Genomic DNA, 72,089 nt, shown 5'->3' with positions numbered 1-72,089 from the left:
AAAGAAAAATATATATTTTCTAGAGAATAAAGTTTGAAATAGAATTATAGACATTTTAGATAGAGAAAAAAGAGGGCAAGAATGGTAAGGGAAAAAAAAAAGAACTTTTTAGATCATTTTGGAAGACAAAATAAAGTGAAATGATACATGCTTGACAACACCAAAAATATGTTATCTTTCTCTTCTTAATTCGGGACCGTTGGTCTTTTTCATGAGCTTAATTGATGATTTTATAGATTTTAGGTGTCCAAGAGGAAGAACGAGGCGTTTGGTGGAAAAAGGTGCGAAAATGGTTGAAATTGGAACTCAAATGCATCAAGTGAGAAAGAATGTTGGAGAATTACAAATATGCCCCTGGAGGGAGCGTAGCACTATGCTCCAGAGCATAGCGTGCTCCGCTTAATGGTAGCAAATTTGTGATAGTTGGGTACCGTCGTAACACTGTCCTGTGGCGTCGCAACACTACAAATTTGTCCATGCGCATAGTGCAGAGCATTTTGACGCCTGTGATGACCCACCCCTTTGTGCTGTGCGGCAAGAGCGTAGCATTTCGCGCCTACTATATATGAAAATTTTGTCCAATTTGATGGGGGATCATGCCATTTTTCCTCTTCCATACCTATTTTCTTCTCCTCTCCACTATAAACGTTGGGTTTTAGCCATTTTAGTCATCTTGGAGCTTGATTCTTATATTTTAAAGATGATTAGAGGCTAGGGTAACTTTTCTAGTTTGAGAATGATGCTAGGTCCCTTTTCCCAATAACAAATGATAGTTTTTCCCTTTCTTAAGTTATTTGTGAGACTTGTTCCTCATTTCCATTGTTCAAACTCTCTTATTTAAGGACTTCTACTCTGAATCTTCTGATTATGAATGATATTTTCATGTATTGATTGACAACCAATGTTTGTTGATGTTATTACATGTTTAGATTTATCCTTGATCAAGGTAACAAATCATAGGAAGCAAAAGATTAGATTAACTTGCTTAATTGTGAAGTCGACCACTCTAAGGATTGGTTTAATCGATCTTAAGGTAGAATTCATATTGAATTGGTTAATTAGATGATGGAAATTAATTTGTTCATCCTAGCAATTTTCTTAAAGCTTAATGCGATTGGTCAATTTGTTTAGAGCGGATTCTTTTCTTTACATTTTGATTAATTAGGTAATTAGGACGGTTAATTAGGGATCGAAGAACCCTCCTTCGGTTACTATACTATAAGATTTCAAATTAAGAGATCTTCATGGCCCTCTGTGGTTTGACTCCGTACTTTCACTTTACTACTTTCTTTTAGAGTAAGGCACGAAAAATTATTTATTTCGGGTTGGAAAGATTTACGACACCCTTTTGGCAATGGTCAAAGTGACATCGTTGTTGGGAAACCAATTGATTTCTTTATTAAAAGGCTTATATTTTTCTTGCTTGCTAATCTTTTTTCCTCTTTTGGTGCATGAACGACTCTACTGAGGGATCAAGATTGCTACATTTTGCAAAGATATATCGAGGTGAGAGGAGAATTAGAAGAAAAATAAGACAACAAGTCATGCAAGGTAATCATATTTGTATAGATGACACACCAGAAGAAGAGTTTGAAGAAAAAAAGTCTGAAGAAGAAGAAACACCAATGGTTGAACGGGAGAAGATGCTTAAAGAGCATGTTGCTCCCCAAACTACGCAGTGACCATTATGCATCACGTACCCCAAAGCGACAGGTAAGTTTGAAGTAAAATCTGGGTTGGTTCACTTACTTTCTTCTTTCTCTGACCTTGCAAGTGAGGACACACATAAAAATCTTAAGGAGTTCCAACTTGTGTGTGACAAGATGAGGCCAAATTGAGTGACCTAAGAGCAATTGAACATGAGGACATTGCCCTTTTCATTGAAGGGAGATGCCAAGGATTGGCTGTACATTCTGCCGCTTGGGAGTATCTTATCTTGGAAAAAGATGTAGCAGCTATTTCTGATGAAGTTGTTTCTAGCCTTTTTTGCTACGAACATTCAAAAAGAGATCTATAGAATCCTGCAATTCGATGGGGAGACACTACACGAGTATTGGGAGCACTTCAAGAGAATATGTGCTAAATTCCCCCATCAACATATCCCAGACCAGTTGTTGGTACAATACATCTACGAGGGATTATTGCATAATGACAAGAGCAACGTAGATGCCCCAACAGGAGGAGCCTTGGTTAACAAAACTCCTGCTAAAGCAATGAAGCTCACAGCACTATGGCAGCTAACTCACAAAAATTTGGAACACACAGGTCTATGAATGTGAAGTATGCATCTGAGGTAAGCAAACTTAAGAGTCAAATATTTGATCTGGTTGATATTGTGAAACAGATAGTCAGGGATAATAACAAACACACTCCGATATGCCAAGGGTGCTCCATGACTGACCATAAATTAGACGTGCCCACATGTCCAGCAAGAGACAGTCCATGAAGTGAATGTTATTGGAGGATTCTAAAATAGGAAGAGAGAGCCCTACAGTCAAACATACAATCTAGGGTGGCGTGATGACCCAAACATGAAGTGGGGCGGACAAAACGAGCAAGTTCAATTGAACAAAGTGGCTTCATCGAGTTCAAGTATGTCGACAGAAGATATTGAAAAGTGTTTAGCTGGTAACTCTTTAAAATTTCAATGGGAAACCAAAAACGGTTTTGACATCGTGGGGACTTGGGTCTCTCATCTTGCCACATCTGTGAGCAAGTTGGATGGGTAGTTTGGAAAGATTCCTTCCTGACCCAAACTCAATGTGTGCAATGTCAGCATAATTAGGTCGATGAGCTTCAACGAAGTCTTTTATACTCGTATCTCTGAACCAGTGAATGGGTTAGAAGAGCTTGAGAAAGAGGAAGAAAATGAAGAAATAGTTTCCAGACTGACCACTGAACGAGGGGTACATGTTGATCCTTCATTGAATCTTAATGCTTAAATTCCTATTGCCACATTCCCTAGCAGGCTAGCTAAGGAAGTTTCATCGAAGAATGAGGGGCAAGTGGTCGAGTCTTCGAAGAGCAATGAAAGTCCTATAGGTAAGGACGAGAGGTCATGGATTAAGATTAAAGACAAGCCTTAGAATGAAGAAAGCCCAATCGTTTGCTCAGGTAACTTGCCAGCTAAATGTGACAATCTAGGTACATTTTTCTTACCTTGTCTGATAGGTAAGATGAAATTTGAGAATGTGATGCTAGATTTAGGATTAGCTATTAATATCATGCGTGCATTTTTGTACTCTAAGCTTCAGTCACATGTCCTGCATCCTGCTGGTATTTCAGTTTAATTACTAGATTGCTCTTTAGTTAAACCTCTTAGAATGATTAAAGATGTCTTGGTCTTCCTTTCAAACTTTTACATTATTGATATGCATGGAAAAAACTCCCCCAATAATTTTTCCATCTTGGTAGGTCGACCCTTTTTAAAGACCGCTAAAACTTCAATTGATGTAGATGATGCTTGATTTTTATGAAGTTAATTATGGATGATATGCGATGGTGAAATTACGTTGTGCACTCAAGTTTCCTCAGTAGAATCCAAGTGTAAATTTCACTGAGTTTCCTGGTAAGTCCAGGGTCGAACTCAGAGACTTGTAAAAGCAGGTTGCGTTGGTAATTTTTATGAAAACTTTGCGGTAACCGGATAAATAAATAAATTGTTTGGATTTTTGTTTGCGTTAATGAAAAATAAACAAATGCGTCGGAGTTTGGAAATAGTTGATAAATGGGAAATGCGATGTGTATGCGGTGAACGGGTTGAGAAAAGTTTCCGCAACACTTCCTAGGATGTGTTCATGCTATGCGATCATGCAACATGCATACAACAGTAAACCACCCCTCGGTGCGAATGCCACGGCTTCTAAGGCTAGAATGCATGCGATATATGCGCTAAGTCTATAGAACCTACACATAAGCCTCTATTCTTATTTATGCGATGACAGAATGACACACACACAAATAAGGTGACCACATAATATCATTCCAATCTCTAGGATGCATGCGATGCAGGTTGACAAACAGAGCTTATCCCTAAGTTCTTATCTCTTGTTTATGCAGTTCTAATCTTATTCTCTTGAGTCCAGATTCTAACCTAGCTCTCTCGAGACATTAGGTTCTTTCTTTAGACTCTCTCTCGAGTAACTCTAAAGGGTATTTTGCACAGCATAAAACAAGACAACCGCAAGCAATGAACTTCCTAGGTCATGTTAACTTAGTTCTTCTCAACCCATTCGACTAGTTTAGCTACTCATGCATGCTAAGAGAGTGAACAGATGTAGAAATAGAACTTCCATTGTATAAATATAAAGATGAAGTACAAAATAACAATGCAAGTATAGAATAAAGGGCCTGGTAGCAATCTCTTGCTACCCAAGCGTTTACACTATTTTTCTACTCGTGTTCAAAAGATAATCTCGTTCTCGCGAGAGTCGGCCCGCTCTCTGCTTCTACGCCTCAAGGTTCTCTCTTGAGTTGCCCTGAGCGATCTCCAGCATCACCACTCTTCTCTTGCTCCACCTTAAAACGAAAAGAAAACTATCCACAAAGACGAACTGAGCTCTTAATTCGTAAACTCGTGAACTAATTAATTGATCAACCTCTTTTATGAAGGTTGCCCTTGGTATTTATAGAACATCCAGGGTGAGAGGCGACTTCTCTCTCATGATTGTACAGATGGGATGACTTTAATTCCTGACTGATGCACTGAATATTTGTCATCGAAAAGCTGAATGCACTTGTGATCATTATCGGCTGTCAACTTAATTCGGATTCGACTATCATCAGCTTTTTGTCCCATCGCGATTAATTAGTCTTTTACCCAGATGCACCCACCATGTTGCGCTGACCAAGTTGTGGTAATCCTTCTCGAGCAAATGTTTGCGAGCGCAATCATCGCAAAGCCTTGTGGTGAAGTTGCGCTCGACCGATGATTTCCTAAGATCGCAATTTTCGCCTTGCATTCACGCATACTCTGCATAAAAACACAAAAATCAATTGTTCCTATGCGTTGAACGCATGCGATCGCAATATTATGAAATTGATGCTTGATGGACGCAATTTGACATGTTTTATCAACGCATTCTAACATTGTTTAAGAACTTAGCACTATGATAACATGCATTTCTGTCCGTTATCACACCCCCAAATTTAAACAATGCTTGTCCTCAAGCTTAAGCTAATGATTTCTTTTAGCAAATCGACCGCAATGTTCTTTTCCTAGATTTCTCAAGGATACTTCATTCAATTCCTATATACCAAAGTTTCCTTAAGTCTCGTTCAAGCCTCCTCTCAAAATATTTCTAAGACCTAAGAAACGCAAGCTTAACCTTCAAAAAGACTTTACTAGCTTCCGGAACATCGCATGATTTATTTAAAAGCAAAAAAATATTTTCACTGGGGTGTTTTATCCTTGCATATTTCTTGTCATTGTTATTTTTTTCTGACCTTGCGCTGATCCGAGTGCTTTGCCTTTGTTTTGGCTTGCCCCCACGTGTGTCATGCGGACATCCAACTACGAGCAATGCACTCTTTCTCAGATTAACTCATACCTACTTGGCGGTGGAGTTGCAGTCATTTATTTATGCGTTGATCCTTGTGACTTACTTTCGTTTTGACTTGCCTCCATGTGTATCATGCAGACATCCAACTATGGGTAAGTGCCTTTCACAACTTAACTCTTATCATATATCATGGGTTTCCCATTGTTCGTGACAGTGGAGTTGTTATTCTCAAAAATTTTCTCTTTTTTTTTTTTTTTTTTTTTGTAGAAATAGAAAGGTCAAAAATAGCAAGGTCGCAAATAAATACCTCACCCCAAATTTAAAATGCAGCAATGTTCCTCATTGCCAAAAGATTGAAATGAGTCATGCGATGTTCGTAGAAAGCTTCGTAAAGAGAGTTTGAAAGAAAGCCTAGCAAACCTCTTAAGTTTCTAGAAATATTTCATGAGGTGACTATCTTAAAGTTAAGTTGACTTTAGTATATATGAAAGAAATAGAAGCATATTTTTCATCATTGAAATCATACTTAACAAAGAAATGGCATGCAGCGATTTACTAAATTTATCTATGTCAAATGATTGCGATAATCAAAGAGAATACGGTGATAAACTTTTAAAACAAAACATGCGATGCGATAGCGCAAAATTTGAAATAGAGATAACGAAGAATACACCCCCAAATTTGCGCTATCGCCCGCAATGTGTATTGACGCATCCATCTTTGCGGCAATCTATCTTCTTTGGATTATGGTGATGGTGTAAGATAAGTGGCTTCTTCACGTAACATCTCCAAAATCCAACGCCTCGATCGTTGCAAGAAAAACAGAGAGAGGGTCAAAGTATTTTAAACAAAACGAAATTTGTTATCGCAATCTCCATTTTTTCTTTTTTGAAATAGAATAAGGACAGTTAAGGACTGCAAAGATATAGTGAGAATTCTGAATAGTAGAGAATAATTGAAGAATTGATGCTTCCCAAAACTTGCGTCCCTGATGGATTGCGATCGTTTGATAACGCAGGGACCACCTACTTTCTTCTTTATTCAAAGTTCTTTAGTTCCACAGAGTCGACTTGGCAATGCCAGCCTTCTCCATGATATGCCTTTACTTGCTGCCCATTAACTTTGAATATGTTGGTTCTATCATCATTTGATAATTCAATCGTGCCATGCGGAAATATTTGTCTAACTATGAATGGTCCAGACCAACGTGACTTTAGTTCTCCCGGGAAGATCCGTAGACGTGAGTTGAAGAGTAAGACCCTCTGCCCGACTTGGAGGATTTTGCCGCATATGTGTTTGTCATGCCAGCGCTTGATGCGCTCTTTATAAATCTTTACGTTTTCATATGCATTAATCCTTCATTCTTCTAGTTCGACTAGTTGCATTTTTTCGCGCTTCTCCTGCCTTCCTCAAATCAAAGTTCAGCTTCTTTACCGCCCACAGTGCCTTATATTCCAGCTCCATATGTAATGACACACCTTACCAAATACCAACGCATACGGGACATACCTATTGGTGTTTTAAATGCAGTTCAGTATGCCCACAACACATCATCAAGCTTTGTTGCCCAATCTTTTCACGAAGGCCTTACTACCTTCTCAAGTATCAGCTTAATTTCCCGATTGGACACCTCGGCCTGACCATTCGTTTGTGGGTGGTATGCGGTGGCCACTTTGTGGAGGATGGTGTATTTGCGCAGCAGCTCCTTGATATTATGGTTGACAAAGTGGGACCCTTCATCACTTATGATGGCACGGGGAGTGCCAAAACGAGTGAAAATATGTCTTCTTCAAGAATTGGAAGACGATCGCCGTATCGCTTGCATCGCATACTATTGCCTCTCCACCATTAGATACATAATCGTACGGCCAATAAAATATAATGTTTACCATTCGAGGGAGGAATGGGCCATGAAATCAATCCCCCATACGTCGAACAATTCAAGCTCCAACGATTGGTGTTTCATTACGGCATCTGCATATTTCCATCGAAAATGTTAACACTATGCGTTGCACCGACCACACTTCATTGCGTAGTCAGCTAGCTCCCTTGAATAATGTTAGGCCTAACAGAAAGAGCCACTCTGTAAGACTTTTAGCTGTGTAGCACTGCCTTCCAAAGTGCACCACCATATGGTGAGTCGTGACCATTGCGCGATAATGTGTTGTTTGAGCAACATTTTGGTACGCATAATCAAAAAATCTGGTATGCCCTCTTTTATACAGATTTGGCTCATCCCAATAATAATGTCTGCATTCATGTTTGAGCTTCTTCTGTTGGTGGTAGGTGTAATCTTCAGGAAATTGCTCCGCAAACCAGATAATTGACTATGTCTGCATACCAGGGCAATTCTTCAATATGGAATAGCTGCTCATTTAGGAACACCGCACTCATCTTAGACTCATTGCGGTCAACCTCAAGATTTTCAGTCTAGACAAGTGATCTGCAACTTGATTCTCTGTCCCCTTCCGATCAATTATTTCTATGTCAAATTCTTGAAGGAGGAGAACCCATCTGATCAACCTCGGCTTTGCGTCCTTCTTTTTCATTAAGACTTTATTGTCGAGATGGTCAGTATGGATGAGTAGCTGCTCATTTAGGAACACCGCACTCATCTTAGACTCATTGCGGTCAACCTCAAGATTTTTCAGTCTAGACAAGTGATCTGCAACTTGATTCTCTGTCCCCTTCCATCCGATCAATTATTTCTATGTCAAATATCTGAAGGAGGAGAACCCATCTGATCAACCTCGGCTTTGCGTCCTTCTTTGTCATTAAGTACTTTATTGTCGAATGGTCAGTATGGATGAGTACCTTTGTCCCCAGTAGATATGCTCGAAATTTTTCCAATGCAAAAATTACCGCCAGAAGCTCTTTCTCTGTGGTGGTATAATTTGTCTGAGCAGGATTTAATGTTTTACTCGCATATATGATGGGGTGCAAGATTGTTTTTCTCTTTCATGCCAAAGCTGCTCTCATTGCATACCCGCTTGCATCACACATAATTTCAAAAGGAAGTGTCCAATCAGGTGCAATCAACACAGGTGCAGTAATCAGCGCATTCTTCAAAACTCGAAGTGCGTTGAGGTAGTTGTTATCAAAATCAAATTTTCTGTCAGCCTCTAATAACGCACTCAATGGTCGTGCTATTTTTTAAAAATCTTTGACAAAGCGTCTGTAGATTCCAGCGTGCCCCAAGAAGCTTCACACAACCTTTACGCTTGTTGGAGGTGGAAGTTTTTCAATTGCTTCGATTTTTGCTTTGTCCACCTCCAACCCATCCCGGGAAACCTTGTGCCCCAACACTATGCCCTCCTTCACCATGAAATGGCATTTTTTCCAGTTAAGCACCAGATTCGTCTCTTCGCATCTCTTCAGTATCTTCTCCAAGTTGGCTAGACAAACTTCATAGGTGTTCCCATAAACAGAGAAATCGTCCATAAAGATTTCAATAGAGTCCTCGAGATAGTCTGAAAAGATGGCCATCATGCACCTTTGGAACGTGCTTGGCACATTGCAGAGACCAAACGGCATGCGGCGAAAAGCAAATGTCCCATATGGGCAGGTGAATGTGGTCTTATCTTGGTCTTCTGGAGCTATCATAATGTGGTTGTACCCGACATAACCATCCAGAAAGCAATAAAAGTCATTTCCAGCTAGCATTTAGTCGATGAATGGTGGAGGGAAATGATCTTTCTTTGTGGCCTCGTTCAACTTGCAGTAATCTATGCAAATGCACCATCCAGTGACGGTTCTTTGCGGTATTAATTCATTGTTTTCATTCAGGACTACCATCATGCCGCCCTTTTTCGACACACACTGCACGGAGCTGACCCACGTGCTATCTACTATAGGATAGATAATGTTTGCATCTAAACATTTAATGATCTCCTTCTTGAAAACCTCTTTCATTGCAGGGTTGAGTCTGCATTGATGTTCAATCGTTGCTTTGTGGTCCTCTTCAAGACGAATGCAGTGCATACAATATGCAGGGCTAATTCCTCTAATGTCGGCGAGCGTCCAACCAATTGCTCACACATGTTTCCTTAAAATGCTCATCAATACATTCTTCTGATCTTTTTGAGCTCAGAGGAAATAATAATAGGCAACTTCTCATTCTTTCCCAAAAATGTGTACTTCAAATGGGTCGGTAGGGTCTTTAATTCCAGTATATGTGGTTCCACTAGGGAAGGTTGCGTTGTTTTTCATTCTTCTTTTTCTGTTGGCTCTTCTTCTAAGTTTACGATCATCTCCTCTTCCTTGCTTGTTTTTTGTCATGATCGCATTACAGGCAGCAACGGATGTGCTGGCATCCTCTACTTCATTCTCTTCATCCAATTTTTCTTCTTCAATCGAATTCTTGTCATCATCTGAGTCATGCAGGTCCTCTTCTTCCAAAAACTTCATGGCACGAATTATGTTAAACTTGAGCTTCTGCCCGTTGATGCTCAAAGTGATCTCTCCTTTATGCACATCAATCTGAGCACGACCTGTTGATAGAAAAGGTTGTCCCATAATGATGGGAACATCTTTGTCGGCCTCGTAGTCCAAAATGATGAAGTCAGCAGGTAGGATAAATTTTTCAATGGTTATCAGCATGTCCTACACCTTTCTCTCTGGATGAACCATAGATCTATCGGCCAGTTGGAGAGTCACCATTATGGGCACAAGTTGCCCAACATTCAGTTGCCTAAAAATTGACCTGGCTCCAAGGTCACACAGGGCTTGTCCGTGTACAGTCCTCCTATGGAGCAAGGAATAGTAAAGCTCCCAGGATCACTTATATTTGGTGAAATGATTGATTTTGAGTTAGGCCACCGTGGAAAACTTACCAGCTCCCCTTTTCTTAGTTACCATATCCTTCATAAACTTTGCATAGGCAGGAATCTCCTCAATCGCTTCACTGAAAGGAATATTAATATGTAATTGTTTTAACATAGACAGGAAACGTTGGTACTGTACCTCTTCGTTCTTTTTCTTCATTAGTCTCTGTGGGAAAGGGGGTAACTGCACTTTCACGGTTCCCGTCTCAGTTGACTTTGAGATCGACGCAACCTCTGGTTCTACTGCTTCTTTTTCTCTTTCTTCTTCTTACGTCATCGTAATCTCAGGTTCAACTGCAATGGAAGTTGTCTGACTAAGGTCCTTCTTTTCTCCCTCCACAGTCTTCCTACTTCGCAATGTCACAACCTGACATTGTTCTTTACCTGATCCCCCCGAGTTGCGTGGGAGTTCTGTTGAACTCAGCAGAGCCCCTTGCGATCTACTCTTCAACTCACTCGCAATCTGGCCCATCTGTAATTCTAGATTGTGGATCGATGTAGCCTGACTTTGAAGCACAGTTTCGTTTTTCTCTATGTATTGCTTCAATAGGCTATCCAAGGAAGAGAATTGCGGTGGTTGTGAGCTACTTGCTTGATTGCTCGTTTGACCGTTGTTACGTGGGAAGAATCCCGGTGGCCCTTCTTTTTATGCCACGGGTTGGAAATTCTGTTATTGATTCTTCCAAGCAAAATTGGGGTGGTTTCTCCACCCAGGGTTGTGGTATTCGAAAAGGGATTATTTTTTACAAAGTAAATAGATTGTGGATTTTGCGGGCAATCTTCCATCGCATGCCCATCATTGCAAGTCGCATACCTTGCAGTATTTTGACTGATTGTGTTGATTTGCCCGTTTTGCGGTGTTGGGCCGCTGATCACAATTCCCTGAATTAAGTTCATCATTGCGGTCATCTGGTTTTCTAGTGAAGCAATAGCACCATTATTTGCATCATTGTCTTTGAGTCTCAATCTCTGGTCACTCTCTCTCAATTCTTCATGATTCTTAGAGATGTGATCAAGATATTCTTCGCCTCGTCATACGTTTTATCAAGTAGACCACCAGCGGCTGCCGCATTGGCAGCGGTCTGCGAAGCGGGATTCAAACCATAATAAAAAACCTTCATTTGGTGGCAGTCTGGCAACCCATTGTGTGGACAATCCCAGACCAACCTCTTTAACCTCGCCTAGGCATCGCTGAGCGATATGTCCATGTCTTGTTCAAATTTTGTAATTAGTTTCCTTCGTCTGGTGTTCTCAGTAGGTGGAAAGTATTTCTTCATAAACTTCTCCATGACCTGTTCCCAAGAAATGATCTCTCCCAGTTCGAGAGAATATGCCCATTTCCTAGCCTGATCATAGAGAGAAAATGGAAACAAAGTTAGTCGAACTTCTTCGGAAGAGATGTTCGAGAACAAAAAAGTATTGCAGATTTCAAAAAGCTTCGGAGGTGGGAGTGCGAGTCCTCGCCACGTCTTCCTCCGAATTGTCCTGCAGTCTGGATCATCTGCAACATCACCGGCTTCATTTCGAATATGCTTCCATCGAGGGCAGGCCTTATGATTCCTGGAGAGAAATCATAGAGGTTTGGCGATGCATAGTCCCTGATGAGTCTATTGCAATCGTTTGCCAGCATGATTGGATTCGCCATGACATTGTTATCATTTGGTGCTCCGTTTCCAGGCTGCTCTGCCATTTCTTCTTTATTTGACTGTGGTTGCTGTTGGTGTTGGTGGTCTCTCAATCTTCGTTTAAACGTCCTCTAATCTCCGGGTCATAATTCGCCAGAGATTGAGAGTCTGCAAAGAAATCAAAAAATTACTGTTAGCACTCTATTTTGCCGAAGTCCCCGGCAACGGTGCCAAAAACTTGATGCTTGATTTTTATGAAGTGAATTATGGATGATATGCGATGGTGAAATTACGTTGTGCACTCAAGTTTCCTCAGCAGAATCCAAGTGTAAATTCCACTGAGTTTCCTGGTAAGTCCAAGGTCGAACGTAGGGACTTATGAAAACAGGTTGCGTTGGTAATTTTTATGAAAACTTTGCGGTAACCGGATACATAAATAAATTGTTTGGATTGCTGTTTCCGTTAATGAAAAATAAACAAATGCGATGGAGTTTGAAAAAAGTTGATAAACGAAAAATGTGATGAGTATGCGGTGATCAGGTTGAGAAAAGTTTCAGCTAACACTTCCTAGGATGCATTCATGCTATGCGATCATGCAACATGCATACAACAGTAAACCACCTCTCGGTGCGAATGCCACGGCTTCTAAGGCTAGAACGCATTCGATATATGCACTAAGTCTATAGGACCTACACATAAGCCTCTATTCTTATTTATGCGATGACAAAATGACACACACACAAATAAGGCAACCATATAATATCATTCCCATCTCTAGGATGCATGCGATGCAGTTTGACAAACAGAGATTATCCCTAAGACCCTATCTCTTGTTTATGCAGTTCTAATCTTGCACTCTCGAGTCTAGATTCTAACCTAGCTCTCTCGAGACATTAGGTTCTTTCTTTAGACTCTCTCTCGAGTAACTCTAAAGGGTATTTTGCACAGCATAAAACAAGACAATCGCAAGTAATGAACTTCCTATGTCCTGTTAACTTAGTTCTTCTCAATCCATTCGACTAGTTTAACTACTCATGCATGCTAAGAGAGTGAACAGATGTAGAAATAGAACTTCCATTGTATAAATATAAAGATGAAGTACAAAATAACAATGCAAGTATAGAATAAAGGGTCTGGTAGCAATCTCTTGCTGCCCAGGCGCTTACATTGTTTTTCTACTCGTGTCAAAAGATAATCTCGCTCTCATGAGAGTTGTTCCACTCTCTACTTCTACGCCTTAAGGTTCTCTCTCGAGTTTCCCTGAGCGATCTCCAGCATCACCACTCTTCTCTTGATTCTCCTTAAAACGAAAAGAAATCTATGCACAAAGACGAGCTGAGCTCTTAATTCGTAAAATCGTGAACTGATTAACCGATCAACCCCTTTTCTGAAGGTTGCCCTTGGTATTTATAGAACATCTAGGGTGAGAGGCAACTTCTCTCTCATGATTGTACAGATGAGACGGCTTTAATTCCTGACTGATGTGCCGAATATTTTCACCGAAATGCTGAATGTACATGTGATCGTTATCGGCTATCAACTTAATTCGGATTCGACTGTCATCAGCTTTTTGTCCCATCGCAATTAATTAGCCTTTCATCCAGATGTGCCCACCATGTTGTGCTGACCAAGTTGCGGCAATCCTTCTCAAGAAAATTTTTGGGAGCGCAATCATCGCAAAGTCTTGCGGTGAAGTTTCGCTCGACCGATGATTTCCTATGATCGCAATTTCTGCCTTGCGTTCACGCATAATCTGCATAAAAACACAAAAATCAACTGTTTCTATGCGTTGAACGCATGCGATCGCAATATTATAAAATTGATGCTCGATGGACGCAATTTGACATGTTTTATCAACGTATTCTAACATTGTTTAAGAACTTAGCACTATGATAACGTGCATTTCTGCCCGTTATCAGTAGACAAAGGGTCCCTTTCGATTATGCATCAGTGGTGGTTTGAAAAATTTGGAATATTTGAAACACCTATTATCACTTATCTTGCTTCTTCTAGTGCTTCCCTTTTTCAGAATATTGGGCAACCAAAAAATTAGGGGTGACAAATGGAGTGATAACGATCAAAACTGATCACGGATGATTAAGCCTAAAACGGTTGAGCAAGCGAGCTTAAAAATTTGTGTTTCTTGGAGGCAGCCTGGTGTCAAGAATTTATTCATTTTCCTAGATTATATTTCTTTTATAAAGTTTTTCCTTTATCTTTGAGCTAATTTTTCTAGTTGACCTTGTCTTGTTAAGTTTGTTGGTGGAGAAGAGCTTGAATCGAGGGAACCAAATCCTTCCTTCATCCTATGCTTCAGGGATGTTTTATGTTCCCTCTTGCTTTCACTTTTATCACATTGAGAACAAATGTGTGTTCTAAATGTTGATGGTGTGGTATTCATATTTGGCTTATCTTTTTCGTGATCATATAATTTAGGGTCCTAGAGCATTGTGCTTGGACAATGTTTATTGCGTGTGTTAGATGGACATCATCACGCAGCAGAAGAAATAAATCAGGATATATAAGCACTCTAATTCATTAATTTTGGTTGAAAAGAAATATGCTAAAAACAGAGTATAATGGGTTTCATGAACATTCCTTAGCCGATCCAACGAAATCTCCATTTCCAGCTGCAAAATCCTCTGAATCCTTGTGTAGACTACCACAAGATCTTCCATACTATCCTCTTGGTACTCTAGATTGAGTTGTGGGACTCAAAATAAGCTGGAATCAAAGGGAATATGGAGAAAACTCACTGGACAGAACCCATTGAAGAACACCTTCTTCATCCGAATTTTTTAGCAAAAATTCAATCGGTTCTCTTCTCCCTCTTCACTCCAATCTTCAATATATTGCAGATTATCATGCAAAGAGATGTGTTGCATGAGATGTAGCTCATGCTTTGAGTAAAGCAAAGGAGTAGGTGGTGGGTTCCAAGTAAGCTAGTTGAAGATGAAACGAAAAACCCATTTTTCAAGTTTTGTGTAATTTTTCCATTTTTCAAAAATCCAAAATTGATTTTAAAATAATATTTTATTTCTAAAATCAAAATTTATTAATTTTATAAATTAATTTCAAAATTTAATTTTCTAATAAAATTAATAAATAATTATTTAAACAATTTAAATAATTCTAATTAATTTAAAATCCAATATTAAATTAATTTTTACACAAATTTATCTTCATATATTTAAATATATTTTCTCCAATTCCGTTTGATTCTAATTTGAACATTTCAAATAAACTTATCATGCTACTTTAAAGCTATAAATTTCCGAGCTAGTAGGGAGATCTCATTGACCTATAGATCATGGGCTCCAATGATCTGAGATTAATCGACTAAACTCATTAGATCGATCTAACCCCTATTTGTTAACTAATGAGTCACTCCACTAAAGCCCATAGTTGAACTCCCCTCACTGTAGATATATTATGTCCACTCGATATAACCATGATTAGTAAGTTAACCCTTCACAGGTTGTTCGCAATAACGGCTGGGTCAAATCTCTATTTTACCCCCGAAATTACCTCTTGTTCCTTAAGTCCCCACTGATCCCCTAATGAACAATTTTTTTGTGATCCAATCACAAAACCATGTCCCTCTCATGCCAAATGAGAGGGCGGGATCCCTTGTTCAAGCCCCAGAATCAGCACTTAGGGGAACAACCTCTCTACTATCCCTAAAGCGGGTAGGAGTGAATTTCCTCTTGTACCCTATGTCTCTAGCTATCTATCCAATCTTACCCCTGAAATGATAGTCATATTGGGCCAGTGATGTTGAGCCAACCCTCACCTATGAAAATCTAAGGGCAATCCCAGATAAACAGGAGTTCATAGTTAGCTCAGGATTAAGGTCAAGTTACCTAGGTCATCGCTTTGAAATAGTTAGTCTTAAACAGTAAACAGCGTTATAAAGTAAGAGTGACTCATTTCGTGGTTCGATCTTGTACAAACTCTTTTGCACAAGGACGTCCCCACTTCTCATGTCCAACATGAACGAATTAGGATCACTTTGTTTGTAGCACTTTACAACTCCTTGTAACAACTACAGAGCAGGCCGTATCCAATAGTGTTACCAGAATAAGGTACCCAACCTTATCCATGTACTATAGATCATTTTGACTATTTACTCGAACCTGATCCACCTTTATATCTCCACATAAAGTTCAAGTACTCATCCAATAGCCAAGGGACTTTTAGGTTTATTGGATTTCTATTCAAGTAATAGATCTATTCAATAACACCTTTATTGAATATCGGAATAAGTTCCATTATTTATATACCACGAGTTTTAGGACATAAAACCCAACAGCGTGCATGTTACTTGCTTTGTTACTTTTCTCTTCACGAGGACTAGTCGATGATGCACTATTTTGAATCATGTTGGCATGGAATTAGGTAGGAATAAGGCATATATAATTTTTAGGCCATTTTTGAAAATTTTGGTTCATTTCTCTCATGCATCTTTGGGTTCTTTGTCTATCTATCTTAACTCTTGCTCGCTTAGAATTGCATTATGAGGTCATAGGTTTGTTGTAACTCCAAAAGACCACATTAATTAGAGGGCCTCTTGCAAGATAGGTGGTAAAGTGTATTGAGGGAGAAAATATGTGATTTATATTCCTGCTAAAAAGAAAATGGAAAGAGTCAGCTGATAAAAAAGTAAAACAAAGTATGTGCAGAAAAAAGGTATAATAAGAAAGAAGAAAAGAAAATAAACTTGTAATGTGTGTGCATGACTAGGGAAAAAAGAGTTGCCTTCTACTGTGATTAACTAGGACACTCATGAGAAAAGAGTGGGTACAGTTCCTTACAGTGGAAGTGTGAAGCTAGTGTTCCTAGGTAAAAGAAATGCAAGTTCAGGGATCACACGTGTATTTCAGGCACCTCAATTGATATATTACTGTCGTGTGTGTGAAGTAAAATAAGCTCAAGCATTCAATCGAATATTCAACAGCCTTTTACATTTTTCTTTACAGTTTGTTTTGTAACTACTTGTACCAGACAAAATGTATAAATATGCATCATTTACAATTTGTAGAAATAATCTTACAGAAGCTTACAAGAAAGCTACAAGATTTGTAAAGAAAAGTGTGACTTAGCTCTTGAATAAAATTCTTCTCCTTCCCGTGGATGTAGGCACCATTTTGCCGAACCACATATATCATCGTTTAGATCTCTTCCTCTTCTTTCTCATTACAAGATTGCATGTTCTTCTTCTTCTTCATTCTCTCGGTGGGATAGAAGAATTTACGTTTCATTTGATGATGAAATTTAATGCTGAATATGATATACGTTATGCCATGCAATACCATATATGAACCCAACTAATCCTTCTCACTCAACACAACACAAAGAACACTCTGCCCTTAGCCGCTCCTCACTCCCTTTTGGTGCGTTTCAATCTTCTTCTTGATTTTCCTTTTAATCTTCCTCTCTCTTTCATTCTTCTATATTTTTGGTTGTGTATAATGTTTGTGTTCTTTTACTATTTTTTGTGGTTGTTGTTCATATGTATACTCATTCTCTAATTTCTTTAGCTTTAATCCTTTTTGAGTGCTATATTTATTCATCAACAACTTTATATTGTTTTTCGCTAATCTCGCTCTTTGCAACAACTTATTTCATTTGTCCAAAGTTGGATTTGACGAGTTCGATTGCAATATTTTGTATCTATAAATCTGTTAGATGATTTAATATTAAATTTTCTTTCCCTCACAAAAGGTATTAAAATAGATGGTTCAGAGCAAACTTTTTGGTCAATTGATTATTTAAGAAAATCAAACATGGAATTTTAAAAGATATTTTTTTTAGTATAATAGTAATTACATTGATTATGTATTTAACTCCATGACAAATTTGCATTAAAAATATTTCGGGTTATTGTTTGAGGAATCCATGGAATTGGCTGACTTAATTTGTAAGGTAGATATTAAAAAGAGGGTATATTTATAATTTACTACGAGTTGAAAGGGTACAAGGGAATAAAAATGTTTTGATATTGCTAAAATTAAGCAAGTACAATTTAAAAACTAGAAATTATTTCTAATGGTAAAATTGTTGAAAATATTTACAATATACAACAAATTTTTTGAATTATCAATGATAGACGCTGATTGATACTGATAGACTTCTATCAGTATCTTCAATATTGGTAGTTCTAAAATTTTATCATATATTATAAATATTTTGATTTATTTTTATATATTTAAAAACAGTTCTTTACAAACCCTAAAAACTAAATAGTTATTAAACGAGAGTTGGGTAATATATATTTTTTTCTCAGGCAATGATAGTTCAAAAAACTGTTAGATATCACTTGGAAGTTTTGAAACCTTGTCGTTCAATAAAAATAATAAATCATAAGTTTTCACTAAAGTTGACTTAACCATCTCATTAACTAATGAAACAAAATGTATTGAATAATATTAGACCTTTAAATATCTTGAATCTGTTATCTGAATCCCTAAAATCTAAGTTGTATATGTATTGATGTTATTTATGATTTTGATCTTAGGGTTTAGAGAAGTGCGTCGTTATATAAAATGTCTAACTCTACATACTTTCTCCTTCTGTCCGTGAACGTAGCTAATATATTGTTAGTGTACTACGTAAATCTCTCCATCAATTTTCCTACTCTTTACGTTGTTTGTTTTCATCGTTTTTCGATTTCATAACCACTAAGTTATGAACAATTTCAGGAATTTATAGAGGAGGTTAAAGCATATATAATATTATACGACATAGTTGGTTATGGAGACAGTGACCCGTATCCATCACGGTTAGTAAAAATAGAATCATTTTACATTCAAGAATTAGGAGACAAACTGGAGCTTGGAAGCAAATTTTACGTACTTGGATGTTCATTAGGAGCACACCCTATTTGGAGTTATCTAAAATACGTTCCACACAGGTATTAGAATTAAATTTCTCTTCAACATTGTTAACAAATTTTAGTTCTCTCTTTGATTAAATGTTAATTAATGAAGCTAATTATTAATTTGCAGACTGTTAGGAGCTTCGTTGGTAGTTCCTTTTGTGAATTATTGGTGGCCTTCGATTCCATTAGCTTTATCAACACAATCTTTTAAAGAGCTTCCTAAAGTATTCCAATATACATTTGGAATTGCACATTACACACCTTGGTTGTACTATTGGTGGACCAAACAAAAATGGTTCCGATCACTGGCCGTTGAAGTTTTGTTCACTGATTCTGATTCAAAGTTATTAAAGGAGGTCTTGGATTGTCCAACTATTTCTCTGGTACTTTTCTTTTTCCATATAAATCTTACAACTTTTCTTTTTATCTTTGCAATTTTAGGAAACGTATTTATTCTGTTTCCATTTAAGAGTGTTACTATATATATATATTCAAATATAGAAAAATGAATCAAAATATTTATAAAATATAACAAAATTTTAAAACTATCAATGATAAATCCTGATAGACACTAATAGACTTTTATCAGTGTCCATCAGTGATCTATCATTGATAACTCTAAAATTTTGCTATATCTTGTAAATATTTTTAACAGTTTTACCATTTGAAATAATTTCTCATATATCTATGGGTGATTCTTTTAAATTGAAAAACTACTAGAAATACTTTTAAATATGAGTTGATTTTAAATATAGAAAAGTAAACTAAAGTATTTACAAAATATAGCAAAATTTTAGAACTATCAATGATAGACGCTAATATCAATGATATTGATACACACTGATAGAAGTCTATCAGTGTCTATCAATGTCTATCATTAATAGTTCTAAAATTTTACTATATCTTGTAAATATTTTCAACAGTTTTACCATTTGAAATAATTTCCCTTTAAATATAGTCAAATGTAATTGTTTATCAGTATTAGTGATAGATACTAATAGACAGTGACATTTTGCTATATTTGAAAATAACTCTTATTAAAAAGTCATATGTTAAAAGTTATTTTCATGCAATCATTTTAATGTTTGACTCTATACTTTTAAAAATGATTTGTATAATCAAAAATGATTTTTAATGACTTAAGGGCATGTTTGGAATAGACTTTTAGAATAATTTCTTTAAGCTAAATTATTTAGCTATAATTAGTTTTGCCAAAGTATTATGAATTGTATTATAAATTGGAATAGACTTGAGGTGTCTTAAAACATTGTTCCTTAGACAGATGAATTCCATAACTTCATTTTCTTTCAAAATTTATTCCAGCTCGCTAAGTATATCATTGGAGCATATTTCAAAATTTATTCCAACTCACTAAGGAGATTAAATTGAAAATTTTTAAATAATAAGAAATAACTAGGAGATTTTCAAAAATAGAAAAATAAGGGAAACTATTTATACAAAATAGCAAAATTTTAATTTTCTTTGATAGAGGCTGATAGAAGTTTATCGGTGTCTATCAATGATAGAAATCGATAGAAGCCTATCACTGATAGACGCTAATAAAAGTCTGTCAGTATCTATCAGTATTTTTTTTTTTTTTTTTTTGCTATTTCTGTAAATAGTTTTGGCTTTTTTTCATCCTATCCGTGAAAATTTCGTGAAATAAAATGGAAATTTCTAAACAATAGATATTATTATTTTTTTAAAAAAAAAAGTATAAAATATTATGAAGTAGAACATAAAACTAGCTTATTTCTATGGTTACATGTTTTTTGTTTTAATTATTTTGAAACAACAAATTAAACAATAAACACCAAAACAGTGTTAGGTATAGAATGAAGCCTCATTATTTAAACAAGTAAGCTCCACATAAAGGGAATAACAAATTCCCTCACAAACGTCTCGACTCCCTCATTATGCAATAAAAAGAAGTATTTTTCCCTCAAAACCCAAATCCATCCATCAAAGGTGAAGAAGAAACACAAGAATAGATTGTGAGCTTTGGTGTTGCTTGAATCTAGGGATCTTGCAGAAGAACACCACCCTCATCAACTTCTTAGCTAAGGAAACAATCTCGTCCATCTCGGTAATTTCTTCATCCTTTTACGATATATATGAAATTTCATCTTAAAATCAATTTTTAGACCAAATATCTAGGAATATTCAAATGACTCGACAACCTGAACAATCCGGATTATCCAATTTAAATTGTCAAGATTGGGTTGGGTTAATTTTGTTTTTGGGTTGAGTTAAATATTTTATATTTTTGTTAGATTGAGTTGGGTCTCGGGTTGAATAAATTTTATTCGGATTGTCTCAACTCAACCCGAATTACATATATATTAATCAAAATGTATAAATATTTCTTTTAGGATTGGTAACTTTGTGGATTCTTAATGTTTTTCTTTTAAAAGATATTTGTCTTTATTTAAAGTTTGTAATAGATATCATGAATGTTTGGTATATAAGGTGTGTTTGGAATACATTTCTAAGTGATTAAATTAAAAATAAGTTATTTTGAAAAAAATCATGCCTTTGGCAACCACCCAAAATAAGTTTTGAAAAAAAAAAGTTTATACAATAAGTTTGTTTAGGATAAACACGTGAAACCAATTAACTTTTAGAAAAATGATTTTTGTGCGTGTTTAATGGTTAACCTCTCCCTTATTTGTATGAGATACTATGGCAACTATCGTCGGCCAGCTCCACCCACCATCTCTAGCAATTGTCACTAACTAACCTCCGACCACTGTAATCAATTAATGATAGACGCCTATCATTTGATAAATCTAAATTAATATAATATGCTTATGATTGTGATTAATCTCAATTAGCAAAAGATCTATCACTAATTTCCTCACCAAGAGTGGTAAATGAGATCCTTGTTTGTAATTATTAATATCCTCTTTCCTTAAATTAGTAGGGGAAGTACTTAACAAAAGTTAATTACAAAATATGAATGAGATAAAAAAATTTCAAATTCAAATGAGTAATTGACTTGATTAATCAAGGTTACACCAAATCGAAGCTAGAACATATATATTTTGCTTTAAAGACGAAAAACTAGATCGAAGGACGACTTTTGCTAAAAGTTGAGCAGTTTTTTTACCAAATAATTTTTGAAAAAAAAAAACAATTTTATGATTTTGTAAAAAAGAAATTTCTTGTTCAATTTTCCGAGGGGATGGAAGAATTTACGTTTCATTTGATGATGAAATTTAATGGTGAATATGATATACGTTATGCCATGCAATACCATATATGAACCCAACCAATCCTTCTCACTCAACACAACACAAAGAACAACTCTGCCCTTAGCCGCTCCTCACTCCCTCTTGGTGCGTTTCAATCTTCTTCTTGTTTTTCCTTTTAATCTTCCTCTCTCTTTCATTCTTCTATTTTTTTGGTTGTGTATAATGTTTGTGTTCTTTTACTATTTTTTGTGGTTCTTGTTCATATGTTATACCCATTCTCTTTCTCTAGCTTTAATCCTTTTTGAGTGCTATATTTATTCATCAACAACTTTATATTCGTTAGGTTTTTCGAGATCATCCCTCTCTAATCTCGCTCTTTGCAATAACTTATTTCATTTGTTCAAAGTTCGATTTGATGAGTTCAATTACAATCTTTCGTATCTATAAATCTGTTAAATGATTTAATATTAAATTTTCTTTCGCTCACTTTTGTGTCAACCAGGAATTTAAGAAAGTATTAAAACAGATGGTCTGGAGCAAATTTTATGGTCAATTGATTATTTAAGAAAATCAAACATGGAATTTTAATGAATATATTTTTTTAGTATAATAGTAATTACATCGATTATGTATTTAACTCTATGAAAAATTTGCATTAAAAGTATTTCGGGTTATTATTTGAGGAATCCATGGAATTGGCCAACTTAATTGGTAAGGTAGATATTAAATAGAGGGTATATTTGTAATTCATTACAAGTTAAAAGGGTACAAGGGAATAAAAATGTTTTGACACGACTAAAATTAAGCGAGTACAATTTACAGAAATTATTTCAAATGGCAAGATTGTTGAAAATATTTACAAGATATAATAAAATTTTAAAACTATCAATGATAGATATCAGCGTTTATCATTGATAGTTATACAATTTTATTATATCTGATAAATATTTTGATTTATTTTTATATATTTAAAAATGTCCTTTTAAAATCCATAAAAATTAAATAGTTATTAAACAAGAGTTGAGTAATATATTTTTTTTTTCTCAGGCAATGATAGTAGCAATAGGGATAGCATTTACTGTGGTGGTTGTTGCATGGATTTATCAAGCGCTAAAACCTCCAAGTCCAAAGATATGTGGAACACCAAAAGGGCCTCCAATAACTTCACCTAGGGTTAAGCTCAATGATGGCAGACATTTGGCCTACAAAGAATTTGGAGTTCCTAAGGAAATGGCTCAACACAAAATCATTTTGACACATGGCTACAATGCTTCCAAACATATGCATTTAGCTGTTTCACAAGTATGACATTATTCTTCTTCTCTTACTTATGAATGTCTTTTTCTAGGAATCTAGTCGACATAAAGTTGAAAGTTCAAAAAGTTATTAGACATCACTCGAAAGTTTTGAAACCTTGTCGTTTAATACAAATAATAAATCATAACTTTTCATTAAATTTGACTTAACTAAGGAAAGAAATGTATTAAATAATACTATACCTTAAAATATCTTAAATCTGTTATCTGGGTCCCTGAAATTTAAGTTGTATATGTATTGATGTTATTTACGATTTTGACCTTAGGGTTTAGAAAAGTGCGTCGTTATATAAACTGTCTAACTCTACATACTTTCTCCTTCTGTCCGTGAACGTAGCTAATATATTGTTAGTGAACTACGTAAATCTCTCCGTCAATTTCCCTACTCTTTATGTTGTTTGTTTTCTTCGTTTGTCGATTTCATAACCATTGAGTTATAAATGATTCCAGGAATTTATGGAGGAGGTTAAAGCATATATAGTGTTATATGACAGAGCTGGTTATGGAGACAGTGACCCGTATCCATCACGGTCAGTAAAAACAGAAGCATTTGACATTCAAGAATTAGCAGACAAATTGGAGCTTGGAAGCAAATTTTATGTAATTGGATGTTCATTAGGAGCATACCCTATTTGGAGTTGTCTAAAATACATTCCACACAGGTATTAGAATTGAATTTCTCTTCAACATTGTTAACAAATTTTAGTTTTTCTCTTTGATTAAATATTAATTAATGGAGCTAATTATTAATTTGCAGACTGTTAGGAGCTTCGTTGGTAGTTCCTTTTGTGAATTATTGGTGGCCTTCGATTCCATCAGCTTTGTCAACACAATCTTTTAAAGAGCTTCCTAAAGTATTCCAATATACATTTGGAATTGCACATTACACACCTTGGTTGTACTATTGGTGGACCAAACAAAAATGGTTCCGATCACTGGCCGTTGAAGTTTTGTTCACTGATTCTGATTTAAAGTTATTAAAGGAGGTCTTGGATTGTCCAACTATTTCTCTGGTACTTTTCTTTTTTCATATAAATCTTACAACTTTTCTTTTTATCTTTGCAATTTTAGGAAACGTATTTATTCTGTTTCCATTTAAGACTGTTACTATATATATATTTAAATATAGAAAAATATTTACAAAATATAGCAAAATTTGAAAAGAATAATACAATTTTTTCTTAATAATTTTAGGATAGTGAAATAGGTAGATTTATTTTAATATGAAATAATAATCCTTTTAAAAAGAAAATCACTCACAATCACAAGACAAAAATCATTTAGAATTCACATTTCAAGTAATTGATTAGAAATCACATAAATCACTTTCTCATCATTGCCAAACATCCCATAACATTAACGAAATAATAATCCTGTTTCAAAGAACGAACATTTAATTTCTATCTCTTCTGATATTTTTGCTGCAAACAAGTTCAGGAAAAAATAAGACAGCAAGGTGAATACGAATGCCTTCATCGAGACATGCTTGTTGCTTTTGGGAAATGGGAGTTTGATCCTCTTGAATTGACAAATCCATTCACTGAGAATAAGGGGTCTGTTCATATGTGGCAAGGTGGCGCCGACCGTCTCGTCCCGATCGAGTTTAGTCATTTTATAGCACAGAAACTTCCATGGATTCAGTATCATGAGGTTCCCAATGCTGGCCATTTAGTAGTTCATGAAACTGAAAGCTTTAAAGCCATAATAAGGGCACTTCTTGCTGGATAATTAAATTCGTTCTTCTGCTATCATTTACTGTTGTGTTGAACAAGTGTGTGATGTCCATGTAAAATGAACTGAATTGTACTTCTTTGTGTTGTTGTTTGTTTTTGTTTTTGTTTTTTTTTTTTTTTTGTTGTTGGACTATGTTAAGAAAGCTTTGTTATGGTGAGAAATCATAATTAGCATGTATGTTAAGAAAGCTTTTAGTTTAAATTTCTCTCTGTATATAGTTTAGGCTCTATCTTAGGAACGGTTCGAAATTTATACGAGATACGAATAATTGCGGAATAAACTAAATAATATCTTAAATCTCACATCACAAGTTAGATCCACATATGTAATCAATCATACAATAACAAGTAGTAAAGCGAATGTAAAAAGAGAACGACATTGAAAATATACTTCTTCACCCCAAACTTGGGACTACATCCAATCTTCTGCAACTACAGGTTCTACGATCATGGAGATTACAAAAGACCCTTAAACTCGAGCTATAAATGTTTCCTAAATAGCCCAACATGAACTATTTCAATTTTAATACCACGATTCGATATCTTGAGATTAGCCACAAAAGAGAAACTTAAAACTAAAGAAAAATATTCACTAAAATTACAGTCACTATCGACGGTCAATTTTTTCTTTTTTTTTTTCTTTTTTTTGGTTTAGCACTAGATTTCATACTGAAAGAGAGTGAATCACAATAATACCACAAGCTAGTAAAAAAGTAATGACAAAAGTAAAGGCAAATAAACAGAAGTAAATAGTAAGGGAGATGCACATAGAGACTTGTTAACCAAATTCGATAAAATCACGCCTACGTCTCGAAGGCTATCCACCTAAGTGAAAAGAAATCCACTAGAACGTAACTTAGTTTTTACAATATAAACGTCAACTAGGATTACATAATGTCAGTTTAAATGAATACTAACAAGCAAGTTAGGCTCCTTCTAACATTGATACTGCATATGTTGAGTCTGCAGATTTAGGCTCCCTCTAAGTCTAATGCCACAACAATGACTTCACCCCCTTTTCACCTGCTAGTTGAAGGAATGCTCAACCAACACTCTACCATAGCAAAACTACTTGGTCAGTTTAAGCTTCAAAGAACCGTTCTGCTTCTTACCCTAATTAAGTAGTAGCATCGAACATATGGAATTCTTCTAAATTTCAATTAATAAGTCCACACTAGCAAGAATATGACTTACCCTAAAACCACACATAAGACACAAATAAAAGCAAGCCTCATAAGGTAAGAAAGCCACCAACAGCAATAAACCAAACTAGGAAAAGATCATTCCAATAAATCTGGCACCAGTAAGGAAAGAATACCGACACCAAGTCATAGACAAAACATCCAACCAACACCGTAACAAGCTCCCCATTTGGCACAACATTTTCTTTTATTGGCAAACCAATTGAACACACGGGAACGAGAAAAATAAAAACACACCATTTTAAATTAATGAAAAAATATTTCGAGAAACAGCCCTAAAAGCAACAACAACAAAAAAGAGAAGAGAATAATAACAACACGAAACCAAAATAAATACCAGAACAACGAACAATCAAGAATCTCCCCTTTTTACAAAGAAGAAAATCAATCAAACGATGGGGGCTGAAAAGATGAAGCATCATTAGATCGCAGAAGCGACACACTTAAAAGATGGACGAGCACATCAATTTTAGACTGACAATCAGTCAGATCACAGATAACAGTGTTCAATGTATGAGACTCAGAAGTCATAATGCGAAAGATGTGAGTCCCATGCTCAGTAGGAATCAATAACCCACCTTTCTAAACCTGCAAATCCTCAGAGAAAGGACTGTCAGAACTCTTAGGAGGACGGATGTTATGCACAATGTCAGGGACATGAGAACCCTGAAAAATCTAATAACTGAGATTAAGAACCTTAGGAGTAGGGTCTGAAGCATAATTTGAACCAAGAATGACAGGGCATTAAGACAGGAAGATACCAGAGAATAAGCGTAGTAAACAGATAGGCAACTTGATCACAAATGAGTCAACTTGACGAACAAGTTGATTATATGCAAACACCCTAAAATCAAAAGTAGACAAAGTTCCAATCTGATATAAAAAAACTGGCTAAAGAAGAAGAAAGATTGGACACATTAGTCAAAGGACACCAATTAGCAATGTCAATTCGAACAAAATAGCATACTTCACACTGAGTATGGAGGTAGACCATTGACCAAATGAAGGCCACACATACCGAGTACCACTTGTAAGCTCAGCAACAAGATCCTCAGGGGAGGGATGATGCTCACCAAGTGAATGAGAATCAGCACACTTTAGATAATCATTAATAATAGTAGGAGAAATGGTGAAACAAGTGCCTCTAATATGGACCTTCTGATAATTAGGAGAACTGGTGTCGTTGAACTTGGAAGAAAGATTGAAAGATTGACGATGAACTCCCTCATCAACTGAGGATAAAAGGGACCAAGGTTGACAATAGTTTTGAGAAGTTCAACACGTTGAATGTCCATAATTTCCAAACAAGACTTGGTCTTGTCAGACGAAACCTTCTCATTAGCAATACATCGCTGCATCACATACTTTCACTGTAGAACATTGTCCTCGCTATGAATGGATATTCCATCAATAGGCAAAGAAGGGACTTTATAAGGAATTTTGCGACGATCAACTCCTGAACGAGTTTGTCATTGACAAAGGTATGTCTTCTTCACTACTAGAGAAAGAAATTTGCACACAAGGGTCAGATTAGAAGTCAGGGCTTTTCTTCTTATGGGGTGTTCTGTTTTAGCAAGTGCGAGAAGAAGGACCACAATCAACAGCCATAGTCATAGAGGCCCCCTTCTTTGGCTTGCCCAAGTGCGGCAATAGAAATATTGTCATCAGAGGAAATTGACACAATCCCCTCGGTAGAATTCGAGTAAGAAATAGAAAGCCCACCATTAGAATCAATAGAAAGGGAGGAAGCCATAACATGATCACCTAGGCAAGAAGAAGAAGCAATTAGAGAAAACCTCACATGACTTTGCTCAGAATGAACAACAGAATCTCTCATGTTAAGAAGAATGTTAGTAACATTTGGGATACCATTAAATACCTTCTCTGCATTAGTCGAAGAGACCACATGAGCAAAACCAAAAATAACATTACCAGTATCAGAAGCAACATCAGCAAGGCTAGTCGCATCGCGAGCAACAACAGAATCCGCAACAATTCAGGCACAACAGTACATGAAAAAGGAACATCAAATTCAAAATCAAAAGAGTGAGGAATTGAGGGAACCGTTGCACCCTCTTCAGTAGTAAAGGTACTCAACAGATTCTGAACATCAGTAGAACTTATGGGAGGCTTAGTCTCATCATCGTCGACATTCTTCACAATAGAGCCATCTTACAGAACCATAGAAAGAGGGTGAATGACAAGAGGCTTCGACTGACTGGAATTGCCAACATGCAAGAAGGCTTGGACAACAGAAACATCTTTAGCAGACTCCCTGAATCTCTGGGAAGGGATATCAAAGAAAGAGAGTCCGTGTGAGATCGCTTAGAAGAGGATTCTTCAATGGAAGCATTGGGAATGTCTGCCCTAGCCGACGAAATATCTGGACTGACATGCCTTTTTTTATTATTTTTTTGCTTCAATCTCACCATTCTCTTGTCAGAAGTATGAGTACCACTCCAAATGTTGACCATGAGGAATAACAACACTTGAGGAAGAAATATAGGGAGATAATTGAACTCAACATGATCGGAGAAATAGGGAAAAAACTAACACCAAAACCGTTTGAGGATTGAATCGCAAAATAGAAATTAATTGCTATAAATCAATTCGGCACACCCCAAGAGTAGCACAAAGGGATTCAAAGTGAGAAGTATTCAACTATTTTGTGAAGATGTCCACAATTTGTTTGTCAGTATTGACATGTTCAACCGATGTAGCCTTAGACTCGATAAATTCTTTGATGAAGTGGTGTCTGATATCAATGTGCTTAGTTCTGCTATGATGAAAGGATTTTTGGAAATGTTGATAGCACTCATATTGTCACAAAACAAGGTCATGACATCTTAGGTAACATCATACTCCTAAAGCATCTATTCATCCACATGAGTTGGGTGCAACTACTACCAACAGCTATTATTCAGCTTCAGCAGCTGACAAGGAAACATAATTCCCACTTCTTGCTAAACCAAGATATGAGATTGTTTCCTAAGAATAAATATCCTTTGGATGTGCTTTTTCTATCTTCTGAATTTTCAGCCAAGTTAGCATCACAATATCCCACGAGAAGTCCATTAGAATTAGAGGAATAAAGAAGGCCATAGTCCACTATCCCACTGATGTATTTGAGAATCCATTTAACACTTATCATATGACTTTTCTTTCAGTTAGACTGATATCTAGCATAAATTGTCACAGCATAAGCGATGTCTGGATGATTGGCTATAAATAAAGAAGACTACCAATCATGCTTCTGAAGGAACTCGTTTTACAGAGAACCTATGAACGGAAGTAGATCATCCAAATCTCATTTCGATTGAACGCAAACATTTATAGTTAATAATACAGATGATGCATCAAAACATAAATTACAACATGCTTTCTAAATAAGAAACAAGATTTAAGAGATTATACCTTTGAAGAACTCTTCTTCGCGTTAATCCCGCGAACCTTCACGAACGCATCGATCAAGCACGAACACTCCAAACAGCAACAAGAAGTTGAACCAAACCTTGGTATTCTCGGTGTGAGAACCCAATGGTGGGCTCTGGCTATTTTAGTTAGGAGGGTGTTTTGGAGTTGGAGGAGGAAAAGGATCAAGGAAGAACTTATCTATCGCATAGAGTTTTCTCAATCGTGGAGGTGAAGTGTCTATCGTGTAGACTCTGAAGCAAATCCTGTAGTAGACTTCACAAGTCGTGTAACTCTTCTTTTTGGAATAATAAAATCATATTTCATTTATCCCAAAAGGCATAAAAACTGATTAACTTCCCACTAAGGGTGGTTGGAGAGGAAAAAGGTTTAATTATCAAATAATTAATAATTATAAATAAATATGATAACCAACTTATCATATTATATTTATAACATATAGTTTTAATATTGCATCATATACAATATATAAACCATAGTTCTTTTTCTCTATTTTATGGCATTTAATATAAATCATATTATATTAAATTTAACAACTATGAATCTTATTCAAAGAAAATATATTTAAATAATCTTCAAATATTTGTTCCTCCAATTAATGTATCAAATACATTATGTCAATTATATCATATATAATTAAATTCCTTCTTATTAATTTGAACATTTCAAATAAATCTAGAAACTGATTCTCAACTAAATCCTTTGAGCTACCACGGGGACCTTATGGACATGTAGCTTGAAGCTCCAACGGTACATGAATAAATAATTAAACTCTTTAATTACTTTATCCACCATCCGTTGACTGTCGGGCACTCCACTAAAGACTGACAACTGCACTCTTTGCACTACAGATATATTTCTATGTCCATTGAATATAACCAATCGACAGTACGATGACCTTTCATAAATTGATCGTAAGTACAACTGGGCCAAATTACCGTTTTGCCCCTATAATTACATCTAACTCCTTAAGTACCACTGATCCCTCTAATGAACAATAGATCATAGTTCTACTATGACTAAATCCCTCTCGAGCTAAGAGATGGTGTGACGTCACATTGTTCAAGATCCGGAATCAACCCTTAAGGGAGCAATTCATCTACTTATCCCTGCTTTGAGGAAGGAGAGAATTCCATCTTGTGTAGCTGAGTTCCCAGCTTCCCAATCAGACGAATCCCCAAAATGATAGGTTTGTTGAGTCGATAATCTGGCCACTCCCACCCATACAAATCAAAAGACCGCCCTCACAGGCAGGAGTTCACAACTCACTCAGGATTAAGGTCATGTTACCTATGGTCATCCTAGTGAAATGGAAGTCTCTATTATGAACGGCGTTATATAACGAGACTAAACATTTCGTGGTTCGGTCTTATACAAACTCCTTTGTATAGAATATCCCCACTCGTATGTTCAATACATGAATGATCAAGATTATATCATTTGTAGTACTTTACAAAATTTGTAATATCTACAAAGCGGACCATACTCGTAATGTCAACAGGATAAGGTATCTAGCCTTATCTATATACTACAAACCATTTAGGTTATCACTTAAACATGATCCACTTGTATGTCTCCACATACATGTTTAAGTTACAACGATAACCTTGGATGTTAGTTTATTGGCTTATGGTTAATGCAACTAAAATATCATATATTTCATAGACAGAGTGAATAAAATATCAAATATTATTAATCACAAAAATGTTTGTTCCTACAATATTTACAAACTATAGAACCCTATGAGATTTAGGGCATCAATCCCAATAGCTTCTATATAAGCCTTCATCAACATTTGTAGCATCGGGGTCTTTGGTAAGTCTCGCATGAGTTGGGGCTGGAGTGCGTTTGGGACTAGCTTTTTCGAGGCCAAACTTTTGAAGCATATTTCTGGGTTACTTACGTTGGGATATAAATATCCTATTAGGGAATTGTTTAACTTGAAGACCAAGAAAATATATTAGCTCTCCCACCATGATCATTTCGAATTCAACTTTCATCTGATAAAAAAATTGATTTACAAGAGACTGTGGTGATCCACCAAATACAATATCGACAACATATATCTGGGCAATTATAAAATCTTCTCTTGTTCTCTTTATAAACAAGGTTTTATTATAATTGCCTCTGGAATATCCATTATGTAGCAAGAATTCTATTAATCTCTCATACTAGACCCTTGGGGCTTGCTTTAAACCATACGAAGCTTTCCAAAGTCTGTACATATATTGAAGGCAAGATGGGTCAGTAAACCCCTTCGGTTGTTCAACATGAACGTCTTCATTTAGCACATCATTCAGAAAGGTTTGTTTAACATCCATTTGATACAATTTGAATTTGAGCAGGAAAGATACCCCAAGAAGTAGACAAATAGCCTCCAACCGAGCCACAGGGGAAAACGTCCCATCAAAGTCAACACCTTCCACCTCAGTGTATCCCAAGCCGAGCCTTATTGCAAGCAACAGTTCCATTTCGTCGGATTTATTTTTGAATATCCATTTTGTTTTAATAATATTTGCATTCTCTGAATGAGAGACTAATTCTCATACCTCATTTTGTTGAAACTGACTTAACTCTTCGTGCATGGCATTCGTCCAGACTTCATCTTTTAGAGCCTCATTGGTATTCTTTCACTCGATAGAAGAGGTGAAACAAACATTTTCAATTAGTTAAGATAGATCAATTTCTCCTTTTTGCGATTACAGACACCTGTATTTAACTTACCAATTATGTAACTAAGAGGATGATTCTTTAAAGCACGACTGAATATAGGAAACATCTCGTTCTCAATACCAACCGGTTTATAATTATCAATTTTTCACACATTGTTGCACAATGGAATGGGAGAACTGATGTCACTAGCATCCGAAGCAACATAAGAAGTATCGTATGATCTTCATAATCTTTATAGGGATGCTCAGCATTCTACAAGTCATCAACATGATATTGATGGATTTTGTAACATTTCAAGTGCGCTTGTTAAAGACACGATAAACATGTTTATTAGACGAGTACCCTAGAAAGATACCTTCATTAGCTTTGGTATCCCATTTCTTTCTAAAATCTCAATGTCCGAGCGCTATGTAGGTGTTGTTAATTCTACCTAACCCGAAACAAACAATATTTATAAAGCTTGAACAACAACCTAACTAACTTGTAATTAAAGTGGAAGTAAGAAGTCGATCCACAGGGAAATGTTATTTAATAACTTTAACCAAGCTTAATTATGAAAGCTACAAAACGAGTGTTTTTTATTAAGACAAGAAACATGCTAAAAATCAAAAGATAAAGGATAGTTGTAACCAAATTTAAAACAATCTTACTTCTAATCCAAGTTAGATATTCATTGCAATTCTTATCATTGAATTCTACAAATTTAATTCACAATCGGATTAAGCATGCAACTACTTACTTAATCTAAATTAAATTAGTCTCTACAAAGGCGAACAACTAGCATAACCTAATTAAGAAAGCATCCTCAACGATTAAGGTAGGATAGCCCTAACCCTAATCTATCTACATGCTTCTACCACTATTGGGTTCCTTAGTGGTCATATAGAAAAGAAAACATGTTCATTAAGTTCTAGGATTTAATTGCTTCGATTAATTGTTAAGATAGCTTACTCAATTAACCAAATTTTCTCCAAATCTAGTAATTAGTGTATCCTAGGTTAGTCAACCATTCAACACACAATTACTATTGCCTCTTGGAGATCTTGGCTAGACATTCCATCGAACACATTAAAAGCAATGTATTCAATCATGAGTGAATATGACTAAACCAAGCATCTAGGCTAAACATGCTCAAGATATAGACCACTCAACATGCTTCAAGAATTAAAAAAAAAAAAAAAAACATTCGAGAATGCTCAAATTCAGATTGCTAATGATAAAGAAAAGTAGAAAACTCAAAAAATTTGCAAGAACTCTTGAAATAGAAACAAGATTCAATTACTTCATAAATCCATGGACAAATTCATGAAGAATTACATGTTATTGATTACAAATAAAAAAGAAATCAAAATCTAACCTAGGTAGGAAACAAAATTACCACATAGACTAATTGATATAGAGAGAAATTCTAGCCTCCATCGAAATTGTGTTTCCTCCTTTTAGCAAAAGTGAAAGAAAACTATTTATTGTTGCAAGGATAGTGTCGTGATGCCAAGGCAAACGTTGCAATGTTAAATCGTAGAAAAGCCAAGAAGCGTTGGGCTAACGTTGCAACATTACGCTGACGCTTGGCTGCACAAGGCGCGGAGGATGAATCGCATCAAAATCCAGAGCGTGGCAACGCTATGAGGAGCGTTACAACGCATCGAGTTTTTGCAGCAAAAAGCGAGCGTTTTGTCTTTAACTCGATACTCGATGCACGATGGTCCTTTACTCAATACACGATGCTCGATTACTCGATAGCATTTACTCAATGACCTTTTTAGTAATTACTCGATGACTTGACAGCTTTACTCGATTATATTGGATAATATTCTGGTAAATACTCGATGGTTGATTATGCTCAAAGACATTCACTAGCATTTACTCGATTACTCGATTGCTTGATTACTCGATAGCATTCACTGGCATTTAATCGATGCATTACTTGATAGCCTTTTACTCAATGATACTCAATGGAATTTTGGTAATTACTCAGTTCTCTTCAATTTGTTGATTTTCTTGGGCATTTTTTATCCTTTCGGCACAATTTTCTCTTAATGACTCCTAAACGCCTCGAGGACCGTTTTACCTACAAAATTAGTATTTAAAGCAAATAATCAATACAATTTTTGGGAAATTAACATAGAAAATATAGATCCTTTAAAAACCTAACACTCAATCTGTGAGAATATAGCAGGTACTCTCAAGCACATGAAAATACTCAACATTTGGCTTGCAGCCTTTCCAAATTTCATAGTTTGTGCTTATAGTCTCAGGACAAATAGAGATTCGGTTGTGAATATGACAAGCTATATTCAAGGCTTCAGCCTAAAAGTGTAGAGGCACACGTTTTGCATGCAACATAGTCCTTGCCATTTCCTGAAAGGTACTATTCTTCCTTTCAACAACACCGTTCTATTGAGGGGTTATAGAAGAAGAGAACTCATGTTGAGTATTGCACATGAGTTCTCACATTCATATGTCTCCACATGAACAATATGACTCATATTGTCTGTAACATTTACAACTCATATAACAATTACAAAGTAGGTTATATCCACAGTGTTACTAGGATAAGGCACCCAACTTTATCCATTTGCTATAGACTATTTAGGTTATCACTTGAACATGAACCACTTGTATGTCTACCACATACTATTCAAGTGACAACACATAACCTTGGATCTTAGTTTATTGGATTGAAATAATGCAATCTAAATTTCAAATAAAATACCTTTTATCGTATTAAATAAATAATTTGTTATTTCGAAGTACAAACTGTAAGATATACAAGATTTAGGACACTAAATCTAACAACATCAACATCCTCTACTTTAGCTTTTGACCTCTTTTCCTCTTTTTTTTCTTTTTTTCTTTTTTTTTCATTCAAATGGCCCTAGAACTCACCCTAGGCTCATTTTTGCCATTTTTCATCTCGAAGCTTCACATCTTGCTCCTTTGCTTGATTTCTGAAAACCACTAGCATACAACATAAAATCACACTTATAAGTTGTCTTGAATTTGAGTGTACCTGCTATATTCTCACAGATTGAGTGTTAGGTTTTTAAAGAATATATATTTTCTATGTTAATTCCCCAAAATTGTGTTGATTATTTGCTTTAAATGCTAATTTTGTAGGTAAAATGGTCCCCAAAGCGTTTAGGAGTCAGTAAGAGAAAATTGTGCCAAAAGGATAAAATATGACCAAGAAAATCAACAAATTGAAGAGAACCGAGTAATTAAAAAATTTCATCGAGTATCATTAAGTATCATTGAGTAAATCGAGTAATGCATCGAGTAAATGTCAGTGAATGCTATCGAGTAATCAAGCAATCAAGTAAAGAGTAAATGCCAGTGAATGCCATCGAGTATAATCAACCATCGAGCAGTCGAGCATCAAGTATTTACCATAATACTATCTAGTATAATTGAGTAAGGCTGTCGAGTCATCGAGTAATCGAGTAACTCACCCTAGACTCGTTTTTTCCATTTTTTATCTTGAAGCTTCACATCTTGCTCCTTTGCTTGATTTCTGAAAACCACTAGCATACAACATAAAATCACACTTATAAGTTATCCTCAATTTGAACCTTATTAAATGTGCATTTGGAATTTCTTTTGGGAGAGATAGGATCGATTATAGACAAATCTTAATCGTATTTTGCATTTGGTAAAATAGATTTAAATTAAATTTGTTTAAATCACTCTTAAAAACATATTAATTTCACGCCTCCTTTAAAAGTAGTATCCTGTGAGTTTTTAGATTCTCCTAAAATTAGGTAGAGTTTTTTATAATATTTAGTTTTCAAATTTATAATTTAAAATAAGATTTATTTTATAATTGATCTATTTCTCTATTTATTTTCTATTTTCATGAGTTGAATGCATCAATTTTTTGAACAAGTATACTATATTGATTTCTTTAAAAAAAAACTAAAGCTATTTCCCTTAATATTTAAATGAATCTATATCAAACAAAATTTATCATTCTAAACAATTATTTGAAACTTTAATTTACAAGAAAAAGAAAAGTTGATTATAGGCCTATTTTAGTTATTATATCTAAAATAAGATGTTTTTATATTTATTTACCAAACACTAAAATCTACCATTTTCAAATTTAAGCTGGAATTCATCGAACATTATTTTACTTCTTTTGGTAGTCGATTTTTCAAAAAGTACAGTTGCCAACAGTTAGCTTAAAAGGTACAACAATCTCGAACAGAGCTTAAAGCACTTTTTGGGTGATTTTCACTATCTTTGATCTTTCCATAAAATGCCTAAAGTGTCCTTTGATGAATATAGGTAGAAATCACACCTAATTTTTAGTTCCAACACTCCTTTTCTTTTTTTTTTTTTTTTTTTTTTTTTTTTTTTTTTTTTTTTTGTGGTTATTTCGGACGGCATCTTCATGAGTACCAATTTTTCCAATTTTGTTTTTCATAAAAGCTTGAACTTTTAGTAACCAACTTAATACACAATGAAACAAACGTATTTGATTGGAAAAATTTAGGCATCATTTGGTTTTTAGATTTTTGTTTTTGAAAATGAAGCGTATTGATACTACTTCCACCTCCAAAATTTTGTTATCTATATTTGACCAATGATTCAAACAACCAAACCAAAATTTGAAAACTAAAATAAGTAGTTTTTAAAACTTGTTTTTATTTTTTGAATTTGACTAAAACTTCATCCATTGTACTCAAGGAAGATGCAAATCATTGTACAAATAAGAAAAAAATAGGTTAGCAAACGGGCCTTAGTAGTCATTTAGCCAAAATTTCATCTTTATTTTATTTTATTATTTTTTTAAAAAAATTATGCTGGTATCTTTCCAAATTTATTATTTTCAATTTTGTAGAAAAATAACCCCTAATTTTTTATAGCCAAATTCTAGAATAAAAAAACAAGTATTTTTTTTAAGTAAAAAAAAAAAAAAAAAAAAAAAAAAAAAAAAAAAACTTATGGGTATAAGTATTAATATTTATAAGCTTAATTTTCAAAAACCAAAAACAAAAAACTAAGGTCTCATCTAGTAACCATTACTTTTGTTATTAATTTTTAATTTTTTCAACTCATCATTTCTTATTCAGTTTTTAAATTCGCTATAAAATCATTTGAATTCTAAGCTAATTTTTCAAAACAAAAACAACTTTTACGGTTACCAAACGGAACTTCTTTAAATAATTATGAAAGCAAAGGAAGCCTTTAAGAACAAACTGAATAAACAGTGAAACAAATTGGGCAGCAACAACTGCCAACAAATTTTTTTGGTTTGTCCTATAATTAGGATTACCACCCCTCCCTTCCTTTTCATATTAATATTTATAGATAGTTTTGGAACTTAGGTTGTTCACATCCTCCATCCCCTACCAATTCTCTTATAATCTCCTTTTTACTCTTCATAAGGTTAATATTTTTATTTATTTCTTTATTTATTTATTTATTTTGGTTTTGTTGTTATTGTGTACTCTTTCATTCCTTCTACTTCTTCATATATTCATTATTGTCTCTGCCTCTTTGAAGGATATATTCATTTATATATCCCATATATTTATTTGTTTTCTTATCTTTATTTATATTTATAATGCTGCAATTTTTTCTTTGTATACAACTATTGTTCCAAGTTGGTTTAAGAAAATTATTATAATCTTCCTTTTGTTGCATGAGTTGTGTTTTCCCTATTCAAAATGAAGTGAACTTATTCAAAGCTTTGGATTTGATAAAAACCATTTTAAAGAGTTGTGAAAAAAACATGAAATTTATACAAACAGATAAAAAATTAAATAGTTATCAAACGAGATCTAAAAATAATTTTTGTTATTTTTTCAGGTAATGATTATTATAATTATTGGAGTAGCATTTCTAGTAGGAATTGTTGGATGGGTTTATGTAGCATTGAAACCTCCAGCATCAAAGATATGTGGAACACCAAAAGGGCCTCCAATAACTTCACCTAGGGTTAAGCTCAATGATGGCAGACATTTGGCCTACAAAGAATTTGGAGTTCCTAAGGAAATGGCTCAACACAAAATCATTTTGTCACATGGCTATGATACTTCCAAACATATGCACATAGCTCTTTCTCAAGTATGACATGCATTTTTATATTCTTTCTTCAAAAGTACTACTCGTTAATGTTGTCTTCTGACGAGAGTTTGAAAGTTTGAAGACTTCTTAAATGTTAATCAAAATTCAAGAATCTAATAGACATGTAATTGAAAGTTCATAAAAACTTAATGTTTGGATTATAAATTTGATCAGGAACTCATGGAGGAACTTAATGCGTGCATTATATTATATGATAGAGCTGGATATGGAGACAGTGATCCATATCCATCACGTACAGCTAAATCTGAAGCATTTGACATTCAAGAATTGGCAGATAAATTGGAGCTTGGTACCAAATTTTATGTAATTGGATGTTCATTGGGAGCCTATCCTATTTGGAGTTGTCTTAAATACATCCCACACAGGCATTTAACTTTGATTAAATCTTAATTAGTTGTTCTTTTCCACTTTGATTAAATGTTAATTAATTCTTCATCATTTAATTAATTTTGCAGACTCATAGGAGCTTCCTTGGTAGTTCCTTTTGTGAATTATTGGTGGCATGCAACTCCATCAGCTTTATTAACAAAGTCATTTAAGCAGCTTCCTAAATCTTTCCAACTTGCATTTGGAATTGCACATTACACACCATGGTTATATTTTTGGTGGACTAAACAAAAATGGTTCCCATCAATGGTGGATGAAGGAATGTTCACTGATTCTGATCTAGAATTATTCATGGGAGTAATGGACTGCCCAAATAATCATCCGGTACTATTTTGTCTAAATAATGTGGGACTTTGATCGCACTTTTCAAAACTAATTATAAGCATATAGAACTTTAATTGTCAACGTATGTCCAAATGTTAAGATTTCAAATAAGGAAAACAAAATGTAGCATATCATAAAATTAGAATTATTTCACAGGAAAAAGATAGGATAATTTCAATATGTAGCACTTTTAGGATATAGGAAAATTTCTAATGAATTACAAATATAGCAAAATCTATCAGGACTGTATTGTTGATAGATTACCAGCAATATAGTCTATCACTGATCGACTTCCAAAGCTGGATCTAAATCTTGCTATATTTGCAAATTCTCTTATATTGTGCTATATCTGCTAATACTTTGGTTCTGATTGCTAAATTTGCAATTATTCCAAAAAGATCATGGTAGTATCTCTCCACATTTTTCACAATGATATAATATTATGATATTGTTCACTTTAGCATAAAGTTCTATCGCGACCTTACTAGTTTCAACTGAAAATGCCACTGCAACAAAGATAGATATTCTTACATTGTTTGAAAAAGTTCACTCTTTATTGTTTTGTTAAAACATACTTTCACATGACACACATATTTTCATATAATTTAGTTAATTCGTATGCTAAAGGTGTAGCATTTCTATGTTGTGATATTATTTGTTAGGAAAAAAGAAGAAAACAAGGTGAATATGAATGTCTTCACCGAGACATATTGGTTGCTTTTGGAAAATGGGATTTTGATCCAATTGAATTGACCAATCCATTCACTCACAATAAGGGCTGTGTTCATATGTGGCAAGGCAGTGCAGATCGTGTAGTCCCAGTTGAACTTAATCATTTTATAGCAAAGAAACTTCCATGGATTCAATATCATGAGATTCCCAATGCTGGCCATTTATTAGTTCATGACGATGAAAGCTTTGAAGCCATACTAAGGGCACTTCTAGCTGGATAACTTTATTTAATTTTCTTTATTCACATGTTAACTTAATTGTAAGTATTTGGGCTGTTTTTGGTCTTGTGTGTTGCTAAACTATGTTAACCAACGCTTTGTAATAAATGTGAGAGACCATGCTTAGTGTTTGAATGCCTTGATTGAATCTGTTCTTTAGTGTTTCGAATAATCAAGCACGGGTCTCACCTAAGTTGAATATGTCACCTAATTAAGTTGTATAAATTTTTATGTTATTATTGAGTTTGGCCCTAGAGTTTAGAGGAAGAGTGTTGTTACGTGCAAGCGCACATGTCAAGTTATCATATGAAAAATGGTAATCGAACATTGAATTCTACCCTAGGTTTATCGTCGAGCATATTCAAATTATCAAACTTTGTTGTTAGTAACCGAACCTAGCCATCTACTTTGAATTAATTCTTAATACATATACTTAGATTAATTCCACGTTGTGTTTCATTCTTGGTTAATTAGAATATAGTTTAATTAGGAATTGAGTCTTAATTGATAACTAATGACTTACTATTAGTATTACCGATTAAGTAAGACGTGTTTGAGGTAACTAAGTTATATTATAGGAGCATATGTATAATTTGGGGAAATCCACTTTCACTAACTAAATATATCTTGTCCATTTACATTTTTAAGGAGAAACTGTCTTTCTTTAGCTTGTTTATCTTTCTCGCTTTCCAATTCACTACCCAAATCCCCCATCATTTACCGCTTTTACTAAGAATGAGCTTTATGAAACTAATCTTCACGTATCCCTATAGATTGATCTGATCTTGCCCACTCTTACTATTTAGTAGTATTGCTAGTATTGATCGATATTATAAATATTATTCGATAGACTAAAAACAATTTTCTTCAAAAACAATTTTCTTTTGCTTTTCTTCTTCTTTCTTTTCTTTTTCCTTTTTCCCAACATATTTTTCTTTTCCATTCAATCTAGTAACAAAACTACACAACACATATAGAACTCCCTAACTCATTTCAGGACCTTTCGGGATGACACCTGATTAGTTCAAGTAAACTCATGTTTCACCATTAGAAACTTAAACAAACATGGCTATGTGCTTGAATATGCAAGGGAATCAAAGAGGGACTTAAAGAAAACTTATTTCAGGAGTATGGTATCTTATTTCCACAGCAAATCATCTAATACACATATTTGGAACAACTGCTAGGCAACTATAATCATCACATGCTCATCAAATTTCACAATTAAACCACAACTCATATTTTCTCACTCAAAATCAAAAAAATTTCTCCAAAATTTAGCCACTCAAAAATATTCATTCAATTAACATGCATAAATTAATTTTCCTAATTAACATGCATGCATAACAAGATAAAAGCAACAAGACAAGCAAAAATGCGCTGTACTTCCCCCACCCCAAAATTATAAACATTTGTTGTCCTCAATGCAATAAAAAAGAAATAAGCATATGGAGTGAGAGAAACTGGCCTGATTAGTGAAGTGATCCACATGTGTTAGGGTTACAAACTACTGCTTTGTTGAGGGCTCCTGTAAGACATAGACTAGAAAAAAAAATAATATTACACACAATGAGAGTTGAATTAAAATTAAAAAAGATAACTTAAAACAACTAAAAGCAAATAAAACTTGGGTTGCCTCCCAAGAAGCATTGGGTTTAATGTCCTGAGCTAGACGACATGGAAGATTATACGTCAAGGTACGTAAAAATTCTTCCATTTTTTAGGCCACTTCTTGCTTGAATCAATGTAACCTACAATATCTTATAGGCTCACCATATTTTCCTAGGCACCTGAAAGCATAAAATTATTTTTGGTATATTAATATACGAAAAATTAAAAGACGAAAAGTTAAATGTAGACTCATATTCATAAGGCTCATAAGAAAGAGAAAAATCAAGAATGGGAGGGCTCTGAAAAGATGGAAAACAAAGCTATTCAACCTTAGCCTTAATCACTTGAGCTTTCTCATCCAAATTAAGAAAAAAAAAATTCTCTCTCAATCTAACAAACCTGCTCTTGGATTGACTCTACTGCTTCCAACTCATCTTCACCATCAGAGTCTAAAATAATAGACCTTCCTACATTAATGGCATTGGCAAAATTCTCCTTATGCAAGGCTCTAAATGCATCAACCATCATACTAAGTTGATCTCCTATACGTCTAAGGGTTGTCTTATTCTCTACCACTTGATCTTCTGAAGAAATCATGACTCAAATACCTCAACTGGTTTAGCTTATAACTAACTTTATCTTGTAACAGTCTATTGGTATATGTTATAAATACCACTGATCAGAAAACAAAACAGAGTAGTTCATAATTTTCTATTTTTCTGTAAACAAAACAAAGTTGTACACAATCTTTCAATTAAAAAAAAAAAAACTCGAATCTTCCAGTGGACGTAGGCATCTTGGCCGAACCACATAATCCTGTGTGTTTCTTCTTCTTCCCTTTATCTTCTTTGTTCGATCGACATCAATCATTCTACAAATCGCATAAACACAATCTTGTTATCAAAACGTATCGATTTTAGAGTATCGAGTTGAATCGCGCATCGATTTCCTCCATCGAATAGCATCGAGTTAGTCATTTTCGTCTTCGAGTTGCTTCGAGTAAAGATCATGACTCATCAAGTAGAGTCGAGTATCGATTTGCACTACTCGAGTTCCATCGGGCAAAAAATAGAAACTCGTCGAGGATAGAAGGATATTCACATCGAGTATCGAGTAGAAGCTTATCGAGTATCGAGTATTTAGCTTCGAGGATTTGACAGAACCTTTCTCAACTATTTCTTCATCATCTCAGTGTTGATCTTGAGTAATTGGGCATAGAGAAGATTGAATAACCCAACAATTTGTGTTATCAGAGCATTTGAAGATCATTAAGGTCAGCATTCTTGGAGCATCAAGATCTCAACAAAACCATTCTCAATACCCGTTCAGGTCAGTGATGGTTGTTGCTAGATTTGAAATAGAGAAGTTCGATGGAAATTGTGATTTTTGTCTGTGGAAGGCCAAAACCAAAGCTATTCTTAAAGCTATTCTTGGACAATAGAGAGCTCATAAAGTCCTTTTAGCCCGTCGACTCTGCCACCTACATTAACAGCTCAAGAAAGGGAAGACATGAAACTTATAGCCTATGGGACTTTAGTTCTTAATCTTAGTGATAGCATTTTGAGACAAGTGATCAATCAAGTCATGGCCTACAAGATGTGGGTCAAGCTGGAAGGTCTCTTTGCAACCAAGGATCTCCCTAACAAGATGTACCTAAGGGAAAAGTTCTTCACTTTTAAGATGGATTCTGCTAAACCACTATTAGACAAACTGGATGAGTTTAAAATGATAGTTTCTGAGTTACAGAGCCTTGGCAAAAAGATTGGCAATGAGAATGAAGCCTTTGTCTTGTTGAACTCTCTACCTGAGGCCTATAGTGAGGTAAAGAATGCCTTGAAATATAGCAGAGAGTCAGTTACCACTAATGCCATTATTTCAGCATTAAGAACTAGAGAGTTGGAGCTTCAGTCAATCAAAAAGAAACAGCCTGGTCAGAAGTTGTCAAGGGTAAGAACAAGCAGAATTAGTCTAAATGGACTAGAAATCAGTCTGGTGAAGTGCATAAACCCAAAACAAAACTGAGATGTAACTACTATAAGAAGAAAGGACACTTGATTAGGGATAGCTACAACTTAAAATGGAAAAATCAGGAAAAGAAGAAGGATCAGAAAGGAAAACAGTCAGAAGCTTCAATGGTTGAAGGGTCCTACTTCTATTCTAATGCCTTAGCCTCAACTAGAAACAAAACCAACCAAATAATTCCTCTTGGGAAGCATGACTGGGTATTTGACTCTAGCTGTACCTATCATATGACATCCTTCCGACCTTGGTTCAATACCTATAAGGATGTGGATGGAGAATCTGTGTACATAGGGAACAATGAAGCCTGCAAAATCAAAGGGGTTAGTTTAGTATCCTCAAAGCTAAAGGATAGATCAATCAAGCTTCTCAGAAATGTGAGACATGTACCTTTACTCAAGAGAAATTTTATATCTCTGAGTGTTCTTTACTCCATTGGGTGTGAGAGTAGAGGAAAAGATGGAATCCTAGAGGTGATTAAGGATTTTAAGATAGTGTTGGTTGATAAAAAGGTCAATGACCTCTATATTGTAAGAGAAGTAGAGATGATGACTAGTGCCTACACTGTTTTAATAGCAAGCTTGACCAAGGCAGACTTGTGGCACAAAAGACTATCCCATATCAGTGTAAAAAGGATGCAAGCATTGTCTAAACAAGATATACTGCCTAAAGGGATCAGTGAGCACCTTTCCTTCTATGAACACTATATTCTAGGGAAAACAACCAGACAAAGTTTCACAAAATCTCAGCATACCACCAAAGGAACTTTGGACTATGTTCATTCTGACTTATGGGGACCATCTTCTACACCATGCATTAGTGGCTCAAGGTATTTTCTAACCTTTATAGATGACTTTTCTAGGAAGAGCTGGATATACTTTCTTAAAACTAAGGACCAAGTTTTTGGAAAGTTTAACGAATGGAAAGCTATAATAGAAACCCAAACATCTAAAAGGTTAAAATACTTTAGAACTGGCAATGGGTTTGAGTTTTGCAATGAATACTTTGACAAATACTATAGTGAGAATGGTATAACTAGGCATAGAACTGTGAGGTGTACACCTCAATAGAATGGGGTTGTTGAAAGGTAAAACAGAACTATAATGGAAAAGGTTAGATTTTGCTTTCTGATGCTATCCTAAGTGAAAACTTTTAGGCAGAAGTTATAGTTTACACACTATATACCTTGAATAGGTACCCTCACACATCTCTAGAGTTGCTTACCTCTACGTAGAAATGGACTAATCATCCTTCTAATCTAGAGAACCTTAAGGTTTTTGGATGTGTAGGGTTTGTTCACCAAAATAAGGGAAAGTTGAAAGCTATAGCAGTTAAGTGCATGTTTGTAGGCTTTATAGAGGATGTCAAAGGATATAAAGTGTGGCATCCAGTAGAGAGAAAGTTCTTAATTAGTAGAGACTTCACCTTTAAAGGACATGTTTATGCAAAAGAAAAAAAGACTTGAGGATGAAGATAAGTCATCTATCACAGGATTTGAGATCGAGTTATCTAATGAGCAACCAACTGAATCTAACCTACCTAGTGACATAAGAGAAGTTAAGGAAGATGCAGGGGAACAAGATGAGACTCTTAATGAGCAACTTGATTTGAGTCAGTATATCTTAGCTAGGGATAGACAGAGGAGAACCATTACCCCTCCAGCTAGATATACTGAAATGAACTATATGAATTTGGTTCTAAATGTTGTTGTGGCTCCTACTAACCAAGAACCAATAACCTTTTAAGAAGCAACAAGTTGTCTAATGCAAGGGATTTGATAGAGGCTATGAATCAGGAAATGCATTCACTAAATGTGAATGATACTTGGTCTTTAGTTCCTCTGCCTAAAGGTTATAAACCAGTTTCCTCTAAATGATTTTTCAAACTGAAGGAAGGTGCATCCTGTGATTAGAAACCTAGGTATAAGGCAAGGTTGGTTGCAAAGGGATTTACACAAAGAGAAGTAATAGACTACTCAGGGATCTTCTCTCTAGTTGTCAAACAAATCTCCATAAGACTTTTCTTATGCTTGGTTGCTCAAAATAACTTAGACTTACATCAACTAGACGTGAAAACTGCCTTCCTTCATGGATATCTAGAAGAGACAATCTATATGACGCAACCTAAGGGATTTGAAGTTAAAGAAAAAAATCTCTATTGCTTACTCAACAAGTCAATCTATGGGTTAAAACAATCACCAGGGTGCTGGTATAAAAGGTTTAATAACTATATATCTAGCATTGGATTCAATAAAAGTTCATTTAACATATGTATTTATGTAAATACGGGTTCTTATAAGGATAAGGTTTACCTACTCATACATGTGGATGATATGTTACTGATAGGTAGGTTCAAGGAAGATTTAACCCGTGTTAAAAACCTCTTAAAAAGGGAGTTTGATATGAAGGACTTGGGGGAAGCAAGCAAGATCCTAGGAATTGAAATCCTAAGGAACAGGGAGGAGTCTGTTTTAAGCATCAATTAGTTTAACTATTGTGAGAAGAACCTAAAAAAGGTTCAATATGAGTGATGCTAAACCTATAAACATACCTATTGCTCAACACTTCAAGCTATCCTCAGCTAACTCTCCTAAAGATTCTGACCAAGAACATCAAAATAGATATCAGTCATACCCTACAGTTAGGCGGTCAGAAGCCTAATGTATTTAATGATTTCTACCAGACCTGATCTCTCTTATTCAACTAGCCTTATAAGTAGATATATGTCTAACCCAGGTAAGAGACACTGGGAAGCTACTAAATAGATCCTAAGATACTTAGTTTGGTCTAAAAACTCAAGACTAGTCTACCAAAAATCACCTTAACCAAACTTAGAACTATCTGGATAAGTGGATGCTGACTATGCTAGTGATTTGGACAAAAGGAGGTCCCTAACAGGTTACCTGTTGCTTTATGGTCCTAATCTTATCAGCTTAAAAGCAACACTACAACCTATAGTAGCTTTATCTACAACAGAAGTTGATTATATGGCTTTAACAGAAGCAATTAAGAGGCATTGTGGCTTAAGGGATCACTGAAAGACTTTGGAATAGATCAAATAGTGGTAAACTCTACTGTGACAACCAAAGTGCTACCCATTTATTCCAAAATCCACAATACCACACTAGAACTAAATACATTGATATAAAGTATCATTTCATCAGAGAAAGAGTAGAGATAGGGGAAATAGAAATCTTAAAGGTTCACGCATCAGAGAATGCAGCTGACATGTTGACAAAACCAATTGCAAAGCTTAAATTGGTCAAACGTCTAGAACAGATTGGTTTCGAACTTCCAAACATAGGGTAGATAGAATGATCATAATCAAGAAGCTCAGAAGATTGCAAGGCATTAGAGTCAAGGTGGAGAATTGGAAGAAATCATGACTCAAATACCTCGGCTGGTTTAGTTTATAACTAACTTTATCTTGTAACGGTCTGTTGGTATATGTTATAAATATCATTGATCAGAAAACATAGTAGAGTAGTTCATAATTTTCTACTTTTCTGTAAACAAAACAAAGTTGTACGCAATCTTCCAGTAAAAAAGAACTTGAATCTTCCTGTGGACGTAGGCATCTTGGCTAAACCACATAATCCTGCATGTTTCTTCTTCTTCCCTTTATCTTCTTCATTCGATTGACATCAATCATTCTGCAAATCGCATAAACATAATCTTTTTATCAAAACGTATCGATTTTGGAGTATCGAGTTGGTCGCGCATCGATTTCCTCCATCGAGTCAGTCATTTTCGTCTTTGAGTTGCTTCGAGTAAAGATCAACACTCATAGAGTAGAGTCGAGAATCGATCAGCACTACTCGAGTTCCATCGAGCAAAAAACAGAAACTTATCAAGGATAGAAGGAGACTCGCATCGAGTATCGAGTAGAAACTTATCGAGTATCGAGTATCTAGCGTCGAGAATTTGACAGAACCTTTCTCAACCATTTCATCATCATCTCATTGTTGATCTTGAGTAATTGGGCCTAAAGAAGATTGAATAACCCAACAACTTCTATTCTATCCAACCTCTCAATCTCAGACACACAAAACATCCTAAGCTTGGACTCTAATATAAACTCTTTTAACTGGTCCTCTAGAGAAGGTTTCTCCTCTACTGGGGTTAGATAAACATAAAAATTCCTATGATCATGGGAAGGATAACTGACAGGAAAAGGATATGGATTGAAAAGCATTGATGGTGGTGGTGGTATTGCACCTAAATTAGGTTAGTAAAACTCATAAGGCCTCTCAATATTATAATAGGACATTATTAATCGTGCGACCACCACGATGAAGCAACCAAGAAAAGACTCAAACAAAACAAAAATAAAAATAAAAATTGAATAAATAGAATTAATATAAACGTGTAGCTCACTAAGAGTAAAACAAGAATAAACTTGTTTGGATTAATTTGAATTGTTCAAATTAAATAAGAGAATTAATTGTATAAGATACAATTAATATAAAGTATGTAGATACATTGTAGTATAAAGTGAATTTTGAATCAAATTCAAAATTATACTTTATTATATGAGAGAGATAAATATTTGAATAAGATTCAAATATTATTTATATGAATGAGATTGTTATGGAGTTACTAACAGAACATATGAGCTTGAGCATAAAAATCTTTGAAGGCAATGGAAATTCTTGCACTTGCAGCAAAACAGCCTTTGTTCTAGAGTAGTGGCTATAACTAATTTCTAAAGCTTGAGTGACTTAGTTGCTTAGGTTGGAGCATCAGTAGGGAGGCAGGGTGAGCCATTGTTGTCGCACCACTATTCAGACTTGCTCGAGGCTCAAAGTCATGAGGTAATATATGTCGACTTTAAGGATGACAAAGAGGAGCCCGTGCCATGCTTATCTGTTTTGAGATTAAAGAAGAACGTGTGCTGAAACCCGACGATTCACATATGATAGAGTTAGAAGTTCAAAAATCTCGCTTTGTTTTACCCTCTAGTATTATGTATATCTTTGAGTTTTCTTCTTTTGATTCTCACTGCTTTGTTGTATCTTTTATTTTTTGGACTCGATTGAACCCCTTGAGTCTTTTGATTCTTTCTTTTTTCCATTTTTCAGGTATAAGAAAAAACTCAAATTCGACCTATCTGTCTTCCTTGAGAAGACGGAGTTCCTAGTGAGCATGGAGTGCTTTATGAACTCAAGTAAGAATGATCTTAAAAAATTCAAGAATTTCTTTGTACATTGACTAGATGGATCATGTTGAGTAATCGATATGAAAAATTCGCCCTTCCTAGAAGTAGCCATGTGAAAAAAAGTGTTCATTATTATTAGATTAGATTAGGGCTAATTTACATTAACTTAGGTCAATGTTAATTTTTAAGAAAAAGAAAAATTAAAATCAGGGCACAATAACACGATATTGTAAAGTAGTGTTGCGGCGCTATCGCGCAGACTTGCTATATCAACAAGTCTACCATGTGAGGGTCATAACAAAATACCTCTACTTTCCTAGAGGTAGCCATGTGAAAAAAGTGTTCATTATTATTAGATTAGATTAGGGCTAATTTATATTAACTTAGGTCAATGTTAATTTTTTTAAAAAAAGAAAAAATTAAAATCAGGGCACAACAACACGATATAGTAAAGTAGTGTCGCAGCGCTATCGCGCAGACCATGAGGGTCATAACAAAATAGCCCCCCCAATTTTACCACTTTAACTAAGCATGGGCTCTATGAAACTAATCTTTTTCATGGATCAACCCGTCTGGCCACTGAGAAGTATTGATTGATATTATAAATATTATTTTATCAATTAATTGACCGTGTCAACATTTGATCAAGATCAGGGGCCTTCCAATATAGCTTTTTCCATCTACACAGGAGGACGCCTTGTTGATCTGTCTTCTTTAATAAAGTCTATCTTAAAATACCATCCTAGGAATGAGAAACCTAGAAGATAAGGGTACTACAACAATTTTGGTTTTAGATGTTAATTCGCAATTTGTGAATAATCTATGGATGGCTTATAATGACGATTTTGAAAAAACTGTATTGGGTTTGACGAAAGTTTTCATAGTTTTACGAAAATCTTACATACGATGTCGGGTATTAAACATCACTAAAATTTAGATAAGATGGTGGCTTTAAACCGTTGTCGAAAGTATGAACAGTTAAACGATAGTAGAGACAGACAGACAGAGAGAAAAACCCAAAAAAAAAAAAAGAAAAGAAAGGTGATGATGACTCTCTTATCGAATATAGGTCAATGGTATCGGTGGTCGGAACAATCGGTGGCAATGCCTAGCTAGACACAACGAGAGAAAATGGATGAACAGTTGAGAGCTTCGGCTAGTTGTGTACGAAGAAGAAGGTGATGCTAGGGAGAGTCTGGCAGTGTGTTTATAAAGCTGACCTCCTTTTTTTTGGAAATTTGACTGTACATCAACATTTTAGTTTCCATTTGTAAAATTGGCAAAGTCAAGATTTATTCAGAATTATAGCAAAGTGGGCATTCCTGATTTTCGAAAATCCCAAAATGCCCTCAACAATATCTATATATTATATTTTCATCTCCTGAATATGAACAAATTATATTTTTCCTAAAACATTGCTCCTATATTTTGAATCGTCAGATAAAAGGCAATGGTCTTTTTTTAATTAAAAGTGTCGGGATTGGTGAACGAATGCCAAGTAATTTATTAGTAGATTAATTTAATTATTAATTGTGCAATATTAATTTATCCATTAACTAGAAAAATTCAAAGTTGTTATATGTAATCTTGAACAATATATAGTTCACATACAAGGTGGATTATGTTCAAGACATAACCTAAAAAGTCTATAGTTTATATATAAGGTTGGGTGTTTTATCTTAGTGACACTATGGATACGACCCACTTTGTAATAGTTACAAATAGTTTGATCCAAACCATTCTTGTGGAGACATGTAAGTGGATGTATCCTATACAGAGAGTTTGTATAAGACCGAACCGAGAAATATTTAATCTCTCTTTGTAAATCTGTTAATTGATGAGACTAATATTTTATAGGATAATCATATGTGACTCAATCTTAATCTTGAATGAGTTATAAACACCTATATGTTAGGTCAGTCCTTTGATTTGCACGAGCGAGAATGACCCTAGTCGCCGACTCAATAAGCTTACAGATTTGACTAAACGGGGAGCTAGGAACATAACTTCATAAGATGGAATTCACTCTTTTCCTTATGGGGTAAGTAGATGAGTAGTTCCCTTAATGCTGATTTCGAGTCTTGAACAAGGGGCCCACCATCTCAATGGCTCGAGAGGGACTTAGTTTATGGTTTGATCATAAATAAATTCTTCATTAGAGAAATAAGTGGTACATAAGGAAAAATATGTAATTATAGGGGTGGACATTTTGACCCAATTGTAATTATAAACAACTCGCAAATGATCTACTTACTTATACTGATTATATCCATGGATACAACTTATCTTATAGTTCATAAGAGTTCAATTATGGGTGTATAGTATTTTACCCTGTAGTTAATGAATAAAGGTTAATTTAATTAAAGAGTTTAATTAATTAATTTTGGATCATTAGAGCTTATAATTTGTACATTCATAAGGTCATCTTACTAGCTCACCCCAGACTAACAATGATTAAATATGATTAAAAGATGAATATGAAGTGTTCAAATTTTTTAGGAAAATTTTTAATTGTATTGGATACAACTAATACATGCTTTATTAAAAAGCTTATTTGAACGAGATTCAAATTATAACTTTATTATGTGGGGAATTAATTTATTTAAATATAATTCATATAATTAATTATTTATTTGGATGAGATCCATATAAATAAATAGATGATTAATTTGAATAAGATTTAAAATTAAATGGATAATGGGATAATTAATTTGAATGAGATTTAAATTAAAGAGAATAATTAGAAGATAAATATTTAAATATTATTTTAAATATTTTAAAACTTTTAATATGAGATATTAAATGGAAAGTTATTTTTTATTAGATATTATTGAATAATGAATTTAAAATATCTGCACATGAATTTTGCTAATAGGATTAGGAGTAACCTTGCAAAGATCTATAAATAGGGTCCTTGAAAGCCCTCATGAAATTGACTTCTAATCTCCATGACTACTCTTAAACTCTCCCTCTAGAAATTTTCCCAATTTTTCTTAGAAAAGTTGTAAGAAAATTCTTCTTTTCTATTCTCTCTATTCTTTCAAGAAGCGGTTTCCACAAGTCGGATCCTTGCCAGAGTCATAGTAAGGAAGATTTTGTGGAATAAAAAGACTATAAAGAGAAGACTATCGGTTTGAGGAAATGTTTTTTTGCTGTATTTGTAGATCGATAAAGGTATATTGTTTAACCTTTTCTTGATTATTTACATTTTTAATTCGTTTAAAGAAATCAAGGAATGCGTTCACACGCTTCCGTCGGGAAGGGCCTTCATATGCGTCTTTGAAAAAATTAAACCAATTCATCTTGTAAGGATACAGAGTCTGCTATGAAGAGAGAAACACCCGTTCCAAAGTAGGATGAAGAAGAGGATCAGGAGGAGTGAGAGAATTCAAATGGACAAGAAGTTAGGAAGAAGGGAAAGAGAGAATGAATCTTAGGGGTTGTGGAAATGTTCTAGATCAGCCTGCTGATATTACCTTTCAAGGAGTATGAATCTATTGTGACTGCTCAATTTGGTAAACGAATTATGCAGCTATTTGTTGGGATCCTTGAATCCTTATAATTTATTGGTGGATTAATTTAATTATTAATTATGCAATATTCATTTATCCGTTAATCGAAAAAATCTAATACATGAAGTCTTGAACATGTATGTAGTTGATATACGGGTGAATCATATTTATATGGATAAGGTTAAGTGTTCTATCACACTATACGACACACTAACCATTCACGTGGAGACATGTGGGTGGGGATATTCTATACAAAGAGTTTTTCTAAGACCCGACCGTGAAATATTTAATCTCTCTTTATAAATCCGTTAATAGATGAGATTAATATTTCATACAATGATCGTGTGCGACTCGATCTTAATTCTGAGTAATTTATGAACTCCTATCTGTGAGGTTAGTCTTTTGATTTGCATGGGTAAGAGTACCCCGAGTTACCGACTCAATAAACCTAACCTTGGGGGATTTGACTAAATGGGGAGTTGTGAATTTAACTTGAGCAAGTAGATGAGTAGTTCTTTCAAGTGCTAATTTTGAGTTTTGAACAATGGACCCCACTCCTTTCATTGGTCCGAGAGAGACTTAATTTATGATTGGACCATAAACAAACGGTTCATTAGAGAAGTCAGTAGTACTAGGAACAGATGTAATTACAGAGGTAAACGGACATTAGACCCAACTGCAATGATGAATAACTCGTGAAGACTCGGCTTGCTTATATTGATTATATCCATTGACACAACTTGTCCTACAATACATAAGATTTCAACTATGCATTGTTCAACTATGGTCTATAGTGGTTTACCCTATAGTTAATGAATGAAGATTAATTTCGCTAATATTCTGTAGGTCTATAAGGCCCCTTGAAAATTTGAAATGTTCAGATTTTATGAGGGAAAATATTAATTGTATTGGGATCAATTAATTACATGATTTATTATAATGTTTGTTTGAATGAGTTCAAATTATAACTATATAATATGGAAAATTAATTTATTTAAATATGATTCAAATAATTGATTATTTATTTTAATGAGAACCATATAAATAAGTAAATTATTCAATTTGAATAGGATTCGAATTAAATAGATGATGTGAGAATTAATTTATTGGAAATGGATTCAAATAATTAACGATTTAATTTGGATGAGATTCAAATTAAAGATCCTGCAGAAAATGAATACTTAAAAATGATTTAAATATTTGTAATAATTTAATATGAGATACAATTTGGATAGATATTTATTAATATTGGATACTATTAAATATTTAATTTAAAATTTATGTAGAAGGGTTATCCCAATAGAATTAAGAGTAACCCTTAGAATTCTATAAATAGGGCCCTTGATAGCCCTCATAGAAATACACCCTCTACGAAATAATCTCTATGATTATTCTAAAATTATCCCTCTAAAAGTTCTCCTAATTTTCTTAGAAAATATCTAAGACAATTCTTCTTCCATATTCCCTCTATTCTTCCCAGAAGCGGTTCCATATGTTGGATCCTTACTAGAGTAATAACAATGGAAGATCTATGAAAAATGAAGACTTCAAGGAGAAGACTATCGGTTCGAGAAGAAGATTTTGTTGCAATTGTGAATTGACAAAGTATGTTGCTTAACCTTTTCTTGATTATCCGTATTTTATTTCCTTCAAGAAAGGAAAGAATGTGATAATACACTTGTGCTGAGATTTAAATCCCTTCAATTGTTATCAAAGTCAATCTTAGATTCTTGATTTGAATTAAATTTAAGAATGATGTGTTTCTTTTAAATTTAATGCATAAGATGTATGTAATTTTAATTGCGACTTTCAGGTTGGCCATTTAGGCTTTTGGCATTTAGATTTACAGTTTTATTGATGATATCAATGTAAAACTCAACTTTTATAGGTAATTTTTTTTTTTTTTGGTTGTAAACCGAGTCTGTAAGTCCATGCTGTTCATGGCAAAGAGTTAGTGTGAAGAAGTCCTAGAAAATCAAAGGCAAGATCAAAATCAGAGGCAAGATAAAAAATCAGAAGAGGGTCTTTATGCAAGTTCTATGAACAACACACTACACTCCCTACACACAGAGACGAACAGGTTGCACAGTGTCACAATTGCTCTTTTGGAAGCATCTCTTAGCGATTGTGCGGCACTTGTTCCCGCTCATGAACAAGTTAGTCAACTCGAATACGGACTGCCGATGGCACATAGAGTGCCTCTCGCAACCTCCACCCCCGTTTTAGGGAAAACGGTTTTAGAAAACGGGTTTGGAGAAAAGGTTTTCGTAAGCAGTTTTTGTGAGTGTGAATAAAGAAAGAAAGATTGTAGTAGGCTAGAAAGCAATAAGCAACAACAACAGCTTTATAGAGTACTACTCCGGGTATGGGGAAGTGATGATTAGTCTTATCCCCATATAGTGCATTCTGAACAAAAAGCCAACTAGCACCCTTGCATATGCAAAAGGGCGAGTGGTCACTTACAATGAAAATGTAAAGAAAGCAAGCTAACTAAGCTAATACAATACATGATATGAAAGTATGCTAGAAGGGGGTTGGATCGGGCATGCGGCCATGGGCAACAGGCCCTGGACAAGCATGACCGTGACGTGACACACAGCACTACGACGCTTCCTAAAGCATCGTGGCATTCCAGACAAACAACAGAAGAACTCAAAGAATAGCGCCACGGCGCTGCCCAGCGGTGCCACGACGCTCCAGCGATTCCATAAGCCATTAGTTTTTTTTTTCCTTATTGATTTTGGGTTTTCTAAAAAAATCTAGGGTTTTAGATTTTCTTTTACTTTCTAGGGATGCCAAAAGTCGATCAACTTTTTTTTAATTTAATTATACATGATATGTATAATTTAAATTAAATTTGAATGTTGCATAAAGTATGTCATTTAAAGTAACAGCATAGGTTAAGCATATCATATATTTTGTTTATATATAACTGTAATATATTTAATTTATTAGGATAATTTATAATTTGAAATTGCAAGAAGTAGAGATTCTCTTTTATTTAAATATAAGTGGTATATTTAATTATATGCATGTAGAGATTCTTTGTAACTTTAAACATAAGTGTTATATTTAAATTGTTATAAACATTCATGCAGAGATTCTTCTTTAATTAAAATATAATTGTTATATTAGATAATTAAATGAAGAATTAAGTAACATTGTGTGCCTAAATAAAGGTAGTTTTAGTTTAATTTTAAATAGTTTAAAATTTTAAATTATCTTTATGATTTTCTAATGAGATTAGAAAAGATTATATGCTTTCCTAATATGATTAGGATCTTTCTTAGATAAAGATAAAATTAATTTTAATTTATCTTTATAGTTTTGTTATGAAATTAGAAAATATTGCATGTTTTCCTAATAGGATTAGGATCTTGCTTAGTGAAAGATAAAATTAATTTTAGTTTGTCTTTATATCATTAGAAATACTACATGTTTGCCTAATGAGGTTAGGATCTTACTTGGATAAAGATAAAATTATATTCAAATTTTTTAGTTTAAAATTTTGATTGATCTTTATTAAAATTCTAATGAGATTAAAATAAAAGTAAATTGCATGCTTATCTAATGAGAGTAGATTAAATATAGATCTTTTAATTTTAGTTTTAAATGGTTTAACATGGATAAATTAAAAGATTTCAACAATAAAAGGTCGCCTACAAGGAACTCTGTCTAAGGAAGGTTTTGTTTAGGATTGGATATTTATGTTGACAATAACGGAATACCCCTACCTGGGAACTAACATGGGAGTTGAATTAGTCAAACTTTTATTATAACATAATGCGATTAGTTTATTAAAGAGTTTGATAAACTTGGATATTTTCACATTATGTCAACTATTCAAACATAAGAGTTATGTTTGGACAAACAGAATTAAAACTTGGATAAATGATTTAGCCTAAGTTTATCTAATTAATGAAACCCCTATTTCAAAATACTTAATAAGAGAATAGATGTATATGATATGTCGCCTCTCCTACGTTCTCTGAAAAAATACACACTGTGAGATTCATGCTTGGCCTCATTGCGCCCGAGGGGCGTCCCCCTATGGGAGGTATTTTCATGGGTCAACATCAAAGTGAATTAGATAAAGTATTATAGTGAGTTGGAGAAGGACATGTGTCAACATATCCTATAGTCTCCATCATTGGTTAACAATGTGAAATTAATGCTCGACCTCGTGCCGCCCTGGGAACGTCCCCTATGGAAGGTGTTTGCATGGATCAATATTTTGGATAACTCTTGAAAATGATAGGATTGTAGTTTTTTTTCCTATACTTTACCTACTCTATGGTGCATTTGTTGGGGAAAAACTACATAATCCAAAATGATGGGTTACACTTACGAGAATAGATTAAAGTTGTTAATTATGTTCTAATAGAAAAATTGTAACTAAACGTTATAGAAATAAAAGTTATTCTGGTGTAATATTTGGTTGAGAATGTCTTGATGTAGTGAAGGAGCACTTGACCTATCCTATGGCTGCAATTCTTCTAAATCACTTGAGTATCATTCCATTAGACATGGTTTATAGGGTTTATGATATTTAATGCTAAATTGGAATGGATGTTTCATTGTATGTTGTTAACTAATATACTTTATCTATTTCAATGTTATGTCATCTTCTCTCATAATTTTAATTTTGAATTACCGATATAGGTCCAAATTTGAGAAAAACATTATATGGAAAAGTACCATCGACACTATTTTAATGGCATTGTAATTTTTAAATTTGTCTTTAATTGAAAAATGTTCTCAAATTCCTATTGTCGACTCATGAAATGTTCATCAACCATGTGATCGATAAATCACAGTTGAAGAACTAGTTTATATTTATCTCCTTATTGACATATTAAATGTCTAACTTGAAAGATGAAGGATAAGACAACAATATATGGGTTGTTGAAGTCGATATAAGCTTAATTTAGATGATTGTCTAAATGATCTCACGATTAATTATTATAACCCAAGAAAATAAACCCTGTGACTAGATCTATATTAGGAAATTGTTTATAAATTAGTTTGAGGAGTTACTCTTCGATGAATTTTGGAAATACCAAAATTGGATGAAAAATAAGAATAAAAGTAAATATGATTTACTGGATTCTTGGTGGAGAATTAAGATTCACACCTACATACTTGAATGAGAATTCACTATCAAATTTTTCTTCATTACAATTAGCTTGGAATACTTAATGATGTATAATAGTTTCTACATGTTGGCACGAGGAAGTCCATCTCAGTTAGTGTAGTGGTAGACATGAGATGTAATAATTGTTACTTATGCTAAACATGGTAGTTTTATCACCATAAGAGAAATTCGATCTCTCAAGTATTTATTACTAATTAATGCATATAGTATCAATACTTTTACGTAATAAAATATATTTTTCAAAAGTTGTTTGAAAATATGTTCAGTCTTCAAATGAGTACAATTAATATGAGTTAAAATATTTAACACACAGATAAAACTCACCAGGAAATTCAAGATTATGGAATTCATAATAGAAAGACAAATTATTTTCTCCTAAAAGATACTTATCTTTGGCAATTAAAATTGATCATCATCTATTTTAATACAATGACTAGTAAAGGTAATTCCCTAAGAGTTAAAATTAAATTACTTTACCTGTTTAAAAATCTTGTCTTTCATGCAAGATAGTCATTGAACCTTATTGGATAAGGCAAAAGTCCAAACGTGTTTGACTTACATGTTTTGACCCAAGGGGTCTAGTGAATATAAAAGTCAAACAAACTCATAAATATGTCATCTATATGTTGAATGAATATTTAGTGTATGAGTATCTTTATCTAGTACAGCTAAAGTATTTTTTTTTTGAAGGGGTCAAAGGAGTTAGACAAAAGTTCAAATCAATTAGGCTAGTCTATCAAGACATGTTGTTGCGCTAACTTATTGTTTTTCAAGCCCAAGTAGAGAAGGAAGGCTGATTCAATTCGTTGTTAGGTGAAAGGAAAGGTCAAAAAGAGCCACAATCCTCAGCTTAGAGATCAACACGTGGTGAATACCACTAACACTGATATGATGGAAATGTGATGAGCTGATGGAAATTTCTTCAGGTAAACAAATCTTTCTCTCTCTCTAACTCACGTTTCAGAAACCCTCTCAACTCTTTCTAACCCATCTCTGTTCTTGGCAAGATTTGCAGATAATGAAGAAGAGATTCAAGCATGCAATGGAGTAAAGAGAAAGACGAAGAAGATCTCTACATAGTGATATACGTGGTTCAGCAAAGAGGTGTCTACATCGACGGAAAGGGAGCTAAATCTTTAATGAAGACTACAAGAATGATAAGTATTCTTTTCTTCTTATAGATCTTGTACAAATGAAGTGAAAGATGTAAAATAATTTAAATGTAACACATTTATATAGGTTTACAACTCTGTTACAAGTTTGTTAATCAGACTGAATGAAGAGAAAAAAAAATAGCCATTGAGATTATATCTTCAAATCTCCACATTAATCTCAACTTAGTAGTCCTCTTCCTTTCAAATCTGACTAATTCTTACCTTTTTTTAGGTAACATGAAGCCGATCTGTTCGAGACACTTAGTGAGCTTGAGCTTTGAGATAGGTTTGGTAAGCATGTCAGCTGCATTCTCCGAGGTATGGTCCTTTAGAACTTTGATCTGTCCTTGTTCAATCTTGTCTCTGACAAAATGAAATTTTAAATCTATATGTTTTGTTCTTGAGTGTTATTGTGAGTTTTTGGAAAGATAGGTAGAACTTTGGTTATCACAGTAGATCTCAACTACTGTTTGTTTGATGCCAAAGTATTACATCAAGCCTTTTAACCACAATGCTTCTTTTATAGCTTCTGAAAGTGCCATGTGCTCTGCTTCTGTGGTTGATAGCGTTGTAATTGATTGTAAATTGGCCTTTCAGCTTAGTAGATTAGGTCCATATAGATAGAGATAACCAGTCAATGATCTTCTTTTGTCTTGATCCCCTGCAAAGTCTGAATCAACAAACCTATATAGCTCAAGTTCTGTCGCTTGAACACTTTGGTAGATTAGCTTAGACGATTTAGACCAGATTAGATACCTAAGTATCCATTTGGTAGCTTCCCAATGTCTTCTTCTAGGATTTGACATGTACCTACTGACTAGGCTTGCACAACATGATTGATCAGGCCTAGTAGAGATCATAAGATACATCAAGTTGTTTACTACCTGACTATAGGGAACTAGTTGCATCTGATTTAAGTGTTCCAAGTCAGTTTCCTTAGGTGAATTAGCTGAGGATAGTTTAAAATAATGAGCAATAGGTATAGTTACGGGTTTAGGATTAGTCATGTTAAATCTTCTAATGATCTTTTCATAGTAGTTGGTTTGACTAATCCTAAGTGTAGTGGAACCCCTGTCTCTATTAATTTCAATCCCAAAGAGCTTCTTAGACTGACTCATATCCTTCATGTCAAACTCTCTCTTTAGGATATTTTTTACAAGACTTAAATCTTCTTTAGAACTCTCAGCTAGCAACATATCATCTACATAGAGGAGTAAGTACACCTTGTTCTTAGGTAGTTGAGTTTCATAGGTACAAATGTCATAGGTGTTTTTCTGAAACCCAATACTCTCAATGTAGTCATTAAATCTTCTGTACCAGCATCTAGGAGATTGCTTAAGTCCATAAATGGACTTATTTAAAAGACAGTAGAGGTCCTCCTTTCCCTTTTTTTTAAAAACCCTTTGGCTGAGCCATGTAAATAATCTCATCTAAGTGGCCATGTAGGTTATCTTTACATCTAGTTGGTCTAATTCAAGATTATATTAAACAACTATAGATAACAAGAGTCTGATTGAGGTTTGCTTTACTACAGGTAAAAAGATCTCAGAATAGTCAATATCTTCCTTCTATGTGAATCCCTTAGCCACTGATCTTGCCTTATATCTAGGCTTTTCTTCTTTAGAAGTGTCTTCCTTTAGTTTATAGATCTATTTAGATGCTATTGGCTTGCATCCATTAGGAAGAGGAGCTAGGGTCCAAGTGTTATTAACACTTAGTGATTGCATTTCTTCACACATAGCTTCAATCCAATTCCTAGCATCAGGGCAACTTACTGCCTCTTCAAAAGTTACCTGATTCTTGGTCATTTGGAGCTATAGTTGCATTTAAAACTAGATTCATATAGTTTGTTTCAGTATATCTAGCTAGAGGAACAATCACCCTTCTTTGTCTGTCCCTTGCTAATGAGTATTGACTCAATTCAAGTTGAGTTTTAGTATGTTCTATTAGCTCTCCTGTAGTTTCCTCTTCCTCTTCTGAATCATTAGGAGGATCATGACTAGTGAACTTATCTTTAGGTGCTTCCACCTCAATTCTAGTGGCAGGACTCTTTGGTATCTCAATTGTAGTCTTCTCCTTTTGCATGAACATTTCCTTTCCTCTAAAAGTGACATCCCTACTAACCACAAACCTTTTCTCAACATAATTCCACATTATAAAGCCCTTTACACCTTTAATGAACCCTACAAACATCCATTTCACAACCCTAGACTTAAGTTTTCCCTGATTTTGATGTATGTACCCAACATACATGTCACATCATTTATAAGTTATGCATTCTTGCCATACTCTGATTAAGACGTGCAATAGAGATTACATATGAACATTATTACCTCCAAAACTATCTTGGAGACAATTTTGCATTATTGAAGTGTAGTAAACTAGCTTACAACATTTTAGAATTTTGGTATGTTAAGATGCATACCCTGGAAAAAAAAAAAGGAATAAATATGTTCAAAGGTATGCCTATATGTAGGTCGTCCTCAAGGAGAAAGGAATGGTCTTTTATGCAATCCTAAATAAAATAATTTATTTGTATGAAAAATATTAATTTTATAAAGAATGATGAATAAAAGATTGCAAACCTTTACTAAGGTTAAATAGTGTTGACATTTTGGATCCAAGTAAATCCACTAAATAATTAATAAATGTCATTAACAATTTAATCACAATTGAATGTCAAATGAATTTTAATTAAATAGGATAAGCCTTTATCGTAATAGCAGAGTTATGAGATAACTCAACCTTTACAATGAATTAATGAAAGTCAAAGTTATCATATTAGTTGACAAGTTAAAGGCTTATTGATAGCTCTCAAAAAGAGTTATTATTCCTAGCGTAATTCGGGCTTGTTATTGGATTTTAAGTGTTTATTGTGTTATTTTGCAGGTACCGAGAAACCAAGAGGTAAAACCGAGTATTTGGATCTGAAGGAGGTTAATTTGAAGTAAATTTGAGTCGATTTGAGCATCCGAGCTTCAAAGAAGAAAAAAGACCAAAATGCCCCTACTTCAACATCGCAATGCTCAACCCATGCCTTAGTCCAACGCTCACCTGACACTAGAAGACAAGACGTTGGTGTGCAGGCTAGTATTGCAATGCTGCCTATAACGTTGCAATGCTCTGATTGGAATAGACCTTTCCATGACTGTCCGCACGCGCGTCTTCTTTGGCCCAAACACAAGCCAACATTGTAACGCTATCCCTAGCATTGCAACGTTATGATTTATATTACAAATACCTCTCTTCGTCTTTAGGTCAAAAAAATGCTAAATTTTGGGGCCGAATTGGATGGAGGCCGAGGTTAATCTTCAATCTTCTTCTTTTCTCTTCAAATTTTAGTATCTTTAGGTTAGTTTTTCCTTTTATTTTGGGTTGTAATCAATGGATCGGATGTTTTTCTATGAATTAAGAGATAATTTTTATCCAATTTCTTTGAGTAAGAGCCCTATGTCTAACTCCTTGCGAATTCTATAATTAAATTTGATGTTTTTCAATTCTATGTTTTTCTTTGAATCTTAGTGTAATTAGATTTGCAATTGTGTGTTAGACTGACGACCCTATCATAATTGCATGTCTCCGCTAGTTAATTTTGAGCTCACACGTTTCCTTATGTTTGTCAATGCTTGAATTTACTCCAATAGTAAAAGATTAGATGTGAATGCTTAGATTTATTGGTTGACCTTTAATTTTGGTATTGCATGTTTAATCTAGATTCGAAGAATGAATTGGTTAATTGAAAAAGGCTTTTCCTGGCATTTAATCAACACGATTAAATCCTCATTCTTAATGCATATGGTTTTTAATTATATATGATCGCTAAGAAACCAGTAGGATTAAGAGCATATAGTTTAATTAGAGTATGGTCTTTCTAACCTTAATTAATATTTAGGATGCTTGATTGATTTTGATTTAATTGATTGTTGGCCTTTTGTAGAGATTAATTAATTCGAATCGATTTAGTAGTCGTGCATGCATAGAATTTAATATTCGTTTAACTATTGATTTCCATGAAAGAAATTGCATAGGATACTCTATCTTACTCTAGAAATTAGATAGGGCCCTATTATAGATTACATTTACCCTTTTATTTTAATTTCACGTGTTTTTCTCTTCCACACCAAAACCCCTCATTTATCACTCTAGTTAGAAAATTGGCTTTAACGAAACAAATCGCGCTTCCCTACAGATCGAGTCGGATTTACCATTGTTGCTATGTTTTAGTAGATATAGGAGTAATTCGGTATTTACAAATTTTCTTTTGTAAGTAGTCCTTTTTTAGAATTAAATGGCACCAAAAAGGTGACTGTCACTTATTATCCTTAAAGTTGTGTTGAGGGATGTTGACAAGGATTGTTCGGAAAAAGTCATGAACTCGAGATAAAGTCTATGTACTTCATCTCAAGTTTGGATTTTTAGTTTTTCTTGATGGGGTAAAACCCATGGGATATGAATAGATCTACAAGAAGGAATCGAATTCCTCCCGGAAGTGTGTGAATGTTGTGCAATTGATTTTCAATTTTGAAAATAACAAAATACGGAGAACTTAAACTAAGAAACTACAAGTTAAATATTCACCAATAAGCATGCAATTTTAGAGAGGAAAATGGAAAGGAAGAAAGTTACCCTTGAAGAATTATTCTTCTTGAAATTCCTCTCTAATAATCACAAATAGCAACTTTCCGCACAAACAAGAAAGTTCGAACCGTGAGATCACAATTATAGCAAAACAAGTACTTGAGGACACTACCAGTTGGATTACACTATTTTCAGGCAAGGAATTGAGGATGTTTGGTGTCACACCCCCTTCTAGATTACCCTCTTAAACAAGGAGAGAATGTGATGGCAGCAGTTACCAATCCTTTTGTGGAAGCTACTACCCATCTAGACTTCCTTAACTTCCTTTGACAACCCTAAATACAAGATAACACCACAGAACAACTCTGAAAATAACTTAATAAAATAACCTGAGTGACAAGGGTTCGGTATACACACTATACACATAACATAATTATAGATACCAAACCTAATAGATCCCATAAACTCTTTACAAGTCTTTAACATGAACAAAACATATGCATAGACAAAACTAAGATAAATACTTAAAGTTCACTTCTGTCTTTAAGTTTTTACTCGAGTCTTTGAGTGGCAGAGCAGCACGGTAGCTAATCTCTAGGGATATGACCACTACCTGGGCGAAAAAAAATATTTGAAAGAATAAGGTACTAGCCTAGTGAGTGACCATTAAAACATATGTACTGTAAACTACCAAGCAAACTCATACATAAAACCTTTAAACATGAACTGTTGGAAAGCATTAATTAACATAATCCTTAGATGAGAGAGAACCCTTTTGCTCAATCCCTCAACATCAAACCTTAGTTGTGTTGGGAATGTCCTAAAACTCACAGTTTGTAATCATGAAAACATAATCTATTTATCAATAAAATTATTGTTGAAACATTTATTCAACAAAAGTGTTATTGAAATTACATTATATAATAAAAATCCAATAAACGAATCCATGGCTATAGTATGAATATATTAACTTTATGTGGAGACATAAAAGAGGATCCAATCATAGTACATGCCAAAAAAGTCTATAAGTATATGAATGAGGTTGGGTATCTCATCCTGGGGACACTATGGATGCGACCTACTTTGTATACTGATACAAACAACGTGATCTCGAAATTGTTCATATGGAGACATGCGAGTAGGGACATCCTATGCAAAAGAGTTTTACATAAGACCAGACCACAAAATAATCACTTTTTCTTTATAACGATCGTTTACTGTTAAAATTTCAATTTGATGACCTAGGGTAACTCGATCTTAATCCTGAGCTAACTATGAACTCCTGTTTATTCAGGATTATCCTTTGATCTACATAGATCAGAGTAATTCAACAGCACTACTCAATAAGCCTCCCATTTTAAGGATAAGACCGGATAAATAGCTAAGGATATAGTCCTGCCAGATGGAATTCACTCCTACCCGTTTTTCAGGTTAGCAGATAGGTTGTTCCCTTAAGTACTGATTCCTAGTCTTAAACAAAGGGACCCCACCCTCTCATGCCCGAGAGGGACATGGTTGATTAGTTGGACTATAAACCAATTGTTTAATAGAGGATAAGTGGGAGCTTAAGAAAAAGATGTATCTACAGGGGCAAAACGGTAATTTTGACCTAGTTGTAAATACGAACAAACTATGAAGGATCGACTTAGTGATTATGATTAAATCAAGTGGACAGAAATATATCTACAGTGAGGAGAATGCAACCATCGAGCTATAGTAGTATGTATCGGTGGTCAATAAATATTGATTAATTTGGTTTAAAGAGTTTAGCCAATTAATCTCAAATCGTTGGAGCTCTTGATCTGTAGGTCCATAAAATCCCTCAACTAGCTCATAAAACATTACGCCTTCGATTTGAAAATTGAGCAATTGGAGAAATTGGAATTTTGAGTGGACAAATCTATATGCCACATTTTGACACCTTACCCACCCACTTAGTGCTAATTAAGGTGTCAATTAGCTGAATGTATGAGTGCTTGCATGCTACAACTTGTTAAATACTTCATCTTTCATAATTTTGAAGTTCATGTAATTTGAAATTTATGAAATTTCTAAAAAAAATCTTTTACTCTTTAGCTCTAAAAAACCCAACTTAATTCCTCTTAATTTTAGAGTTTCCACCATTTAATCCAAGGCTGAGAGTAGTAGACAAGTTCCTCTTGATGGTCTACTAGAAATTTGCAGATCAATTTTGTGGAGTTCAACTAGAATCAAGAGTGTTTCTACAAAGGTATAAACATATGAAAGCCTCCATTTTTTTATGAAAACTGTTTTAAGCATGCTTGTAACTCAAATTAAGTGTAATTAGAGTGCTTAATGATTCTGTTTGCTTTTGTTTTATGCATGTTTATTCCTATCCAGTTGGTGTGGAGTAATCTCAACACAACCAACATCAATTCTACCTACGTGCACGTGGTATTCGGTACTAAAGTCCAGATACCTTCTCAAAGTCCTTCAGTATCGGGTTCATCATCATCATCTTAAAACTCATTCTTTTAAATAAACATACTTTGAAAGCATATGTTCCTTAAATCGTATTCATCATATAACACAAATGTTATTAATTCATGCCTCATGAACATTAAGAATAGAAGTACTAAAATCACGTATTCATAAGCACCTTTAAACTAAGCATGTGTTGAACCTTTTTTAAAGCTAGTTTTCTTGGAAAATAATCTTAGTCATACTTAAAAATGAAAGCAAGTATGAAATTAGTCTATTAAATAAAACATGTGTTGATAAACACTTGATTTGTCTGTCTTGGGCGTCCTTATGATTGATAAGCTTTCCCTATTGGCATATGTCCTGTAAAAATGATAGACACTTTTGGTCAATGTTAATAGCTTCCCAATGAGCCTAACACATAAAAATGAGCTTAGCATTTAACCGTGAGTGCTAATCTTTCCCTCAACGTATGGCTATCAATGCATGGCGTACTTAAGAAATACCTTAGGTCGAATGGCTAAGTGATGTGGCAGCAAGCGCTCACCCTTTACACTAAAACTCGCTCACAAGCATATGCCCTGTGCATCTTGCCTATGCGCCAACGCTTCCTTCCTAATGCAACTGTGCGTGCTTCCTCACACACACCTTGCACTCACACCCTCGCGCAACCCTTGCGCACACGCCTGGCACAATTCCTGGCTCTCAACCTCATCCTTGCATGCGGACACCAATGCTTCCACCTGGCTGGTCGAGCCACCTGCTTACTCAATTGATGCAACTGCTTGCATATTCAACCAAAATTTCCATATTCAACTTTGAGCTCGAATAACTCTTTTTTTCAACTTTATTTTGCAAAACTTCCTTCTACAAATATTTGTAAATGTCTTAACTTGCTGACCTTAAAATTTGAGCCTCAAATTCTTCTTGGTCAAATCAGAAACCTTCAATCTTCAATCTTTACAAGTATTTAACATAAAGTGTTATACTAAATCTCGAAATGCTTGATGAATGTTATGGATGAGCATGTCTATTGTTTTATGATTGTTATAAAAACCGGATTAGACATTTAAAATCAATAACAAAGATAAGATGCATACTCACCTAGGGTTAACAAAAACAACTTGTGTTAATAGTTAAAATAGGTCGTTATCTTGTAAAATTTTGGTTACAAACTCAACCGGTCACTCGTGTCTAAGGCTAGAGGTATTTAAGTTGACAATTTATAGAATACCTCCTACCTGGTGATTATAACCAAATAATTGAGCGTTGTTAACCTAGTTTTATAAGCACCCAATTTTATGAGCATGCGTGAGCGATATGAGGTTTTAAAGCTGATTTATAACCTAGACATTGTAGGTTAAAACCAAATATAAAAGTGATATTTGGAAGTTCACTTAGACTTAGGTGGTTTTATTAGCGGGAATAAACCTGAGTAAATATTTACCCAAAAATAAAATAGAACAATTCAGTGAGAGATTAATAATATATACGATATATTGTTCTTAGCTCTCCCATACCTAAGAGCTCACACTGTGAGGTTCATGCTCGGCTTCGTGTCACCCTGAGAGTGACCTTCATTCGGAAAGTGTTTGCATGGGTCAATAGCAAGGTGAATAGGGGAAGTAGTTCATAGTAAGTGGGTGAAGGATGTGTGTCAATATATCCTGTGGTCTCTTTCGTTAGTTTGGTTCATGAGATTCCTACGTTGTGCCTCCTTGTTGTTTTTATGCGACCTAAGCTAGTCATTTTACGGTGGCTATCCCCTTGGAGGGTTGTAACATGAGATTTGGAACAATTCAAACTCTAGAAATGGATAGAATTTCTTAGGTTCATTCCCAACCTTGACTCTTCAATTCGGTAGCATCACTGAGGCCGACCTCTGAAGTCTGAAAATGGAGGGTTACACTTACAAAGATTTACTAAGTGTTAGTAAGTTCTTGACAAAAAAACATTAACTAAATAACTATAGGAATAAGAGTTATTATGGAGTTAGTGTTTAGTCAAGAATGTCTTACTTCAGTGAAAGAGTATTTGACTGCACCTTGGTAGTATCTATTCTTACTCACTAAAGTATCGTTACATATAAATAATGAAATTTAGGTACATTATTACTTTTACTAAAATTAAAATTGGATTTAAAAACAATTTACTAACTAGAATTTGTTTATAATTTCAGCATGTTGCATTCTTTAATATTACATGCTTCCAATATGTTTAACGGCTATGATTATTCAACATGAAAATCGAACATAAGCATAATAGTAGTGAATAATAATTTACAATTTGTTTTAACAGAGGAATGTCCTCAATCTCCCAATTCATTAGCAAACCAAAAAGTTGGGAATGTGTATGACAGATGGATTAAGGCAAATAAAAAGACCTGAATCCTTATCTTAGCAAATATATCTGACATACTGGCTAAGAGATTCGAGAACATGACTTCTGCTAAAGGAATCATGGATTCGATACAGACATTGTTTGGACAATCTATCAGAAACAAGATTATCGAAGATGTTTATAACTATGACATAAAGGATAGAACCTCTGTTAATGAACTTGTTCTGGATATGTTAGAAGTAATAAACACGAATGTTATAGATGAAGAAACACAGAAAGCACAACAAAGTAAATATGATTTACTTGTCATCGAGACACGTTTAGTGAAAAATGATAAACTAACCTGCATAAAAGATTCAGATGTCACTAATCATATCTTTGTTTTTGCTCAGGAAACAAGTTTTTGGAGATAGCTTACAGAAGGCGAAACAATCTTTAAGGTAGGGACCGGGGAGGTTGTTTTAGCCAAAGTAGTGGGAGATATGAAGTTATTTCTTGAGGATAGATTCATATAACTTGAAAAATGTTTATTACATTCCTTTCATGAGAAGGAATTTAATATTTATCTCATGTTTGCTAGAACAAAAGTATAAAGTCTCTTTTGAATATAATGAAGTGTTTACTATTTCAAAAGGTATTAAAATATATTCTGCAAAACTGGAAAATCACTTATATATGTTAAAACCAACTAAGGTAAAAGTTGTTTTGAATATAGATATGTTTAAAACAGTTGAAACTCAAAATAAAAAATGGAAAATATCTCCTAATGCCTATCTTTGGCACTTAAGACTAGGTCACATCAATCTCAATAGCATTGGGAGATTGGTTAAGAGTGGACTTCTAAATCGGTTAGAAGATAACTCTCTACCACCATATGAGACTTTTCTTGAGAGTAAGATGAAAAAAAGATCTTGTACAAGAGAAGGTCTTAAAACCAAAGAACCCTTAGAGCTAGTACATTCAGACCTCTATGATCCGATGAATGTTAAAGCCCGGGGAGGGTATGAATATTTCATCAGCTTTATAGATGATTATTCAAGATATGGCTATATTTACCTAATCCATCATAAGTCTCAAACACTTGAAAAGTTCAAGGAATATAAGACAAAGATTGAGAACCAATTAGGTAAAAAGATTAAAACACTCTGATCAGATCGAGTGGTGAGTATATGGAATTAAAGTTCCACGACTATTTGATAGAACACGGAATTTAATCTTAACTCACAGCACCTAGTACACCTCAACATAATGGTGTAGCAGAAAAAAGAAATAGAACCCAGTTGGACATAGTTCGTTTAATGATGAGTTATGCTCGTTACCTAGTTCTTTTTTAGGACATGCAATAGAGACTACTGTGTATATTTTGAATATGGTTCCCTCGAAAAATGTTTTAGAAACACCTTTCAAGTTATGGAGAGGATGTAAAGATATTTTACGTCACTTCAGAATTTGGGGATGTCCAGCTCATGTACTAGTGCAAAACACAATGAAATTGGAACGTCATTCAAAAGTATGCCTATTTGTAGGCTATCCTAAAGAGACAAAGGTGGTTATTTTTATGATCCTAAAGAAGATAAAGTATTTGTATCGAAAAATGCAACGTTCTTAGAGGACCACATAAAAAATCATCAACCTTATAATAAGCTAGTATTAAGTGAGATGTCCAGAGAAACTACAGATAGGTCAACAAGAGTTGTTGATCAAGCTGGTCTTTCAACAAAAGTTGTTGATAAAATCGGTACTTCACATCCTTCTCAAGAGTTGAAAATGACTCGACGTAGTGGGAGGGTTTTTCATCAACCTGGCTGTTACATGGGTTTAACGGAAACTCTGGTCATCATACCTGATGATATCTTAGAGGATCCATTGACTTTTAAACAAGCAATGAAATATGTGGATAAGAACTAACGGATAAAAACCATGGACAAAAAAATGGAGTCAATGTACTTCAATTCAGTCTGAGAACTTGTAGATCAACCAGAAGGGGTAAAACCTATTTGTTGCAAATGGATCTAAAAGAGAAAACGAGATCAAGCTGGTAAGGTATAGACTTACGAAGCTAGACTCGTGGAAAAAGTATTTACATAAAAAGAGGGGGTGGACTATGAAGAAACCTTCTCTTTGGTTGTCATGATCAAGTCTATTAAAATACTCTTATCCATTGTTGCTTTTTACGACTACGAAATCTGGTAGATGGACGTCAAGACAACCTTCCTGAATGACTATCTTGAACAAAGTATCTATATGTCTCAACCAGAGGGGTTTATAGAACAGGGTTAAGAGAAAAAAGTTTGCAAGCTTAAAATATCCATTTACGGGTTGAAACAAGCGTCTCGATCCTGGAATATAGAATTTGACACTGCGATCAAATCTTATGGCTTTAAATAGAAGGTTGACGAACCTTGTGTTTACAAGAAGATTGTCAAAAAAAATTGTAGCTTTTCTGGTTTTATATATTGATGATATTCTACTCAAAGGAAATGAAGTAGAATTCTTAGTTGTCGTTAAGAGATGGCTGGTATCGCAATTCCAAATGAAGGATTTGGGAGATGCACAGTATGTTCTTGGGATCCAAATAGTTCAAAATTGCAAAAATAGAACACTAGCATTATCTCAAGCATCTATAGACAAGATGTTGTCTAGGTACAAAATGCAAGATTCCAAGAGAGGTATGTTACCTTTCATGCATGGAATTCATTTGTCTAAGAAACAATGTCCTAAGACACCTCAAGAAGTTGAGATTATGAAACAAAGTCCTTATGCATCAGCAGTTGGAAGTTTAATGTATGTCATGTTGTTACACGTCTCGACATATGCTATGCAGTTAGAATTGTCAGCGATACCAGTCCAATCCTGGATATGATCATTGGACTGTCGTTAAGAATATCCTCAAGCATTTTCGGAGAACGAGAGACTATATGCTCGTGTACATCCCTCTACCTTCCAATTTTTTTTTAAAATATAGAAACCAAAAAATATAAAATGGTTTTCAAATGAGAATGGGGTACAATTCTTACATTTCTAAAAATTTGAGGGTTTAATTTTTATAACTGAAAGTTTAGTAGTGCAACTATCACAGCCACCATAATTCATGGGTGATTTTTGCAATTTACCTTAAAAATGAACTGTTGGGCCTGCTTTCTGTTGACTGTAATCTAAAAGCCCAAATGATGAATTTAGTGGCCCTACTTTGCTGATCCAATTTCGTGAACCCAAGAATTTTGCCCCAAATTAAATTTGGTTTCGTAGAGTTCTTAGATATCCTTTGTCCACGATCTTCCAGCTGATGTGCTCCACATGGTTCGCTCCACTGACTTTTTCCTGATGGAAGTGAATGAGTTTCTTTTATTCTGATGGGATTTTTCAGAATTAATTTTTTTCTCTCCCTTGTTCTCTCTATCAAATTTGCAGAGCTTTTCTAACCCTAATCTTTTCTATTTGTTTCGTGTGACTGCTTGAGTAAACGATTGGCAATGAAGAACATGCAATCTTGTAGAAGAAAAGAGGAAGAAGAGTTCTACACGATGAAATACATGGTTTGGCAAATGATGCCTATATCCACGGGAAGGAGAGGAGATTTTATTCAAGAGCTAAGTCACTGCTTTTTCTTTTACAAATTTCAAGCTTTCTTGAAGCTTTATATGTTGTATGCTACGAATTTGTAAATGGTGAGTATTTCTACTATTTTTCTGATACAAGTAGTTACAACAACAAACTATAAAGGTTAAAGAAATGTGAACAGTTGTTGAATATATTGAATGTTTGAGCTTATTTACTTCAAATCTCCACCTTAAACTCAACATGCAAGCTCTTCTCCTTCCAGATTTAATGTCTTCACCCTTTTTTATGAAGCTAGAAACCGATCTGACCAAGACAGTTTGCTAGCTTGAGTTTGAACACAGGTTTGGTAAGCATGTCGGCTGCATTTTCGCTGGTATGAACTTTTAGCACTTCAACTTCTCCTTTCTCTATTCTGTCTCTTACAAAG

General features: G+C 34.5%; 2 protein-coding genes across 2 annotated transcripts; both read left to right on the top strand.

The window, feature by feature from the left end:
• The first annotated feature begins 20,725 nt into the window (after positions 1-20,725).
• Positions 20,726-25,199, top strand: LOC120083658. Its single transcript, XM_039039491.1, has 5 exons — positions 20,726-20,915; positions 23,071-23,325; positions 23,790-24,001; positions 24,097-24,352; positions 24,777-25,199. Exons 2-5 carry the CDS (start codon positions 23,074-23,076, stop codon positions 25,065-25,067), a joined length of 1,011 nt encoding a protein of 336 aa, XP_038895419.1. The 5' UTR covers positions 20,726-20,915; positions 23,071-23,073; the 3' UTR covers positions 25,068-25,199.
• Positions 25,200-38,196: 12,997 nt separating this feature from the next.
• Positions 38,197-40,136, top strand: LOC120083104. The gene is made up of 4 exons (XM_039038658.1): positions 38,197-38,451; positions 38,626-38,837; positions 38,928-39,183; positions 39,846-40,136. Exons 1-4 carry the CDS (start codon positions 38,197-38,199, stop codon positions 40,134-40,136), a joined length of 1,014 nt encoding a protein of 337 aa, XP_038894586.1.
• The last annotated feature ends 31,953 nt before the right edge of the window (positions 40,137-72,089 follow it).

Source organism: Benincasa hispida, chromosome 8, assembly GCF_009727055.1.
Source record: "Benincasa hispida cultivar B227 chromosome 8, ASM972705v1, whole genome shotgun sequence".
NCBI classification, from domain to species: domain Eukaryota; kingdom Viridiplantae; phylum Streptophyta; class Magnoliopsida; order Cucurbitales; family Cucurbitaceae; genus Benincasa; species Benincasa hispida.
This window is presented reverse-complemented; position numbering and strand designations above follow the sequence as displayed.

Excerpts from the sequence above, each read along its gene's own strand:
- LOC120083658 (XM_039039491.1), top strand. The coding sequence starts at position 23,074 with ATGATAGTAGCAATAGGGATAGCATTTACTGTGGTGGTTGTTGCATGG. Across the intron at positions 23,326-23,789 it reads TGCATTTAGCTGTTTCACAA|GAATTTATGGAGGAGGTTAA; the intron begins GTATGACATTAT and ends AAATGATTCCAG. Across the intron at positions 24,353-24,776 it reads ATTGTCCAACTATTTCTCTG|GAAAAAATAAGACAGCAAGG; the intron begins GTACTTTTCTTT and ends AAACAAGTTCAG.
- LOC120083104 (XM_039038658.1), top strand. The coding sequence starts at position 38,197 with ATGATTATTATAATTATTGGAGTAGCATTTCTAGTAGGAATTGTTGGA. Across the intron at positions 38,838-38,927 it reads CTTAAATACATCCCACACAG|ACTCATAGGAGCTTCCTTGG; the intron begins GCATTTAACTTT and ends TTAATTTTGCAG. Across the intron at positions 39,184-39,845 it reads ACTGCCCAAATAATCATCCG|GAAAAAAGAAGAAAACAAGG; the intron begins GTACTATTTTGT and ends ATTATTTGTTAG.